We start from the raw sequence: 62,715 nt of genomic DNA, 5'->3' as shown, positions 1-62,715 counted from the left end.
TCCATGTGTGTTTTCATGTGTGTTTCCCTGTGTTTCCATGTAATTTCATGTGTGCTTCCATGTGTGTCCCTGTATTTCCACGTGTGTTTCCCGAGGAGGAAGCTGCTGCTCCCACACAAGCCCCATCCCAGTGCCAAGATCCTGCAGGCCCCTGCCTGTCCCTGGAGCCTCCCCCATGTCCCAAGTCCCTCTTTCCTGGAGCGTTCTGCTCTGTGTCCCCTTGGGAAGCACCCAGTAGCTGCCTTGTCCCTGTCCCTGGCGAGGGCCAGCCTGGCACCCCCTGCCCTGCTGGTCCTGGGGTTCAGCTGTAAGAGCAGAGCCAGCCCTGTCCTGCTGCCCCTGTCCTGTCCTCTGTGGGTTGCTGGGTGACATAAACACAGCAGAGGCAGTGCCAGGGGGCTGGGTGCCCTTCACCCTGCCTGGAGCGGGGCACAGCTGTGCCCAGCACAGCTCAGGGGGCACAGAGGACCCGCCTGTGTTTGGGACATGCTGCTGACCCTCTGTGTGCCCCTTGCCCAGCCCCGGGGGGCTGTGCTGGGTCAGGGTGGCTTCTTTGAGACCCCAGCCTTCATTTTGGCCGCTGGGGCAGCTGCTGAGGCTCCCTGGGGCTGGCCAGAGAGTCCCAGAGCTGCAGCATCCTTGTGGCCACGGTGCCTCTCAAACACCCCGTGCCTGCAGCTCCCTTCTGCCCTCTAGGAAGAAGTGTAAATGCAGGATAGTTGAAGTGTAAATGCAGGATAGTTGATATTTGAGCAAGCAGGGCACAACAATCCTGTTTGGTTGATCCTCAGCCTCTTCCCAGGCCTGCCTGTGAGGACCTGGTGTGTGTGGGGAGCACTGGGACTGCCACCCCAGCTCTGGCAGGTTCTGGGAGAGGAAAGCAGCTCTGGGAGCAATCCTGCTCTGGAAATAACCTCCCAGCTGCTGGTGTTTGTTACCGGGGCTGGGCTGAGCTCCTGCAGGAATGTGAGCTGTGAGATGTGAGGGACTCCTGGATCAGTGTCCAAGGGCAGCTCTGTGGGACGGGCAGGAATCCCAAATGCCAGGATACACTTTCCAGGAAAGAAGTGTTTATGCCCAAATCCCAAATGTCTGGAAGGTCAGGGCAGCCTCCTCTGTGGCTGTGGTAACAGAGCTGGGGTTGGAGTCCTGCTCAGGGGCTGAGGGCTGCCCCAGCCCCACAGCAGCTCTCCCCCAGCTCTCAGCTGCCCTGGAACCACTGCTGGACACTGGGGGCTGTGCCCTGCTCTGGGCACCTGCATCTGCCCTGGAGAGGGTTCAGAAGAGCTAGCAAAGCCCTGAGCTCAGTCCCAGCTGCACCCTGCTCCCCCTGCCCTGCCTGGGTCCTCTCCTTGGTGTGGGGGAGCAGCAGGGAGCCCCCTGTGTGGGGACAGCTGCTGTGGAGGTGGCACTGGAGCTGGTGACAGCTCTGCCTGCCCCCAGCCTGTGGGGCAGCCTGCCCAGGGCCAGGGAGAGCTGGGGATGGCTCCTCCTGAGCCTGCAGCTGCGTGCCAGCAGCTCTGGGAAAAGCCCTGATTGTGCTAAACCCCAGCGAGGATGAGCTCAGGTGATCACAAAGCACCTCGAGGTCACCCCGGGCCTGTGACAGCCCCTGGAGCCCAGGAGAGCTGCTCGGGAAACTCTCAGAGCTTTTTACCCCCATGAAAAAGGTTCTCTGCAGGGCTCTGAGTGCAGGGGGGGTTTGGAGGGGCAGCTGTGCCAGGCTGGGGCGGTGCTGGAGCTGCTGAAGGAGCCAGGAGGGGTCTGGCAGCACGGGCAGAGTGTGGCAGGACCGTGTTTGGCATCCTCCTGGGGTGTGCCAGCTGAGCTGGGGGCCTGCCTGCCCCACCTGGGGCTGCAGTTTGGGCAGCAGGCAGTGCCCGTGGTGCTCTGCACGTCAGCTTCCAGTGGAGTGCTGGAAGTGTTTCCCACCTGGGTAGCACAGCTCAGCCTGGCTGCCCTGTCCAACCCACAAACAGCAGCGGCAGGGAACGAGCTGCTCCTTCCTGCAGCTGCCGTCAGCAGGAGGGAGATAAACGCCAGAGGCTCGCCTGGCTCTGCCCGATAGCCGGAGCACGGAGGGGCCGCTGCTGGAGAGCTGAGCGTGGGAGGAACGATGGAGGGAGCTGGGGCTGTTTAGCCTGGGGAAGAGGAGGCTCAGAGGTGCCCTTATTGCTCTCCACACCTTCCTGAAGGGAGGCAGCAGACAGGTGGGGTCGGTCTCTCCCACCGGGCAGCACTGACAGAATCAGAGGACACAGCCTCAAGTTATGGCAGGGAAGGGACAGGCTGGATATTAGCAGAAAGTTTTTCACCAAAAGAATAATAAAGTACTGGAATGCTTTTCCCAGGGAGGTGGTGGAATCACCATCTCTGGATGTTTAAAAAAAGACTGGACATGGCACTGGGTGCTATGGTCTGGACGAGGTGTTCGGGCACAGGTTGGACTGGATCTTCGAGGTCTCTTCCCACCTCATTATTCGGTGATTGTGTGATTGTGTGACTCTGTGATTGTGTGATTGATTCTGTGACTTTGTGACTCTGTGATTGTGTGATTGTGTGAGACTGTGACTGTGTGATTCTGTGATCTGTGATTGTGTGATTGTGTTACTCTCTGGCTCTGTGACTGTGTGATTCCGTGGTTCTGTGACTCTGTGATTCTGTGTGATTCTGTTATTCTGTGATTGTGTGACTCTGTGATTGTGCAATTCCATGGTTCTGTGACTGTGACTCTTTGTGAAGCACTCTTGGCTCTCCCGTGCCAGCCGCAGCCCCGCGGGCCCTGCGGGAGCAGCCTCAGCTCCTGCGGGGCTGGGCCGGGACCGGCGGCGTTCCCAGGGATCTGCCAGCCCGGGGGAGCTCTGGGGGCACCCATCCGCCTCTCACTCGCCCGTCCTGGCAGATAAGCATTTCTGCTCGCAGCGCTCTGCCCGGGCACGGCCAACGCCTTCAGTGCACGGCAGCGCTCCTGCCATCAGCAAGATTCCATCGGGAACGCGTCCCTGTGCCTGCTCACCCTGCTCACCCTGCTCACCCTGCTCACCCTGCTCACCCTGCTCATCCCGGCCAGGTCCTGCTGCTCTGCTGCCACCGAGAGCCCCGGCAGGAGCGGGGCTGGGAGCCCCCTCTGCTGCTGGACCACCCAGTGCCTCCCTCCTGCTGCCTCCTCCTGGCCCCGAGTCCCCAGGATGGCTGGAAGTGTCCCCTGGCTGGAAATGTCCCCTGGCTGGAAGTGTCCTCTGGCTGGACACGTCCCCTGGCTGCCGGGCTCAGGAATGAGTGTGCAGGATTGTGAGGTTCTTTCCAGGCTGGGCTCCTCTTCCCCAGCAATAAAAGCTTCCAGGGCAGTTTTGGAAGTGCTCTGCACTGGCTGCTCCGTCCCGAGTGACTCTGAAGCTGCAGGGCTCAGGCTGCTTTGTGCCACCCCCAAGCAGCCACTTCCAGCTCCTTCATCCCACTTAGCCCAGATTTTCTTCTAAATAGGTCACTCCTTAATTGAGGGCAAGTACAAAGTTGTTCTGTTTCTCCTTGTTCTCCGGGGCTGGACAGACCCACTTGAGGAGCTGCCAGAGCTGGGCAGGGCTGGCTGCTGGAGCCCTCCAGGAGCTGTGCAGGGCAGGTTGGGGCTGACTCTCCCCTCCAAGGCCGTGTGAAAGCCCAGCCCTGGCTTGTTTGCAGGAGGAGATGCCAGCAGAGCCTGGCTGGTGGCTGCTGGCAGGGAGGGAGGGAGCAGTGCCTGCCTGGCAGGATGGGTTTTACCCTCCATGGTGGAGGGAACAGGCCCAGTGTGTGTTCCTGCCCTCAGGAGCTGCTCAGGCTGGCTGCTGCTGCTGGAGAGGTGACACCAAGGTGACCCTGGAGTGCAGACCCAGCGCTGCAGACAGGGCACAGTGTGAGCCATGCTCTCCTCCTGTCTCTGGGTGTCCCTGTGAGAAGGGGATCCCAAATCCCTGCTCCTGCCCCGTGCAGCCCTGGGGCTGGCAGTGCCCAGCTTGCCCTGCTCGATTCCAGGCAGAGCAGGGGGGATGGAGAGGGGCAGTTGCAGCCTCTGCTTCCCAGCAACGTGGGCAAAGTCTGGCTGGGAGCTCAGCACAGCTCCAGCACAGCCAGCTGCATCCTCCTGCTGCCCAGGGAGAGTCTGCTGGAGCAGGACGAGGCCTGGCACTGGGTGCCACCTTTGGTCATGGCACTGCCCTGCTCTGGTGGTCCTGAGCTTGTTTACCCTGCCCAGGAGCTCGTCCCCAGCCCCGGGGTGGGGTTGGTGCAGCCTCAGGACCTGCTGGGAGGACTTGGGCAGCTCCCCCAGGGCAGGAGGAGATAAGGCTGGAGCCAGGCCCATGGAGCTGTGCCTTGAGTCAATATTGGCTGCTGGCAGCCCGTGGGCACTGCTGGCAGGGCAGTAGGGCCCTCAGCTGTGCCCCTCTGGGTCAGCAGTGCCCTGTGCTGGGCTCTGCTCAGCCTCTGGGCTCAGCTCTGGGCTCTGGGCTCAGCTCTGGGCTCAGCCTCTGGGCTCAGCTCTGGGCTTGGCTCAGGGCACCCTGGGGCTGTGCTGGTGGCTCCCACTGCCACCCCTGGTGCTGGGCAAGTGCTGGCAGTGCCAACACTGCCTCCCCTGTGCCAGCCAGGCCCTGGCAGCTCTGTTTGGCACCGGGCTGGGCGCTGAGGTGTGCCAGGCTGGGACACATCAGCACCCTGCCCGCTGCTGACTCAGCAGGCACTGCCTGCCAGCCCAGCCTGGCTGCTGTGGGTGCTGGGCAGGCTGAGCCCCTGGGCAGGGAGAGCCCTGCCATGCTGCCACCCCCTCCCTGCTCCAGGGGACCACGGCTGCCCCCATCCCATCCCCCTGCAGCTTCCCTTCCCTTCCCTTCCCTTCCCTTCCCTTCCCTTCCCTTCCCTTCCCTTCCCTTCCCTTCCCTTCCCTTCCCTTCCCTTCCCTTCCCTTCCCTTCCCTTCCCTTCCCTTCCCTTGGCTCAGCATTCCCCAGGGACCCTGTGCCAGCAGAGTGAAACTGAGGCAGGCAGCGTGTGGCACCTGCCAGAGTGCCAGGGTGGCATCTTGCCCAGGGCATCCTCGCCCACAGCATGCTGGGGAGGAGCAGAGCCCTGGCTGGGCTGTTCTGGGTGCAGGGCAGCTGTGTGTGCCTCAGTTTCCCTGGCAGGTGGCTGGGTCAGCCCTCCTGAGCTGGGGATGCACCTGGAAACTTCCATGGGATGGTGGCTGGGAGCTGCAGCCCAGCCCTGCTGGGGTGACTGGAACCAGACTGGAACATCCCTGCAGAGCCTGGGCCAGCTGGGACACAGGCAGGCTCTGGCAATCAGGAATTCTCCAATTAAAGAGCTTTTTCTGGTCCAAAATTACTGATATTGTCCAAACCTAAATCTCTCTCAGGGACAGGGAAAACCTTGGTGACTTTTCTAGCTGGAAAAAAAAAGGGTGGGGGGGGGGGAGAAGAAAGAAAGAAACAATCAAAGCTCTCTGAGCTGGCATTTCCTGAAGTGAGTGCCACATTTTTTTAATTTGGGCGTGTTGAGCCATGGCTTTCCCTCCTGCCCCGGCATGTCCTGCAAGTCCCTAACAACCAAAATCCAAACAAATGCTTGGGAAGTGTTGAAACAGAGTGGCTGGAGCCATGGCAAACCCCCAGCGCTGTCAGGGGAGGAGCAGGCCTGGATTTCAGCCTTCCTTTTTTTTGTGATTTCCACTTTTCCTTCTGGTGTGGGGCAGGAAGGGCTTTCCCCATGGCTGCCTTCCCCTGGGGCTGGGAACAGGGGAGTGTGGGATGGGATGGGATGGGATGGGATGGGATGGGATGGGATGGGATGGGATGGGATGGGATGGGATGGGATGGGATGGGATGGGATGGGATGGGATGGGATGGGATGGGCAGGGCTGGCCCTGCCTGCTGCCATCGAGCCACCAGTGCCACCTGCCGGCCTGCCCAGCCTGTACCTGCACCTGCCTGCTGGGCCAGGGCGGGCTCAGCGGAACCAGTAGGAATTTCCTCATGGAAAGGGTGCCCAGGCCTTGGAACTGCCCAGGGAGGGTTGGAGTGCCCATCCCTGGAGGTGGCACTCGGGGCTCTGGGCTGGGGACAGGGCAGAGGTTGGACTCGATGGGCTGGGAGGGCTTTTCCAAGTGAAATGGTTCTGGGATTGTTCTGTGTCCATCCAGCAGCCGGTGCAGGCAGGGCTGGGTGCAGGCAGGGCAGGGATCAATGCAGGCAGGGATCAATGCAGGGTGCTTGGGGGGCTGCAGGGAGAGCCCCCAGCCCATCCCTAGGCAGCTGCTGCCTGCAGTGCCCTCAGTGCCCCCCAGGATCCCACATCAGTGTCCTTGCTGCAGGAGCTGGGCAGGGCTGGGCATGGGGGGGCACGGTGGGGGACAGCAGCCCCAGGGCTGTGCTCCACAGGTGGTTCCTGTCCCCCCACGCTGTGCTGGCATCACTCCCTCAGGTCCCACCCCAAAGGACCGGCCAGGACAGTCACTGGGGAATGGAGACCTTTATTGACCCTGGGTGGCCCAGGCAGGGCAGGAGCACTGGGAGGCCACCTGCCCATGAGCCACATCCGCTGGCAGTGGGTGGTGACCCACAGGGACATCCCTCACCCCCCGTGGGGATCCCCTCCCTCCCCTCCCCTCCCCTGTACCTCCATTCCTCCGGCCGGTGCTCCCTGGGGATGGCTGCCGAGCCGTGGCCCCAAGAACAGTATTTCCAGGAATCCCCATCCTAGTGCCTAAGGGATTCCTGGGAAAACTGGACCCTGAGGACACGGCAGCCCAGGCTCTGCCAGCCCTGCCTCCTCGCTGCTGTCCAGGTCCGTGTGTGGCTGATGCTGATGGGGGGAGCCACCAGTGTGTCCCTGCTGTGCCCACACCCCTCCCGTCCCTGTGGGACCCCTCCCACTGGTGCCCATTGCTGGGCTGGGGGTCCTGAGCAGACACAGGGGTCCCTCTGCTGCAAGGAAAAGCCTCCCCACCCTCCTATCCCTGCTGGCTCTCTGTCGGGAGCTCTGGGATGAGCCCTCTTCCTGCAGCCAGGGCCCAACTGTCCTTGTGTCACTTGTCCCCGTAGCTGGGCGTCCCCAGGGTGCCAGTTCCTCCCTTCCCGAGCTACAGTGCTTCATCTCAGACTCCCAATTGACCAGAGATGCAGCACTGCACCTTGGGCTGGGAGACATGGACGTGTCCGTGCTCCCCTCGCTGCCTGGGGACAGGGCCAGGCTGTGCCAGGCTGCAGGCAAAGGGGTGTCCCCAGCCCCCAGGACTGTGTGCCCCTGTCCCCAGCGTGCTGGCACCACAGGCCTGGGCTGGGTAGCTCGGCCTGGGCCCAGCTCTGCAGGGAGAGGGGTGGGTAAGTGGTGGGGCTGCCTCTAAACCCCAAATGTGTGTCTGGTGCAGAGCTGGGCAAGAGGGTGAGGGTGGAGGGGGATGAAGAGGACAGTGTGGGGCTGTGGGTGCCACAGAGCACATCCCTGCCCCTTCCCCACCCTGGGGATGAGGAGTATGTGAGAGCTCCTGCTGTCCCCCCTCCTTGTCCCCGTCCCCATCCCCAGGAGAGCCTGCAGCTGGCCAGCACCTCGGCTTCCCAAGCTCCAACCTTGGCCTGATCCATTCCCAGGCTGGCAGAGCCGAGCCCAGCCCTTCCCATGGGCAAGAACCAGGGGCTGTGGGACAGAAGCTCCGTGGATCCCCTCCCTTGGGTCTGGACAGGCTTCAGCCCACCTGGCCTGGGAGCAGGATCCGGGGGGAAGCAGGAGGCGAGGGAGGATGGAGGGAGCAGCCAAGCCCAAAAATATCTTTCCCAGGCGAACACTAACATCCTGAGCAGGGCTGAACCTGATAAACAGACCATCCATCACAGCCCCAGCAGCCCCAGCAGCCTGATGAGAAGCAGATGCTGCATCTCTGCCCTGAGCCCCTGCATCCGGCCAGGCCCCCTGGCCACGCTCACCCAGCTGGGACCCGGGGCAGGAACCTCCCCGTGCACTGGGCTGGGCTCCCCCCTGCTGCCCCTTCTTCTTTGGGGGGAAAGAGTGGGGAAAAGAGCCCTGTGGAGCCCCAGGATTGCAGCATCCATTGCCCAGGAATGAGGGTTTGGAGCAGCCTTGGCCAGCACGAGTTGTCTCTGTCCCAGCCATGGCACGGCCAGCCCTGAGCCCCGGCCAAGTGTGACAACAGCCACAGGGACACAAAGCAGGGGAGGTGCTGCAGGGACCCTCCTGCCTTTGCCGAGCCTCTGCCTGGCCCTGCACATCCCCAGGAAGTGACTGCTGGGCATTCTGCAGGAGGGATGTGCCGCACTGCCGTGTGCCCTGGGATTCAGCCCCTGGGATCAAGGCCCTGGGATCCATCCTCTGGGATCCAGCCCCTGAGATTAATCCCCTGGGATCCATCCCCTGGGATCCAGCCCCTGGGATCCATCCCCTGGGATCGAGCCCCAGGATCCATCCTCTGGGATCCATCCCCGGGATCCATTCCCTGAGATCCATCCCCTGGGATCTATCCCCTGGGATCCAGCCCCCCTGGCATGGCTGGCAGCCTGTCCCTGCCCGTGCCCAGGCAAGTCACCCCCCGGTGGTGGCCGTGTGGTGGCACATCAGCTCTGCCATCTCTCGTGGTAGCCATGCCAGGGGCTGTGCCATCCTCTCGTGTGTTCAGCAGCTTCAAAACCCCCGGGGGCAGCCTCAGCTGAGCCTGTAAAACACAGAGCATGGGAGTCAGCAGAGTGTGAAGAGCTGAGTGTGCAGCCACAAGCTCTTGGTCTGTCCTGGGCAGCTGCTGTGGGGCCCCTCTGGGTGCTCAGCACCCCCTGGGCCTGAGGACAGCAGTGCCAACAGCTCTGGGCACACAGCAATGCCAGGACAGCTCTGTGCCCACAACAAACCCTGCAACAGTCACTCCTTTTGGTGCTCCCAGCCCTGTGTGCCCAAAGCCCACGGGTGTGGGACACGTCTTCTCTCCTGGGAGTGACTGCCAGGTCCCCCAGGTGTGTGGGACCCCTGCACTGGGCCTGGGGGTGGCTCCGTCCTCCCCTGCCACCATCCCTGGTGGGAAGAGACGGGACAGAGCCTTGTGTGCCCCGTGGTGCAGGGCTGGGAGAGCTCAGCTCTGTCCCCGTCCCCGGGGAGGTGCTGGGGGGGAAGAAACGCCGAGAAAGCCTGGAGGAATGCAGGGCTGTGCATCCCACTGGGAAGGAGGCAAAACATCTGCACAGCTCGCCCTGCCCTGCCCCAGAGAGGCTCTCAGGACAGACAGACACCCCAATCCTCCCTTCATTGTCCCCAGAACGGGGCAGAACCCCAGCACTGCGGGGCCGGCCCTGTCCCCCTTCATTCCACTCGCGGTTGTCTCCCAGATTCCCAAGGAAAGATGACTGCCACCAGCACACCGCTGGTCCCCACACTCCCACTGCTGCTGGCCACCTCCGTGTGGGGGACACCAGTGTCCCCTGAGGTGGGAGAGCCACAGCCCAGGCTGCTCATCTCAGTCCTGCGGGTGTGAGCGCACCACACGGGCTCGGAAGGATCCAGAATGACGAATGGCTGGATGGTGGTGCCAGCACTGGGCATCCACCCACCACTGCCACATCCCCCTGTGCAGGGTGGCCTGAGGGTGCCCAGGGCATGGCCAGGACAGTCCCCTGGCACCTCCCATGGCCACAGCAGCTCTGCTGGCACTGCCCATGCCCCGACCCGCTGCTCACCTCCAGCCTCTCCTGTCCCAAGCCGTGTCCCTGGGTGTCCCCTGCTGCTGCTGGTGATGCCCCAGGAGGAGGAGGAGTGGGTGAGGGCTCTGAGAGCTCCGTGGCCACCCCGAGCTGCTCCTGGCAGCGCTGGGCTGAGTCAGAGCTCGGCCCTCCCCGTGGTTACAACACAGCGCCCTTTCCCCTCTCCAGGCAGGCCTGCTGCAGGAAATGTCCTTTTTTAATAGCACTTGGGATTTGTTCCTCCTTGAAATTCCCCAGCCCTGCGAGGCCAGGCTGGGGCTCCTCAGGGACGCCTGAGCCCCCGGGCCAGGGGGGTTCTGCTGTGAGCTGCTCCCCGCTCTCAGGGGGGTGGGAGGCACTGGGTGATGCTAGACCCCATTCAGGTCCCTTTTCCCTCCTCCTGGCCCCCAAAATCCTGATCCCCACCAGCCATCAGAACCCCATCCCTGCCCCAGACAAGCTTTAATCCATCAGCTTCCCAAACAGCCCTGATGCCACCACCAAGGTAGCACCAGGCAAGGTAAATCCTGCCCAAGAACCCCCTCAGATGCCCCTCCTGGGTGCTGAGCACTGGGATCACGTAGGAGAGCATGCCCTTGCTGGAAGGACTCACTCAGCTCCAGAAATTGAAGGGGCTGAGCCCAGGGCAGCTCCTGCTGGGTGCCTGCAGGCAGTGGGCACACAGGATGCTGCTCCCTGGCATTCTGCAGCACGAGCTGGTGGCAGGACAGCCCCAATGCCCCTTCCCACCGGGGCCTTCCAGCTCTGCCAGCATCTCCATCCCGTCCCCCACCAACCACGGTGGCCTCTGCAGAGGAGAGGTGCCTCCCCTCTCCCTTCCTCTCTCCCTCCCTCGCCAGCACTGGTATTAAATCAAAGGTTTATGAGAAAATGGAGGGGCCAGGGGAGATCCTAATCTGGTCACAGGCTGATTAACCCCGAGTTCAGGCTGAGGTCCTGATGCTCAGCTATAAATAGCTCTGCCTTCCCTTTCCCATCCTCCTGCCGGGGCTGCGTGCCTGCCCTTTTATGGTCAAAAAGGCAGATTTGGAGCCCGAGCAGCCCCCATCTCCCCCCATCTCCCTTGCTGGGGACGAGCCAAGGGGGCCCAGGGGGATGCTGCTCTCGCTCCCTGGGTTTTGCTGGGATGAATTACAGTGCCAAGAACAAAGGAGCAGGTTTGGGGGGCTGCGAGCAGGGGATGGGTGCACAGGGGAGAGAGCATCTGGTTTGTGGGGCCTGAGTGGGGAGAAATCACCTAATTTGGTGTCTCTGCAGAGCCGGGATCCTGCACATGCTGTTCTACTCTTGTGGCATGGCATGGCATGGCATGGCATGGCATGGCATGGCATGGCATGGCATGGCATGGCATGGCATGGCATGGCATGGCATGGCATGGCATGGCTGGAGGAAGCCCAGGGACCAAGGAGGCCTCTGCCACCTTTCTGTTTGTCACCCCAGAGAAGGACGCTGTCCCCAGTGTCCCTGCCTGGCCACCACCGTGCCCGGTTCTCCCCTGAAGAAGCCTCTGGTGCCAGTGCTGTGGTGAGGGGTTGAAACCCTCCAGCTACAGGTCCTGGCCTGGGGGTGAGGAGTCTCCAGAAGGGGAAGAGCAGCAGAACAATGACTGGTGGCTGGAAGAAGCCATGGAAGCCACAGAAGAGCCCAGGCACCCAGGAGCCTGGTCACTGCCATTCCCACGGCCTCAGCCCTTCCCTGCTGCTGCCAGCCCTTGGATCACCACCTCCCCATCATCCCTGGCTGAGGATCCCTTTCCTCCCCCAGAGCTGCTCCCCAGCCACGTGCCCGCTCCCCAGCCCAGCCCTGGAGAGTGTTTTGGGGCACAGGAATGGCTCTGGGGCACACGGGGATGTCACTGGGGCACACGGGGATGGCACTGGGGCACGGGGATGGCACTGGGGCACACGGGGCCGGCCCTGGGGCACACGGAGCGTGGGAGCCCCGCCTGCAGCAGCCTCCCCACTTTGTTTACACGTCACATTCCTGGCCTGCAGGAAGTGGTGCAGGGGTGAAGTCCCAGAGGGGACAGGCCAGCACGTCACCGGCCTCCAGCCCGCTCTGGGAAGGGCTGGTGGGAACCCAGAGCACTGCAGGGAGAGCTCCCCATGGACGCTGTTCCCATGCAGAGTGGGGAGGCTGCTCCAGCATCCTCCTGACCCCCGGGCTCTGCTCCTCACCCCACTCTTGCAGGGCTCCTGATGGGACACCTGGCACGGTGGGCATGCAGGAGCTTCCCTGAACCTGGAGCTGGAGCTGCCTCCTCGGGCAGAGGCACAGCCATGGTGTGCTCCTTCAGCTGCCACAACTTTGGCTGCTTCTCTTGGTTCTACCAGCTTATCTCTTGGTAAGGTTGTAATTCACATCCCTCCCACAGGCTCCCAGCTGCCCGGCCATCTGAACAGTTAAAGACAATAAAATAAAATGCCCTAAATGGCCTCAGTTTCCCAGCACTTGGGAGATGAGATGGAAGAACAAGGAGCACAAATTTGCACCAGGATTGGTGTAACAGGCATTGCTCCCCTGCAGAGCCTCCAGCAGGAATTGTGGGGCTGCAGGTGGGGAAGAATCAAAATGAAATTTAAAAAATAAGGTTGAAAAGGGAGAGGGAAGAAACAAAAGACAAATCTTCAGTGAGGGATCCCAGCTAAAAAGGCCAAGCTGACAGAGAGACGCTGTCCTAAGTAGCAGTGGCCACTGAGCTGGTGCCACAGTGAGACCAGGGTGACCTGCTGGCCACCATGGAGCATCTGCACCATATGGGGCACACCAGACCCCACAGCCCCTTCCCAGGCCCTGGCTGCTGCCATCCCTTGTGCAAGGGGAGCTGCTCATCCCAGCAGAGTCCAGCCCTTGGAGAGACAGTGCTGCCACCAAGGCAGGGCTGTCCCTGCACAGTGGGGACACCTGCTCAGGGCAAAGACTACAGCACCAGCCAGCCCCCACGGATCCTGCTGGCCAGGGTGGGAAACCTCCAGCACTGCCAGCTCACCCCAGTCCCTGCCACCCCCCCCAGCACTGGCACAGCCCATCCCAACCCAGCCCCAGGCAGGGCTGAGCCTGCTGAGATGCACTGGGGCAGGTGGCACTGGTGCCATCCTGCAGGGCTGGCAGAGCCCTGTGCAGCCCCCCCAGGACCTCCTGCATCTTGGGCATCCCCTGCAGCTCCAGCACTGCACACAGCAGGTTTCAGTGGCGGTAGACAGGGAAGTTGTTGCTGCTCAGAAGCTCCTGCCTGGATGTGTCACCTCAAGCAGAGCCTGGGCAGGGTGACCACACACACATGTGTCACCTCCCCAGCTGGCAGCCATGCCTGCTGTGCACACAGTGGGGGCACAGGGCTGGCCCATGGGGCTTCCAGCCCTCCAGAGCCCCCTTCCCCACAGACAGCATAGGCATCCCCAGCTTGTCCACAGAGCAGCTTCAGCCCCGACCTCAGCCAGCAGCTGCAGCCCAGGTACTGCCCCTGCATGGGGTCTGTCTCCAGCCCCTGCCCTTTGGCTCCATGGCCATGCCAGCCTCTGTCCCTGCTGTCCCTGCCCTAAGCCAGAGAGATGGGCACCTCAAGGGCTGGGGGAGCACCAGCACCTCCCAGCCAGTGACCTCTTTGGGGGCTATTACAGGAGGAGGAGACCTCACTCTCCTGTGCCCTCCCAGCGCCCGGCTGGTGGGTGCTGCTGCTGGGCACACACTGCCAAAGCTCCCCTAGCACTCCCAGAGTTGGCAGGCAGCACATTCCCAGCAGCCAGGCATGGAGACAGGGCTGGGATGAGCCCTGTGAGCACACACAGTCCTGGGCAGGCACAGGGTTTGGGGCTCAGGAGCAGCGAGCACCCCCAGCACCACCGGCCTTCAGGCACAGGACGTGACTTGGGCTTCCCCCGCCCGGGCTGGAGCCCTCCCTGGGCAGGATCTGCTCCCAGCGCCTGCTCTGCGCTCCCAGCCAAGGTCAGGGCATGGTGAAACAGCCCCAGAGCTCAGATTTCAGCCTCTGGCCTCATTGCTGAGCTGTGCTGCCTCTGCACTGCACAGGCTCAGGGGCTGCCCTGGGGACAGCGGGGTCCCCAGCCTGGCCCAGCCCCTGTGCTGCCCTGTCTGTGCCACACCACTGCCCAGCACCTGGCATGGCATGGCCCAGCACCCACCACAGCCAGAGCTGTCACTGACCAGGACAAAAGTGCCATGGGCTGAGGGAGAAGCTCATCCCAGCCCTCCTCCCCAGTAGCCTCTGCAGGATGGTGCACCAGGCACCAAGCACTGGCTGTTCTCACTCAGCCCCAGGAGAGGAGCAGGATGCCAGGGAAGAGCAAAGGCAGGTTGTGGGAAATGGATTTGTAGCAAATGCCCGGGTGCTGCAGAGGAACAAACCCCAGAAAAGCCTGATCAGGGACAAGGGTAGTTCTTGGACAGAAAAGGAGACCAAGAGGGAAAAAAGGGATCTTAATCATGTGCAGTCTGTCTCTTGACAAGTGTGGAGGGAAATGCCACTCTATCCAGCAGCCACCCCAAGCTGCAGCCTGTCTAGACACAGCCTTTCCCAAATTCCTGCTGATAACTGCTTGGGAAATCTCTGGCGGAGGCGTCTGCCTGTGTTTGTTGGGAGTTGACTTCTCTCCCACCAGCTGGCAGTGAAGAGGCAATTCCATTGTCCTTTGGAGGGCTCCCTGGATGGTGCCCGGGGTCTGGGGAGCCAGGCTGGGCACAGGCAGGATAGCCCCGTTCCAGGGACACTGCCACGGGGATGGGGACACAGCTCATGTGCCAGCAGTGGCTCCCCAGCCCCATGTGCAGCATGCCAGTGCCAGGATGCTGCAACTTCCCCAGGGGCAGCCAGCAACAGTGAGGAACCCCTGAGGAACAGCAGAGTGGGGACAGACTGGGACTGTGCTGCCCTGAGGCTGCAGTGCCCTGTCACTGTCACTGTCCCATTGCAGAGGGACACAGAGCCCATACAGAGACCCCCAGGGATGGCACCGTGCCCTGACTGGACCCACTGTCCTTGTGCTGGACCCAAACAACACCTGGCAGTTGTCCCTGCAGAGGAAGGAGGCAGAAGGACATGGCAACTTGCAGCCACCGGGCACAGTGTCCCCAGGTGACCCACTGGGAGGGGACAGCCACTGCTGGTGCTTTGGGAGCAGAGCAAGATCACCGAGCCAGCCCTAAAGCCCTCAAAAGCAGCCCTGAGGGACGAGGAACCACCTGGGGAGCCTTTGCAAGGCCATCAGCCCTGCTGGCCATCACCTGCTGCCCTCCCTGTGCCCTCCTCAGCTGCTGAGCCCCTCTGTGCAGCCACCACGGCAGCTCCGGGGGTTTGAGGATGCAGCCACCATTCCCCAGGAGAGCGATGGATCCAGGGAAGTGCCCCTGGCTGGGATAACGTGGTTGGGGCCACTCGTGGAGGATAGAGGGAGGCAGGGCAAGGCTGGGCGGCCCCAGGGTCTCAAAAGCCACCGGCAGCAGGAGGATGCTCCCAGTCGGAGTGAGTGCTCTGGGAATGGCGGCTCCAACACCCTGTGAGCCTTGGGCTCTGAGCCCCAGCTCCACTCCCTCCCCAGCTCGTTTTCCCAAAAAAAGGGGCAGCAGCACAGGAGCCAAGCAGGGGTTCCATTCCATGTCCCCTCTGTATGAGGAGCCCACCCGCCCTGGCTCACCTCCAGCTTCCCAGATTTTCCATCCCAGACACCCACAGAGCAGGCAGCAATTCCTCCCCCAGCCCTGGAAGGGTCCATCCCCACATCTGAAGAGCTGGGTGAGCCCCACCATGCCCAGTTCCAGGACGGAGATACAGGGACAGATTTTGGGGAACCCCTTTGCCCAGAATCCCCTAATCCAACCCCGAGGAGGCTTTGGCCACTCAATGCCTGGCAGATTTCCCTGCTCGAGGCTGTGCTCCCCTCACCTCCCGGGGTGCAGCCCAGCTCCCCAGAGCTGCTGCTGAGCATCCCAGGCTGGCAGAGGGGATGCTGGAGCAGCTGTGTTTTCAGACAGCGGGCAGAGCCGGAGCTCCCACACCAACCTCCCCATCCCCAGTGCCCCACACACCCACCCATGCCCCCTCCGCTCCCTCCATCCACGGCCACCTACCTGCGAGCCCACAGCCGCCCTGTGGCACCGCGGGGACACGGCCACGTGCCCGTCACCTCCTCGTGGCCATCGCCACCCGCCACTGCCACCCCGGCCGCGCCGCGACGGCCTTTTTGAAGCGGCCGGCATGGGAGCCCTGGGTGCAAAACTCCTCGCAGGCTCCTGAGAAGCTGGAAAAAGCTTTTTGTTTTTACCTTATATGAGCTGGCGGGGGAGGCCAGGCCGCGGCGGGCAGCGCTGTCAGGGGCGCCGTGGGGATCCATTGGCTGGGGGGCCGTCACGTGGGGCCTGCGCCGCCGCCGCCGCCGGGCCCAGTGTTGCTTTTACCCCCTAAGGAAGGGCCGCTTGACAATTTTCATATTTCTTCTAAATTTGGAGATTTCAGACAATGCTGGGAGGCTTGGCTCGGGCTGCCAGAGGCCCATGTGGAAGTCATTAAGGCGGAGAGGGGGAGCGGAGGGAAGGAGGGTTGGGGGAAGCGAGGGGGAGGAGAGCGGCCAGGGCTGTGCCTGGGAACCGGGGCCATGCCGGCCGGAGAAAGTTGTTTGGAATAACTCACTTGGAATAACTCACTTGGAATAACTCACTTGGAATAACTCACTTCCTCCCGGCGTTGTGCACGGGGGACACACATCCCACGGCCGTGGGGAGGGGTGCAGCGGGGCTGGGGGGCTGCAGGGAGCCGGGGCGGCGTGCAGGCCAGCGGAGGAAGAGGAGATGCTCCCTGGCCTGAGGGTCCTGTGACTGCCATGACTTTGAACAGCTCCATCTGGCCTGGGAAAAAAGGCCTTGCAGCAGCCCTGGGGCTCTGCTGGGTGAGGTCCCTGCGTGTCCCCAGGGCTGGGACACCCATGGGTGGTGGTGGCGAGGCCGGGGCTGCAGGGCTGGCTGCTTTTCCTGGTTCCAGGGGTGAGGGAAGCCTGGGTGGGAGCTCCATCACCGGCCTGGCCCCTCCTGGCCCCGTGTGGACCTGAGTGAGTCCATGGACGGCCTCCAGCCCTGGGGCCCCACAATGAGCAGCAGTTGGCAGATGGGGTGGGAACAGCCGGCACCGAGCGCCTTCATCCCCTGCTCCATCAGCCGCCGGCAGGGCAGGATGGGGTTTGTCCCTGCTCTGGGCACTGCTGCTCTGCTGGGTGACACTGGCAGGGAATCCAGCATGGAGCTCAGCTCTGGAGCAGCAGGAACAGCCTCTGCTGCATGGAATTACTGAGGGAGACACCGCCAGCTTCACCTCTGGTTTTCCAAGGCGGTGACGTTCTCTGAGGGGAGCACAGAGCTGGTTCCGGGCTCTCGTGTCTGTCAGAACATCCTGGCTGTGGGAAGGAGGCTGACCCTGAGCCATGCACAGGCACAGTGGTTGCTATAACCTCGCTGGGGACAAATGTGGAGTAGGAGTCTGGCAGGACAGGACTTCCACCAGAAACACATCCCAGAGAGGGCTCCTACCATCCTCAGACCCCTGAGCTGGTGGGGACAGCCCCAAAACCAGGGCCAAGGCCTCTCTGCCATCATGCCAGGCTTTGCACAGGGATGGTGTGGAGTGCTTGGCATCCCTGAGGCTCTCCCCAGACTTAGGCACCACCTCAGCACCAGAGCCAGTGCTGCAGGAGCTGAACATCCCTTCAGCACTTCGGGGATATCCCTCATCCCAGAGGGAGCTGCCCTGCCAGCTGCAGGAAGGGAGAAGCAGGGAACCAGCCTGTGCTGGACGAGGCACCAGGAAGCTGACAGGAGAGCAGGGATGGGAGCAGCAGTGCCTGGATCTGCCAGCAGCATGCCCAGACCTGGCAGGGAGAGGCACCTGGTGGCCTCCGAGGAGCCAGAGCCACCTGCGACCTACCTGGAATATGAAGCCCTTCCCAGGGAAAAACCCAATTCTTTTCTGAATTGCTGCACACACAGAGATGCAGTGGCCCTGGCAGCACAATTGGTTTTGCCAGGGCCCAGGAGCAGCTCCCAGCAGCTCTGCCCACTGTCAGCAGGGCAGAGATGAGGCCAGGCTGACTGAGTTGTGATGGGAATAGCACAGAGCACAGCCACAGCAGCACACCCAGCACACCCCTTCCCCTGCTGCAGACAACCTTGGAGCACGGCACCGAGCTGGGACAGCACCTGTGGAATGTCCCCAGGACATGCTGGGGCTCTCCCTGAGCACAGACCCTCCCTCACTGCTTCCAATCCCCAAACCCCTCTCTGTCCCCAGTTTAATCCCCGTGCCGTGCCCTGGGAGCCAGCAGGGAGATCTCCCAGCACTCCCACTCCCCTCTGCTCTCGGAGGGCTGGCTTTGAGTGAGGCACAGCCATTAAACAAACACTATAATTAGAAACCAGGTTCCCTAAATGAAGTGAAAAATGTAACGTTAGCCTCTGTTTGTTCGCTGGATGCTGCGCTCTTGTTCCATGACCCAGAGGGGTCGTGCCCTGCGGTTTCTGAGAAGCCTTAATAAGGTAATGTTTAGGAGGTTACTATCTTTACAGCTCTTGTCTTATTACAACTCCATAAGAAAAACATTTGGGGCAAAGCAGGATTCCTTGGCGCGGGTTTGTTTTCGTTACTCCTTCACTAAGATGATGCCCAGCCATCCTTCCTCACCACGGATTCAGTTTCAGTATCTCCACAAAAGTGACATTTTTTCCCACCTCCCGCTGACCTCCAGCCTCTCTGGCTGGGTGTAAGGGCAGGGGTCAAGTGGCAGTGACAGCACTGTCCCGGCAGGTGGGGAGGGGATGGCTGGCTGCACACAGGGTGATGCCACAGGGCAGTGGTGGAAAGGGAGCCCTGAGCTGCTCCCACCTTCCCAAGAGGATGGGAAGTGGCAAGAGAAACCCTTCTCCTACAAGCCCTGTTAACATCCAAACACACCAAATTTAGAACCTTTTCTTCTGCTGCCTGACCTCAGAGGGGGCTGCTGGAGGGCAGGAGGGCATTTCTCAGCCCGTGTATGATTACAGCCCCTGCTCCCTCAGCCCCTTGCAGGGGCAGGACAGTGATGAATGGGGAGCTGGGCTGGAGCAGCTCTGAAGGTGACCTTCAGGAGTGGCCAGTGCTGCCCTGCAAATCCCTTCCCTCCCTGACTGCAGCACACAGGAGGAGGGAACGGGGAGCAGGGCAGGAGACTGTCTGCTCTGACTTCAAGCCACCAGTTCCCACCTGGAGGTGATTTCCCAGCAGTTTGGGGGTTCCTGCATGGGATCCCTTGCCCAGGGGTACGGAGAGAAATTTGGATTGATCACAGCCCTCCAGGACAGACGTCAGTGCTACTGCTGAGCTTTGCACTTACCTCCTCCCTTCGCCGTGCCCTGGGAACTGGGAGCTTGGACTCCTGCCCACCAGAAAAAGCCACCAAAGCCCTTCAAATAAGAGGCTTTCTCCTCACAGACCCAGAGGGCACTGCTGCCCTGGCAGCATGTCCCTGGGAGCATCCTCCAGCCCCCTGGCCTGGCAGGGAAGGTGGTGGGGATGGCTCCAGGCTAATCCATGGGGCTGAAGGACCAGCCCTTCCCACAGCCAGGAGCTGGGATGCAGAGGGCATCCCCTGTCCTGGCAGGGCTGTCTCACCTTTGCAATCCAGCGCAAAATGAAGCCACCCCTTCAAAGCACTCCAGGGTTTGTGTCTGACTGCCTGAGGCTGCAGGGGGAAGGAAAAGTGAATTATTTGGGAAGCCAGCATTGCCCAGCCCATGCTCTGTGCTGGTGGGCAGGGGGGCACAGCCAGGACAGGCTGAGGCCAGGAGCCCAAAGGGCTGGAAAAGGTCAGAGGGCAAGCACAGGGGGGATGGAAGGAGCAGGGCATGGAGCCAGGCAGGATGAGGGGACCCATGGCCAGGCCCTGCCTCAGTGGTCCCTGCAGCCTCCCAGTCTGAAGGACACCGTGGTTCTGTCCCTCTCTGTCCTATGGGGACCTGAGACTGCCCTGCACAGAGCTCCCAGAGGGACTCGCTGGGAGCAGGGTCTGTCGGTGCCGTGCACTCACACCGGCCCCTCCAGCCCTCCCCAGAGTCACCACCGGGGACCAGACACGGGCAGGGACGGAAGGAAGCGGCCGTTTCCAGCCCGGGGAGCGGCAGAACAGGCTTTATCCATCATTCGCTCTGTCTCCAGCAGCAGGAGGCAAAAGAAAACAAAAGGCACGAGAGGAGCGGGACAGGAGGAACCTGCGCGTCTGGATCGTGTAAGCGGCGACGTGCTGTAAACGCGGCCGGGTGATGGATGCGCCGGAGGGGCCGCGCAGGATGTGCCGGACGGACGGACGGACGCGCATCTTCCCCTGCCCCGCCCGCCCGGCGCTGCCGCAGCCGCTGGCCCGACGCCTCCGGTCCCCCCGGAGCCTCCTGTCCGGGTGCTGCTGTGCCCCCAGCCCCCGAGGAGAGCCCGGCTCGGCTCTGCCTCCCGACGCCCAAATCTGGCTGTTACGGGATGCGAAGGGCGTGATTTACAGCCAGCCCCGAGGAGGCAGAAGGGCCGCCGGGGAGCTGCATTAGGGCTGTATAAATAATATTGTGCAGCGATGCAGAGCCCGGGCCAGCCAGACCTCGGGCTGCCAGCCTGGTCACCCCTCCTGCCCGCAGCACCCTGGCATCACGGTGGGGCAATGCCCCTTCCCTCCCTCGGGAAAACCCCTCCTGCCAGGATGAGGGCTTTTGGGACAGTGGGGGCACAGAAGAGGAGGGGTCCTTGTCCCACAGCAGCTGCTGGGGGAAGAGCACCCATCCTGCTCAATGGCAGCAACAAATTCCTGGCTGCCCTGTCCAGCCGTGCCTGTCTCTGTGTTTATGCAATGGCAGGAGCCGGCAGAATGAAGCACTTTTTGTTTTTCCCTTTTTTGAGAATGGGGAGTTTTAATTCCCACCAAACAATGTTCTTTTTCCAGCAAGCTTAAAATAAGCTTTTCTGGCTCGGGTGTCTCTGGAGCCGTTGTGCAAATAAGGATGTGAGCTCCGTGCTCTGGCGGGGCCAGCAGTACCTGCCAGGGGGGTTTTGGGGGGACATGGGAGGCCCCCGGGCCTGACCCTCCTCCCACCACGGCACAGGGCTGGCTCTGGCCAGGACAGCTGGCTGGAGCTTTCCTTTGATGAGTGGAAAATGTTGCTCACACAGAGATAGGGATGAGGCCGTGCTGGAGCCTCCTGCCAGACACGCCTGTCTGGCTGGGGTAGATGTGTGCTCAGGTGAGCACAAACCCCATGAGGAGCTGGGTTCTGGAGCAGCCTGGTGCCCAGAGAAGTGGCTGTGCCCTGCAGAGTGGCATCAGCAGTGTTGCTGCCCATTGCCCAGTGCAGATGGAGAGGACTGCAGCCCTCACCCCAGCAGCTCCCACCCCTACAGGAACATTCCTGCTTGTGGGAAACTGCTCAAGGCTATGTTCTGCCAGTGTGGAGCTGTGGCCTGACATGCCCCCATTCCCTTACCTGCAGTCCCCGTGGTGTGTTCTGCCTCATGATCCCTGCCCAGCACATCCCTGCTGCCAAGCATGAGTGCGGCATGACACAGATGCCCTGCATCTCTTGGGCTGGGGTGGGTTCCAGGAGGCTAATCTGGCAAATAAACACCTGAGTTTACTCAGAGCAGGTGGATCTTATCCTCACATCCTCCACTGCCCCATTTGGATCCCCATTCCCCATCTCCAGGCCTTGCTCTCCACCCAAATTTCCCATGGCAGTGTGGCAAAGTGGTGACCACAGCAGAGATGAGCACGTACCAAACGTCAGAGCACCTCTCCTCTCCCCTCTGGGTAACCCCTGCCCAGGAGAGCCCTGGGGGGGTTCCAGCACTCCAACCCCAGCCCACCCTGCTCCCTCAGGGCTGGCACTGCAGCCAGGACGGGCACACGGAGCCCCCAGGCTGGAGGCAGAGCTGGCCATCACCCAGCCTCCCCATCCCAGCCCCTTCCCTGGGGCGAGGCCAGTGGGGAAAAGCCTCCCGTGCCCGCCCCCGCCTCCCCCAGCTTATCAAATTTGGCCATGTCTGAAAAGGCCTGGTTTCCTTTTCACCAAAAAAGATCAAAACTGGGTAATTGGCTGCCGGCACAGATGCCTCTGCGCCTCTCTCATGTGTAAACAGCATTGCCGAGCGCTGACACAACGCAGCGGCCGCAGCACACGCAGGCGCCCGGGGCTGCCACCGGCCCTGCCGGGGCTGCCACCACAGGGCTGAAGTCGCTGGGTGCAGGCAGGGGCTGGCTCTGCACCCCAAAAAATGCTGGTGGCCAAAGGCCAGGTGCTGTCGTACTCCTGAAGCGCAGGCAGGCGGTTGCAGGGCTCCTCCGGCAGGTCCTGAGGTGACAAACGGGACAATCTGTGCTCAGATCTCTGCCAAGGGGACAGCAAAGCCTCTGGGGCGCTGTGCTGGGCTGTCCTTGGGGGTGTTAACGTGGGCTGGGGAGGGGAACAGCCAGGCTGGTCCCTGCTGCATCCCAGGCGGCCAGGAGGAGGGGGACAGCGTGAGTTGGGGGTGCAGAGGCCTTTACCCTATTTATGGGGCTTCCTAGAGGCACAGTTCATGGACTGGGAAAAGGAGGTGGAAATTTCCCTCTGCCCTACAAAGCTCAAGGGCCTTCAGATCCCTGGGGATGCAGAGTGAGGCGGGAGGAGGAGGGAAACATCCCAAGGAGCAGGGCAGAGCCTGCTGCCCGGGAGCGTGGGGAACAGCGGCGGCATCCGCCTGCGGCTGCGGCTGGAGGGGAGGAGACAGGGATGCAGGGAGGGATGGAGGGCGGGATGGAGGGCGGAGGGATGCATGAAGGGATGGAGGGGCGGAGGGATGCAGGGCGGAGGGATGCATGGAGGGATGGAGAGGAGGAGGGATGCAGACGGGAAGGACCAGGAGCGGTTGGGTGGCAGACAGCACCATCGCGTGGCTCTTGACCGCATGGACAGCGACAGAGCGGTGGGACAATGCCAGCCCCTGTCCTCTGGACGGGGAATTATAGCCAGCAGCCCCGTGCCTCAGTTTCCCCCACCGCAGCACGCTGCACCGCGGTGCTTAGCTCCGGGAGGCCAGGGCATCACCCAGCACAGCCAGCCCCCCGCAGACCCACGGCCAGCTGTGGGCACAGCTGCTGTGTCCCCACGGCAGGAGCTGGAGGACAGCACAAGGGGAAGGGTTTGGGGACAGACAGATCAAGGGTGCAGGGAGTCATAGGTGCCATCATCTCACTGCTGGGCAGAAGGGTCTGGGGGCTCCTGGGGACAGGAGCTCTTGCTGCTGGGGATGGCTCACAGATGACAGCGGGCCCTCAGTCCCAGGTTACCTGCTCACCTTGCTGCCAGCACGGGGCACAGCCACCCCTGTTCCTGCTGCGAGCCCCTGCTCTTCCAGCCCAGCAGCAGTGTCCCTCCTGCCCTGTCAGGGCTGTGACCATGCTGGTGACACCAAGAGAGCCCAAACGCCCTCCCCAGAGCATGTTATTGCCAGGAGAGCCCCTCAGGGCTGCCTGCTCCAGAGGGGACCTGCCACTGACCACAGTCGCCACCGCCAGCAGAGCCAGCGCCTGGGGCGGTGACGGGTGGCCGAGTCCCAGACCACGCTGGCCCCCTGCCCTGTCTGCTCCGAGGCTCCCTGGCACCTTGGGGACAGGACACACCTCTGGCAGGGCACAGTCTGGGGGCTGGAGCTTTCCCTTTTTAGCTGCCCGGCTTGCAGGGAGCAGCCACAGTGCAGGACAGCGGTCGGCACCCCTCGGCGGCCATGGACCGGGCTCCAAACCTGGTAGGTGCCTCCCTGGCAGCTCAGGGCTTGCTCCTCATTTTCCTTCTCTAACAGAGTTATTTGCATGCTTGTTTACCTGGGGTTGTTTGTATGGAGGTGCTGCTGTGGCCTGCCAGGGCCATCCCCCCGTGCCCAGCAGGGCGAGGATGCAGCAGCCTGGGAGAGCAGAGGCACGGCCGGACAGTCCGGCTCCAGCCGGGAGAGCAGCCCTGGCCGAGCCTCCCTGCCCCGGGGCACTGCACACCCACGGGCAGGGTGTGGGGCTGCTGGGCCACTGCAGGGACACGAATAGCAGTGAGCAGGACTACAGAAAGCAACTTTGTTCCCTGCTGGGCAGCCTGCCGGGTGGCAGCACACGGCTGCTCGGTCCGGCGAGGCCGGAGGGAGAAGGGAAGGAAAAAAGCATCTTTTCTCTCTCACCGTCCTCAGAGCACAGAGGGAGGGACAGGAGGGCTTGGATAAAGATCTCATTCTTGACTGTCTCATCTCTGTAAGGCTCCTTTTAAAGCAGAGGCTGCCCAGGTACAGCCTGAGCTGGGTCACTCCCAGCACACAGCTGCCTCAGTGTGGGCAGGGAGGGGACAGGGCACAGGGACAGTCGGGCAGGACAGGCAGGGGCACTTTGGGCAACACAAATTGCCAGCTGCAAGCAGGGTGAGGGGCAGCCACATACATCAACTCATCATGACCATCCCTGCAAACTGTCCTCAGGTGTTTCTCACCTGCAGGCCAGCACTGCCTTTGGGTATTGAATGTGCCACCTCAAAGTTGATGTGGTCCTGCCATCACCTGGTTGACCCCTGGGAGGAGGGAGAGCTCTCCTTCCATGCCAGTCCTGCAGCCCAAGCAGCCACTCACCATCCTCATCCTCCTTCTTCCTCAGCTTCTCCTCTGCATCTTCACCTTTGCCATGGTCCTGGTTCCTGAAGCCAAGGACCAGAGCAAGGCAGCCAAGGGCAGGAGAAGGGGCCTGGCACGAGCACCAACAGCCCCCCCTGCCCTGGCCTGGGCCCCGGACGAGCCCTACAGCAGCATGGCAGAGTACGAGCACAGCATCCAGGACATGGTGAGCCAGCTGAGGAACGGCTCCGAGCCGGGGGACACCAAGTGCCAGGTGAACCTGAGGCTCTGGAGGTCCAACCGGAGGAGCCTGTCCCCCTGGGCCTACAGGTGAGCTTGGGGCAGGGACCTCGGGGACAGGCAAGGTGGCTCTGTGCCAGCACAGGGACTGCAGTTGCTGCTGGAGGCTGTGGCAGGATGTGACACAGAACCCATTTCACCCCAGCACCATCTCTGCAGCCTTGTCCCGTTTCCCTCTCCAGGATAAACCACGATGCCACCCGGATCCCAGCAGACATCCCCGAGGCCCGGTGCCTGTGCAGCGGCTGCATCAACCCCTTCACCCTGCAGGAGGACCGCAGCATGGCCAGCATCCCCATCTACAGCCGCCTGCCCGTGCGCCGCCTGCTCTGCCCGGCCCCGCCGGGGCACAGGGCCTCGGGCAAGAAGTGCCACAAGAAGTACCAGATGGTGATGGAGACCATCGCCGTGGGCTGCACCTGCATCTTCTGAGGCTGCAAAGCTACACTCTGCAGCTCCCTCAGTGCTGGGCATCTAACCAGCTTGCTCTTGCTTCCCCAGCTTGCCCAGCCCTTTGGGAGAGGCCACCTGGCTGGGCATCAGGGTGAGGGGAGGTCCCTGTGCAAGAGCTCCTCAAAATTCCCCTGCAGACTCTGTCAGCCTCAGCCCCAGCAGCTGCTTTGGGGACACCCAGTGCAGAGGCAGCGCCTGGCAGTCACCCAGACACCAACTGCCCCCAGCCTCCAGGGAGGAGCTCAGATGTGGGCTGGGGAAGAGAGGGAGCCAGCTGCCCCAGGTCCTCTGGCTGGGCAGGATCAGGATCAGGATCAGGATCAGGATCAGGATCAGGATCAGGATCAGGATCAGGATCAGGATCAGGCCTCCTCCCTTCCCAAAGTCCCCACTTCCCTTTGTTTGCTCCATTGCTGCAGCAGCTCCTGGAAACACCCAGCCCTCCTGTCCTCCCCAGTCCTCCCCAGTCCTCTCCAATCCTCCCCAGCCGTCCCACAGGTGCCTCTGTGCCAGGCTGGGCAGCCCAAGGAGCGGGGTGAGCTGCTGGTGGTTTGGGCAGCTTCTGAGGTCTCAATAAAGCGCATTGCTGGCCCTGGTCTGAGCTGCCCCTGCCTTGGCCCCTCACGCTGCCCCTCTGTCCTGCCCAGCTTCACCCACTGAGGCTCTTCTGCCCCCAAACACAAGCCTGGACACCCCCAGAAGCACAGAGCACCTGGCAGGAGCTGTGAGAGCCCTCCCTGCATCCCTGGGGCACAGGAACAGGACTGGGCTCCAGGCATTGGAGAGGCCGTGGGATCTCCAGCCCTCCCTGTGAGGCTCCCAAGGGAAAAGCCAGGAAGGCAAGAGAGACTGCTGGGAGCTGGGAAGCTCGGGGGAACCCATCTGCTGCCAATGCCAGCCAGCCTCACCCCTGAAAGCCCCCCAGGATCCCTCCCAAACACAGTGACCCTTTCTCAGGAGAAGGCACAGGATCCTTTCCAGCAGAGCCTGGGGTGAGGGAACAGGGAAACTGAGGCACAGAGCACAGACACAGCAACACTGGGCAGGAACTGTATTCCTGAAGGCCTTCAAGTCACCGGGACACAGCCTGTCCCTTGTCCCCCAGCCCCCCGGCCTCCCCAAGGCAATAAATACTCCCCAAACTAAAACACACCAAAGCTCCCGGCCCACCACCCCTGACGGGCATCACAGCTCCGTCTTCACCTTGTGCATCAAGTCCTTCTGGTCAATCTTGTCCAGCTGCTGATGCCAGCGGTTGTAGGCCAGCAGGGCCACGTTTTTGGCCGCCACCGCCGTCATCTCCATGGAGCTGGCCACCCACTCCACGCCGCTGAGGTAGAAGAGGCTCTCGTGGAGCACGATGGGCGGCAGGGCCTTGTTGGCGTCATAGCGCGGGTACGTCTGCCACTCCGTCACCTGCACCGAGTAGTAGGACCTGAAGAGGGTCTTCAGCTGGGGCTTGTCCAGCGGCTGCGGGGACAGGACACGCCACACGGCCGCCTCCTGGGGCTGCTTGCGCCGGAACGCCACCGAGATGTTGACGGGGCAGATGTTGTCCATGGCGTGGAAGAAGAGCTCGGGGGTGTCGGTGGTGAGGATGCTGGTGAAAGGGAACAACTTGGGGTCGGGGAAGCCAAAGTAGGAGGAGTTGAGGTAGCCGTGCACCACGGAGGTGACGGAGGGCTGGAAGGCTCCGGGGAGGTCGGCGATGGGGGGGTCGAAGTTGTTGAAGGTGAAGTTGCTCCTGCTGGGATGCAGCGGAGTCGTCACCACCACCAGGTCGTAGAAAGCTGAGCCCTGGCCTTCAGTGCTCTCGTAGTGGACCTGGTACAGGGCTCCCCCCTCTGAAGAGAGACAGGGGACAGTCAGGAGCAGCCCTGAGCCCCAGGTGGTGCTGTCCTGGCCCTCTTTTTTCCAGCCTGACCTCCATCCCCTGGCTTTCCAGCACACACCAGTGCTGGACCACAGCACCTGATGGTTACAGATGAGTTGCTGATGCCTTAGGGTGGCAGAAAGGCTTCATTAAGACATAAAATGTTTCCAGAGAGGCCCAGCCTAGTGGGGGCAAAGAGGACTGGGGGAACACAGCCCACATCCCAGGCCCCAGATATTCTTCTGCTGTGGTGGAAGGGGGAGCGAGCCTGCAACAAGGATTGTACCACAGGAGAACCTGGTGGACCTCAGGAGGGAGAGCGAGCAACCTCAGGTGCTGCAGGGACCCCACTGGATCAGACAAAGGGAGAAGGACACACCCTCAGGCCCTCTCCCAAATGCCTCACCAGGACCAGGATGCCCTCCAGCTACAGCACTCCCATGCTGCCACCACCAGCCTCCCACCCTGGTGCACACAGAGCCACATCCGTGCCCAGGCTCACCTGAGCTGTGGAGAGAGATGCCTGTCACCCTGGCTGAGATGACATTGGCTTTGGTCAGTTTCAGCAGACCTGAACACACCAGCTTATTCCCTCCTTCCACTGCCCAGGTGCTGCCCTGGGCTCCCGCCAGCGACATGGCTCCTGCAGAGAGGAAGACGAGGGTGGCTCCACAGCCTGGCTGCAGAGGGGACACTGAGCAGTGTCACACAGCAAGAGGGGCTGGCTTCACCTGCGAAGGCGGGCACCAGCACGGACTGGCCGTAGCTGGAGCGCAGGACGGCGGCGATGACATCGTCCACGAAGCGCTGGGTGACCCCAACCTCCAACAGGGACTCGGCCACTGAGCGCTGGGTCATGTTCACAAAGGCCTCCCCGCCCAGCGAGTGCAGCAGCTCCTCCAGGCTGGAGAAGGCGTAGCCGTGTGCCTGGTACTTGTAGATCCTGGAGGGGACAGGAGCAGGGGGCACCCGGTGATGCCCTGGTGCCAGGGAAACCCCCCCAGTCCCACGGGCTCTCCTACCTCATGAACTTCTCCATCACCTCCTCCACCCACATCTGCAGGCGCAGGAAGCTGATGCCGTAGTGCCACCAGAGGCGGAAGAGGTTGAGCAGGTACCAGTCAGTCTCCTCCAGGACGAAGTGCTCCCCGCTGAAGATGGCGCTTTTCCCGGCCACCTCGCGCCGGTGCTTGAGGCCTGCGGGAGCACAGGGAGCACGTGGCCGCCCCTCCCTGGGAAAGGCCAGCACTGGACATGTCCCGGCAGGGATAGGGGCAAAGATGCTCTTGGAGGAGCATCAGGAATGAGAGACCCCCAAGGCACAGGTTCCCAGCCATATCATGTTGGGGATGGGAACATGGAGCTGCTGCTGCCGACTGGGACAGACTGGTAGGAGGAGTTCATGAACAACCACCCAACACTAATTCCAGCAGGACCCCCTGATGGTGACCACCCTGTCCCCTTCTCTCTCCAGGACACAACAGAAGAGACAGCAAGGGGATCACCACATGCCTTGTGTGCCAAGGGGGACTGGCAGCAACCCTCCCCACTACCCCAAGCACAGAGCCCGGGGGTGTTCCAGCCCCCCAGCTCAGCGAGGGAGGCCATACAAACGCTGGGACGCCCAGTCTCACCCAGGATCTTGACGAAGTCCTGCATGTGGAGGCTGAGGGCGTGGATGGAGGCTCCCCGGCTCTCATACTGCTGCTTGTTGACGGTGACGGTGGCCAGGCGCCCGCCCACGCCCGCCGCCTCGTACACGTCCAGCTGCACCTGCGGCCCGAAGTGCTGCTGCAGGAAGTACGCGGTGGCCGAGCCCCCCAGCCCGGCGCCCACCACGGCTGCGGGCGAGAGCGGCCAGAGGCCGGGTCAGCAGCGCCCCAGGGGCGCGGGGGTCCCGCCGCTCCCCCCGCCGAAGGGAGGAAGCACCAGCGGGGACGCGCGGGGATGGGGATTGGGATGCGGAGCGGAGGGGTGCGGAACGCTCTGTGCCGGCCCCGGCGGGGCGGGGAGGCGGCCCGATGCTGCCGGCCCCGCCGCGGGCTCCCGGATGCCCACCCCAGCCCTCGGCATCCCCGCGTACCGATGGAGCGCGGCGCGGCGCGGGCGGCGGGCGCGGCCGGGAGCGCGGCCAGGAGCGCGGCCAGGGCCGGCAGCAGCGGCAGCGGCAGCGCGGCGGGCGGCGGGGCCATGGCGCGGAGAGCGGGGCCGGCAGCGCCCGCCCCGGCCCGCCCCTCCCGCAGGCTCGGCCCCCGCGCCCCCCGCGCCCGCCCCGCCCCGAGCCCGGCACGGCCGGGGGAGGCGGCACCGGCCCCCGGCACCGCAGGGCGGAGAGTGGCGCTGAGGGGACACGGGGGACAGTGACACCCTGCGACAGCCCCTGCGAGCATCCCCCTGCCCTCCGCTCCTCGCACGAGTCCCACAGCGAGGGCCCAGCCTGAGCTGCCCCGGCGGCGATGCTGCCAGAGCACGTTTTCCATCAGCTCCATGTGCTCCGGGTGATGCTCACAACGCTCGGGCCCCGGCGGAGCGGAGCAGGCTGGGTCCTGCCTGGCATTTGCAGCAGCCAAGGCGTTTCCAGTTTTCGCCCGGACTTTCTGCCCTGGGCAAAACAAGGTGCCTGACAGCGAGCGGTTTGTGCCAAGGGCATCCCGCGGGAGGCCGCTGCTACTCGGGTTACAAAGGAGAGCAAAGGCTGAGCAAAAACTCTCGAACAGGTTGGACATGTAATTACAGACCCAGAGCCTGCTCCAGCCCAGGGCTGGCTCCTTACCAAGGGACAGAATTTTGTTTGAGAATCCATCACTTTGTCTCCAGGAAACACAACACAAGCACAGGCCCCTTCTATCTCCAGCCAGGATCCACTTCAGACTTTCTGCATGGGGAGCACGTACAACCCTGAACCTCAAGGCTGAATATTTGGGGTGGGCACAGACAAAAATTACCCGTGCTCAGCTTCCTCTCACAATGGGCAGGATCCCACCGGGATGGGGAGACAATCCCAAGCAGCTCAAAACACAGCACACAAATATCTTTGTAGCACATCTCGGGTTTTAATAAGCTCTCACTTAACCAGCCTGATTTCCCCAGGGCTGTGGGCGACAAGAAATCTGCTGTGCACACAGCAGGGCTCCCAGGCAGGTCAGCACTGCTCCCAGTCCCCACCTTGCTCGCAGGAGTTTGGATGTTTTATCATGCCATAAGCAAAATACTCTGCCCCAAGCTCTGAGGCTTTCCTGCACATGGTGGTTTGAGAACTCCCAACTCTCACTGTTGCTGCAGAGAGAAACCAGCAGAGCCAGAAATTGCCTAATGGCAGCAGCAGGATTTCCTGGGCTGGGGTGCATTTTAGCAGGATGAGGAAAAGCTCTGTAATAGGCCATCACCCCTGCAGCACGGCTGGCTCTGCTGGCAGATCTTTAGCACGGAAATATTGATCTCACTCCCATAAAGGCTATTTGTAAATGGTCTATTGCAAATGCTTTTTATTGCAGGGAGAAGTGCCTGGGGGCATCCAGAGCTGTGGGAGAACAAGCCCCCCCCCCCACAGCACCAAGTGTCACGGTGAAAGCAGGAATGGAGGCCCAGCTATTTTTGCAGAGAATGAAATCTGTTACAAACACGCGCTCGCAGAGAAAGCCTTGTCTTTTCTCCCACAAATCCCTGAAATCACAGCCTGCCTGTGGGTACCACGGTGTGAAGGCACCCTGTAAATTAACCCACCCTTAACTGCAGTGCTGCACAATCCCCGGGATTGCTGCAGCACAGCACTCACGGGGCAAAGAGGCAGCAGAGCCAAGCAAAGATAAATCCAGACATCCAGATTTCAGCTGCTGGCAGAGCTCTGCTGAACCAACCACCACCACAGGCTGGCAGAAAATATTTCTCTCCACAGTCACCCAGGAGCGGACAGAGCAGAAGTGCCTGGGCAGGTTATCAGTGCAGGAATCACTGACACCAACCCCGTGTGTGTGCATTTCTGGGAGTCCTCCTAAAGCACTGTTAATAAAACGCTCAGCCAAATGCTGCTGTGGCCTTTCACAGACAATGGCACCAGGAACAGCCAGAAACCTTCCCATGTGCAGTCCCAGCTGGCTGGAGTTGGAATGAGCAGCACTTTGAGGCAGGGAAAAGGCAAGAGAAGTCACTGCAATTCTTCTGTTTTATTAGCAAATTGACAGTATCCGGACAGCTAAAGGAAATCAGACCTTTCCAACATCAACTCAAATGTTGTTGTCAATTTCTTGCACTGTTCCCACACATCTCTGTCTTTCATACAGTCAGACCTTTGGGTAAACAAAGAGCACAGAAACACACAAAAATTACAATATATACATGTTTTCCCCCCACCTCAATGGCCTTAGATTTTTGGACATTAGCAACGCTTTGTTCATTTAACTTTGCAAATAATACCAAAACACCTCGAGTTTTAAAATAAAAAAATACTACAATATTCACAATATAAAACTTAAATACTTTTTTCTTTTTTTTTAATTAAGGTACTGCTAGCAGCTATTGAGTGATCACAGCTCTTCCAACAGAAGCTCTGCTGCTGAAGCACTGGAAGTTAAGGTTCACAAAGCAACATCCATTTCATTCTGCACTGCTCCTGGTCAGAGTTCAGATCTTGCCATGCTCATGACAGTGCCACTGGAGACTTGTCCAGGTGTGGAAATGACTAAAAGGTACATGACACTTCTTCTCCTCTGCTATTCCTGCCCTGTTCATGTATTCCTGTGTTTTATTGAACCGTCACTGGATAAAGTGACTGCAGAGGAGCAGCTCGTGGGTCAGTGCCCTCCCTGCAGGAGTTACAGAAACAGGGCAGAAAAGGCAGCAAGAACCAAGGGGAAATTCAACCCACCCCTCCACAATCTCATCTAGGACAAAAAAACCCCAAAAAACAAAAACATTAAGTGTTCTTGAAAGGCGAAATAATCAAATTTTACCTGGGAAATCTGGATTCTGTGATGGAATCCATGTTTGGTTATTTCATTTTCACCTTTCAAAGGAAGCAGAAACTGGGACAAACAACAGCTGGAGGATGTATCTCTTTGGTAACATCTGTGAAAGTCTCTCAGCATTGCCTCCGTTTCACAGGAATCGTAAAACCTGACAGGATCCTGCAGAAGTTTTGGAGGTTTCACTGGGAGAAAAACTTGCCCCAAATTAAAGAGGGCCTCTGTGAGGGTGGGAAAGACTGCAGAGGAGCTGGATCCCTCAGAGCCCTACTGCAGTGCCTCAGTGAGAGCAGACCCCAGACAGACAAACTGATAAACCATCTCTCAGTACAGACAGGAGGTCTGGAGTGCATTTTAGGGTATTTCCTTAAGGCAGAAGTGGGTGAACACTGGCTGAGGAGACAGGCAGAGTTGGCAAACCCAAGTTGGACTGAGTGGCTGTAACATTTTTTTACAGTCCAGTGGCTCCATGGGTGAGTTTAAAGAGGATTTGGATCCCATCACTCCTGGTCACACTCAGCTGCAGCCTCTCAGTGACAGAAAAGTCTCTGTAGTGTAAAATGCCTGTGTATTTTAAACTTTCACTTTCAAAGTTGGTTTCCAGCTCTCCCCTCATACTGCAAGACTCAGCTGAAACAGCAGGGGCCGAAAAGGCAGCAGAGACCCCACTGCTCCCTCCAGCTGAGGACATGGGTTCCTCACTTTTCAGGAAGAACAGCCACATTTGTAGTGCCACATTTCATGTTTTACCCATTTTTCTCTGGAGAAACAGCATACCCTGGTGACCTCCTCAGCACAACAATGGATAGGAAGTCCTGTTTATCTCTGAAACTTCCAAAAACATGGTAATAATACAAGACACTGAACAAGAGGTCTGCCCACAAGTTAAAGCTGCCAGAAGTGCCGTTTCAGGGTTGAAATCTCCAGAACCTACTGCACGAGGCAGAAACCCACAGTCCAAAAAGGATCCACTACAGACTCACACCACAGCTGCCACTAAAAAAGGTTGCATGGAGCAGGTTAGAAATGTGCAGATTCCTTAAATTTCTGGGATGCCAACCCACTAACTGCACACAGTCTCCCCAGGTGAAAGACTGGCAGTATTAAAGGCTGAGACAATCTTGAAGTCCACCATATAAGGTTTTTTCAGCTGAAGCCTCGAAAGGAATTGGAGAAGAATAAATTTTCTTCCAAACCAGGGATGGCATCCACTCTAAGTAAAAGTATTTTTGGAAGTGCACTTGTCAGGTTATGGAACCAATTCCAGAAAGTAAAAAAGAAGGAAAGAACAACTCAAAAAGAAACAAGCTGAAAACCAACCATTCCTGGTTTTGTGGCTTAACTGTTCTTCTGTCATTTGACCACTTGCTGCTCTGCAAAGGGTTAAATTCTGATCCTCCTCAGTGACTGCATCCTTTCAGCTGAGACAAATGAACTCCCAGGCAATAGGGCCAGTGGGAAATACACATGTGCTGTGACAACAACATGCCTCCAACCAGGAGGACAGCTCGAGGTCAGCTTTCACTTCCTCAGCCTTCTGCTTCTCTTGCTTTCTTGTCACTGCTGCTAAAATTGGTTCAAGGGCACTTGGGACCTTGAAGCAGAGAAGATTTTTCTCCTTGCATTAAAACCCATAAGGTTTCATATTTACTAGGATCATTGAAAGTAGAATCAGAACGTGGACTGGAAGTCGGTGTAATCTGAGGATCTCTACCGGAGAGCTGAGAAAATAGAACAGTCCAGATTTCCTGCTTAAGGGCTCAGCTCCATTTTGCCAGCAGCTGCAACAAAGAGCACATAGTTTATCATGCTTGAAAGCTGCACAAATACCCACCAGGGAAGAGGAATTACTCTCCTCTAAAACATACATTTGGGTTGGACATTAAGAGATGCGAGGACAGTTTTCTGGCTCCACCACAAATCACCGTTCCCTGTTTTACCTTTGGGAACAAAGAGTCAAGCTGGAATTTTACCTGGAGAAGGAATATTAACATTAGTCTGACCTAACAACTGAATTCTTTTTAAACCCTCATCTCTATTCAATTCTAGTATGACAGAGATTCCATGAATTCCAGATTGTTTTCCTGAAGCAACGTAAGAGAAAGCTGCCCCTAAATGTTATTTCAAGTGATCATCTGAGGGTTCTGGGGACAAGGGAAGACATCAAATCCAGGTGATAATAATACTCATCCCTCTGGACTTTTCCCAGTGCTTTGCACATGAAAAGCCTCACCACATCCTTGTGAGGTAGGTCAGTATTATTACAGTCCCTTAATACAGCTGTGGAAAAGGAGGCAGAGAAGTTCTTTTTCTGGAGGCTACTGCAGGAGATGGAATAGGGAGACAAGAAAAGAATTTCCCTTTCTCTCCACATCTCCCCTCTTCCCCATACAAACCATGGAGAAATAAACAGAGAAGGAGGCTACAGTGCCCCAGATTTCTGACAAACAGCAGGACCCCAGAGCTCCAAGGAGGATCATTAAATACACGAGTACCTCAGAAGGAACGGCGACCCTGAAGCCATCCCACGACACAAACAATCTCAATAAATAAGTAAATACACGTGGCTGTGACTGTCCCCAGCCCAGCAAGGTCCCAGGTGGAGCGGCTGGAGCCATGTCACTCCTGTGCCTCCACGGCCACGCCGACCAGTGCGTGCCTGATGGTGCGGCCGTGCAGTTTGTAGCCGTCCTGCGTGACCAGCGCCACGGTGCCTGGCTGCATGCCCTCGGCTGGCACGTGGCAGATGATCTCGTGGTCATAGGGGTCGTACCTGCCCCCGACAGGGTTCATCTTCTGCAGGCCGTGCTTGGCAAAGACGCTCTGCAGCTTGGCCTCGATGAGGGACAGGCCCTCGTAGATCTTCTTCAGGGTGGGGTTGGGATCGCTGGGCTCCTCGGCGTGGCCCGCGGCGCTCTCGGTTGTTTTCTCCAGGATGTCTGCCACCTCCACCAGGTCCCTGCAGAAACTCTGGATGCCTGCAGGAAGGAAGTGAAGGACAGCTTACAGAACATCCAGAGCTCCAGTACCAAGGACAGACAAAGGCACAGTGCTTTGAAGGCACCTTTAAAGCTGCTCATTGATTTGAAGTTAATTTAGCAAGACCAGGAGGTTTGCTGGAACCAAAGCTTCAGCATTAAGAGTAATCTAAAGACTCCTAAAACCAAGGTGTATGCAGGAAATGCACATCCATACCATGACCATACATATATTTGGTATTCCTGACAAAGCAGAGCATTAATGTCTCACTCCAAACAGTTTTGTGCAACTCAGATTTGTCATTTAGGACTCTGCTCCACATCCCCTGCTCCAGTCCCACTGACATAATTTTGTCACACAAATGCCCATTCCACAGGGAACAAACACAATGGGGGGAAGCAAAAACAATGCATGGCTATTCAGAAGTACAAAATCCCCAATTTATTCATAGCTTAAAACCACTGTAGAAGGACTAAACCAAAATGGTCCTTGGGCTGGTCATGAAAAGCCAGGCAGGTTTTGTCATTTGAAAATAATGACAAAAGGGTTAGAGTGGTTGCATTTCCAGCAGTGGTTTCTTGCACAGTGCAGAAATTCCAGGAAAAGCAGCCTCCCTCAGTTACATAAATGTCATAACTCCCTGACTGGAATGACACATTAGGGAAACAGAGAAAATGAGGCAATAGTCAGGTGCTGTCTGCAGCTGTACATGTGAACAAAGGGAGAGGAAGGAGATGCAGCAAAGCAGCAGACAGAAGCCCAGCAATTACCACTCATTTCATTGAATCAGAGTCATTCAGCCTGCTCAAGACCTTTAAGATCATCAAGTCAGCACTGCCAAGGCCATCACTAAACCGTGTCACAGTCTTTCCAACACCTCCAGGGATGGTGTCCCCACCTCTTCCCTGGGCAGCCTGCGCCAGTGCTTGGCTACACTCTCAGTGAAGAAATTTCTCCTAAACTAAACCTCACCTGGCACAACTTCGAGCTGCTTCCTCTTGTCTTATCTCTCATCAATTGAGAAAAGAGACTAACCCCATCTTGCTATGATCTCCTTTCAGATTTTCCTCTTATCTACAGATCCCCAAGTCTCACTCTGTGAACAATTTCTAATAAGGAAGTTATTTTTTTCTTCATGCTACATATCAAATCCCAAAAGCTAAAAAAACCCTCTCAAAATCAATCATCCTGTTGTTGATTATCTCCAACTCAGCAGCCATTTTATAGCACCATGGGTGGAAGGTAAGAAAATACAGCAGCTCTAATTTCAAGGCTGCTAGAATTAGCTAACAATAAACCTCTTGAGATTCATGCATTATGGAGAAAAACAGTTTTTCATTCTCAGAGATGGTTCTGGCACAGTGCAATGCCTGAACAGCACTTTCTTCCCCCATCACCTGCTTCTGCTGCCAAAGGTACAAATCCAGCTTGTTTCACTGATGGTAAAATATTTCTTTTAGAGGTTTTAAACATCTAATCTAGAGATTGGCAACTTCTGCTCCAGGCTGCATCTCCCTCCAATGAACTGAAGCACAGGAGGCTGTTAATATAGAACAGGAGATCACAACCTGATGACACAGCTGAGTATAAAATGCACCCAGCCAGAGCCAATCCCCAGCACACAGCAGAGCCTGCATTTTTAACCAAGTCAGCAGAACTAAACTCAGCTGCACTGGGACTATTTAAAAAAAAAAAAAAGTCACAATTCTGTGATTCTGTGGGTAAACCTGATAGGACAGGACACAGCTGGACACAGAGAAAAAAACCAGTGATTAAGCCCAGATATCAAAATTCCAGGCCAAACATCACAGCAGGCTTTGAAATAAACGTGGGAGGGCAGGACAGGGGGACAGAAAAGCTGCTGATCAGCGTTTTCTGCTCAGGCAGGCAGGCCAGTGCAGTGAACACAGCTCTTCTGCTTACCAAAGAGTTTGGCATCTTCCACAAACTTCTGCGTTCTCCTCCGGACGTTCTCGGAATCTGCCAAAGCTCTCCGGTATCGCTCCTGTAACCAGAGGGGCCACATCAAACCAGCAGGTGAAACCCCTACCTGACACTGCAATCCCCTCAGAAATGCTTTAAAGACAGAAGGTTGTGCTGGGCTCCTGCATTTTCATACAAAGACAAATCCTTCTACTGACTAACTCAAAACTGCAACTCTTTCACAAGACCCAAGGCCAAAAATATTCTGGGTACTGAATGGCTGAATTCAGCTGAACAGCCACTGTCAGGCTGCTGCTGAGATCCTCCTGCTCCAGCAGGCAGCTCTGTGACAGCTGATTTCTCACTCAGGGCAGGATTCTCAGGGTGATTATCTCCAGAACAGCCCAGTGCTGTGGTATTTAATCCTCCCTCAGTCACGTGTGTTCTTCAATATAGAACCTGATTTCCATCACACATGAGCACTTTAACGGGCTTCCCTTCTTGGATAATCTGGATGCACTGTGACATAAAGCTGTTAAGGAGTGTCCAAAGGAGGGGCATGAGGGTGGGGATGGGTCTGAAGAAGCCATGGAGCAGCAGCTGAGGGCACTGGGATTGTGCAGCTGGAGGAGGCTGAGGGGAGACTCCATGGGGTCTGCAGCTCCTCCCGAGGGGCAGCTCTGATCTCTGGGACAGGGACAGGCTGGGGCTGTACCAGGGCAGGCTCAGGGTGGGTTTTGGGAAAGGTTCTTCCCCCAGAGGGTGCTGGGCACTGCCCAGGCTCTCCAGGGATGGGCACAGCCCGAGGCTGCCAGAGCTCCAGGAAGGTTTGGATGGCACTCCAGGGATCCCAGGGTGGGATTTTGCGGGGGCTGTGCAGGGCCAGGAGCTGGGCTGGATGATCCTGTGGGAACTCAGGATATTCCATGATTCTATGCCAACATGTGACACTAATCAGCATGAAGCTACTGCCACAAGGCTGTGAAAGAAGTGACCAGTTCCAACACAAGCTTTTCCAGCCAGGATCACACCATCAGCACCCTGCTGCTGGCACTGCTGACAGATGGTGTTTTGGGGAAGGCAGGGTGGAATTTCACCCTCTCACACTCAGGGCATAGCTGCTCTGGAGCTCTGTGTGTGTGTCACAGCATTTAGGGAAAAATCCAGGGCTGAAAACCAGAGCAAGCCAAGGGGACTGAAGCAAAGACATCCAGCACACTCACAGTTAAATCCCGGACTTGCTCTTCCAATTTGATTGCTTTGTGCTCCAAGGCACAGTCAGAGAGGGGGTGCTTGGGCTCCTCACTGGGGTCCTCTGGGCCACACTCATCTCCTGTGCTCCTCTGCTGAGCTGCAGTGCTGAAAGCACAGGGGCACCCTCTGAAATACAAACTAGGGACACAGAAACGAAGTTGAGTAACTTCAGGGTCCATGAGAATTCAAGGTTAGTGTCAGTATTAAAAGCAGGCTCTCTTAAAAGAGGTACACAGGGTTCTAAACACAATTTTAGTTATTTTCAGAAAACACACACAATCAGCAAAGAAACACAAAGAGGTGGTTTTAATTTCTTTTATTTTAGAGTAACATGGCACACAGAGGCTTTACTCCACTTCTCTGGCATACCTTCAAATGAATCAGATTTTCAGAGAAACACAGAATGAAGCTGGTGGTCTTGAAGGTGTTCTCCAAGTCCAACCTGTACCCAATCCCCACCTTGTCGCCCCCCCAGAGCCCTGTGTGTCACATCCAGTCATTCCTTGGACACTTCCATTACCTTCCTGGTTTTTCCAACATAAATTATTCTGTGATTTCCTGATTGTGTTTCACTCTCCCTCCTACTACGCTTGCTTTTACAAACCAACCTAGACAGGGCTCATTCCTGCCAGCATGAGCCTCTCTCTCACACCAGGAAGAATCTGCAGAACAAAAGAGAATTTACTTCCAAACCAGCTCCATCCAGGAAACATTTCAGTGCACATCTAACAAGGAAGGGTGTATTCTCCTTTTTTGGGAATACCTGGGCTCTTCTTCTGAGCAAAGCTTACAACACCCTCATTGTGCAATATTTTATATCCCCTCTATGCAATATTTTCCATACATTAGGTGCACACCTAGCCCATGAAAGGCAGCAGAGCCCAGCAGTCCCTGTGCTGGCACCAGCTCCACTCCCTGTGCTTTTACAGAACAATTCCACTCTGCACAGAGACACCAATTTAGACCCCAGAATCGATTCAGCTGAGTTCACATTACCAGGCCTGCACCATGAAGCATTCTTCCTCTTTAGCAAGGCTGCATTGCTCAGGTTCAATGTCACACAAGTGCACAGAGTTTCTTCTGGGGTCTATCATGAAGCCTCAGTGCTGTTCAGCTTTATTCCAGTACTGGAGCTGAGCAGAATTCAATCTCAAGGAGTTAAACCAGCTGAAAAATAACCCTATAAAACAAGAGGACTTTTCTCTCAGTGTCCCTGAATAGGTCTGCTGACAGATCAGATCAGTGCAAGTACCAGTACCAATAAGAAGCCAAATATGTGAGATGTGGGGCAGGGAGGAGGTGTCCCTGAGGATTTAGACTGGCTTAACCCTCAAAGCCCAGCTCAAGAGATCTGTATCTGCCCCAAGACCACCAGGCATCTCCTCCCACCCATGTTTAACAGCCCAGATGTTTCCTCATTTAAATCCTTAACAGCAGGGTGCTAAATGTCCCACAGCACTAATCACAAACTTCCTCTCCACACCCGAGGACATTTGCATGTGCAGTTTTTATTAAGTGGGTACTTAAAGCATCATCTGTATGTCAAACCACTCCTTTTCAACAAATTATGTGCCAAACACAAACCTCAAAGTGCTTTCTCTACTTACACTTGCTCTAGAGGAGGACGTTCCTCAGACTAATCTTTAAGAATTGTCTGGGTTCCAGGAATGCCAACACAGGAAAAAAACCCCACATTTCACCCCTGGCTGCTGTGTGGGGCACAAGACCTCATCCTGAATAATTTTTAAGATTCCTGTCACGTTCATTTTATTGACTGATTAACAGCACTTTATCAAAGTTAGAGAAAGTACATTAAACTAGAGGGAGGACAGAGCAGAACCCCTTCACCAAGCCTTTAAAAATCAATCTGAGGCTTTCTTTGCACATAAAAACGTCCATGGGAAGCAGCAGCTACAAGCTTTATGCTTTATCATCTCACATTTCATTTCAAAGAGCTGCAGGGATGGAAATCAGCCATGCTACAGATGAACCAAAGAACCTGAAACGCAGCTGAGAAATCTCGCTGGGCCCCTCAGAGGTGAAACTCCGGTGTTTTAAAAATAGGCTGTGCAGCTCAGTTAACTCCTCTGCCCCCAAGATGGCAAAGCTGGAGAGGTTTTTCTCTCTGGTGGTTACTGGCAGGGATGGGTGTGTTCTGCGTGGGAGAGGGGCATGGAGGAGCCGGTCCCTGCTGCCTACGTGGAGCAGGGAGCTGCCTGCATGGACTCCTCTCCGCAGCCTCTGAACCCAAATCCCAAATCCCAGAGCGCTCCCCCGTGCAGGGACATGCCCTGGCAGTCACACGCTGCCTGGAGAAGTTATGGCCAAGAAATCCCAGCCTGACTCCAAAGGGAATTCTTCGGGTCTGTTATGCGGGGTTGAAAATGCCGCTCAATTGACTCCTTGCTGCAGGATGAAAGGAATTCTCCCCAACAAGTGGCAGGAGCTATTTACAGGCTGTCCACTGACTGGGCTCCATCTTCTGAAGGCTGGTTTGATCACAGCTACCCTAAAAATAGGCATGGATCCCACGGGAGGAAGCAGACACATCCCGAAGTGACAGACACGTGGAAGTCGCGGGGCGTGTGAAGGGGATTACACAAGTTGGTGTTACAGAAAGATTTACAAAGCGATGTCACAGAAAGCCAAAGAGATAAGAAGGAGCAGAGAAGCCATATGATTGCAGCCATATGGCTTAAGCCAATTGTCCTTCAAGATTAATATTTCAGTGATGAGAGAGGTTTCTGGTCGGAGCTACAATGGTACCACCACCTCTTTCTGGAGCACCCGACCATTCCGAAGTGACAATCAGCTCTCTCTATCGCCAGAGTCCTTCCCCACCCTCCTGGAACACTCCCTCCTCCTCCTCCCAAATCAGCATGACAAAGCTCTCGAGTGCTGAGACACACAGGAACATCTGCACTGGTTTCAGCTCTGATGAGCCTGCTTTGGAAGGAAATCTAATTACTGCCAATTCCTCCGCGCTGTTTCATCAGGGAGGGACTGCAGAGATAATGCAGTGCAAGGAGGGGACTGTCCCACTCTGGGGTGGCCGCACCTCGACAACTGGGGCACTTTTGGGTGCAAGACCTAAAGCTCTCAGAGAATGTCCAAAGGAAGGGCATGCAGATGGTGAAAGACTCATCGCACATTTTTCAGCGGGGCAAAGCAGTTTTCACCCACGTAAGAGGGAGAATTTATTGACATGCATCTACATTTAGTCCCAAACACATCTGCCTTTACTATGTGCTGTAGATTTATTATATTACGTTTAAGCCTTTTTGTGGTGTTTTTGTTCCAGAAAAAAAAAAAAAAAAAAACCCAAAACCAATCCAAACCAAAAAAAAAACTGGCATTTTGGCTTTTTTCTTTTTACCTGCCCACACTTCACTCAAACAACCAAAGCACCTTTATGGAATTCTCTTTTATAAGCCATATTCCATGATGTAGGGAAAAAAAAAAAAAAAAAGCATGAGTGGACATTGTTCCTGTCTAAATATTGACACAATTAAATGGATTCTCTTCCCGCGACCACCCAAAACACACCGATAGCACATGGACTGCCTCACCACCAAAAACAAAACCCGAGGAGCGCATTAAACCTGAATAATTAATGAATAAATTATTGAATAAATGGTTCAGCCGGGCGAGACACAGAACCCACCCACAGTACCAGGAAACCACCTCCCAACGTGACTTACCGAGCGCGGAAACGCTTTGCCTTAAAAACGAACCATAATTTCCCCAAAAATCACTTTTCTAGGAAAGGAGCTGGGTTATGGGGGGTATTTCAGCTCCAGGGCGTTCTGAGGAGCGCAGAACGGCAGCGTGGGGTTCCGGGGGTGAGACGGGGAGCGGCGGGGGATGATGGAGACCGAAGGGGTCTGGCTATGGGTTCGGGTCGGGGCCCAGATCTCGGGGGCCAGGGTCGTGGTTGGGGTCCGGGTCCGGCTGTGGATCCGCTCCCGTTCCCGTTCCCGCCCCCGGCGCGGCGCCCGCCCGGGCCCGGCCCCGCGGCGCTGCCACGTCTGTCCCCGACACCCCGCGGGTCCGGGCCACCCCTGTCCCCCCATCCCGGCCCGGCCGGTCCCAGCCCGCCCCACGTACCTGCCTGTGCCGGCCTTGCCGGCCGCGGGCAGCAGGGCCCCGAGGCGCTGCAGGGAGCGGGCGGCCATGGCCCCGCACGGAGCGGCGGAGCAGGCGGCGGCGATGCGCCCGCGTCACCGCGGAACTACAGCTCCCACAAAGCCCTGCGGGCGGCGGGCGGGCCGGCCTGAGGGCTGCGGCGTGAGGGGAGGGCGGGCATGAGGGAATGGAGGGCGGGTATGAAGGAATGGAGAGGCGGCGCGGGGGAATGGAGAGCGGGCCAAGAGCGCGCCCGCCGCTGGTCGCGCGGCTCCGGGACTCGGCTCCGGGCGCAAGGGGCCGGGATCCGGGGTTTGGCTCCCGACAAACGGGGGACGGCTGTGTCCCCCGAGACTCGGATCTGGCAGCTGCCTCCGGGACTGGGACCCGGACAGAGCTCCGGTGTGCCAAGGATCAGACCTGGGCACGCAGCACCGGTTCCCTGGAGCTCGGCCCCGGTCACCGCTCCATCCCCCTGGGCTGATTCGGACCCGGCCCCAGCTCCTGCCCCCGGCGGAGTTCGGGTCTGGACACCGGGTACACAGCGGTCCCCTGGGCTCGGACATGGGCACAAGGCTCTGTCCCCTGGGGCTCGGACATGGTCCCCACAGGGCTCACGCTGGCTGGGCGGGTTAAAGGTGATAACAGGACAGGTTTTGCCTCTAGTTCAGGAAAGGACTGACACTACAAGTGTCCCTTACCCGTGGTGAATAAACATTAACCAAAGCCCAAAGCCTTGGCCAAAGTTGCCAATAACTGCGTGAAGGATGAGGGGGAATGGCTTCAAACTGCCAGAGGGCAGGGCTAGATGGGATATTGGGAAGGAATTCTCCCCTGTGAGGATGCTGAGGCTATGGCATGGGGTGTCCCATCCCTGGAAGTGTCCAAGGCCAAGGGTCCAAGGGTGGATGGACTAATAGGGACCTGGGATAGTGGAAGGTGTCCCTGGCTCTTGGAACGAGATGAGCTTTAAGGTCCCTTCCAACCCACACCAGTCTGGGATTCTCTGATGTGCTTTCAGGGAGCTGCTTGTCCCAGCAGCTGCTGCCACAGCTGTGCTGAGCCCAGTCCTGGGAGCAGGAGCAGCATTCCCACCCTGTTCCCTCAGCCACAGGACCGGGCAGGCCAGTGCCAGTGTTTTTATTAAAAGCTGCTTACCTAGGTACTAACACAGGGCTGTGGAAGAGCGAGCTCCAGAGGTTAATTGTGGCAGTCCATAGCATGAGAGGGTGATGTTGACTCCCTTGTTCCCAGCACAAAAGCTGAGGCCTTTCCATTCCTGTCCCTTGTTTCTGCCTGTGCTGAATGACCTTACTCTATTTTACTTTTCTGCTCCAACAGCCATGCTGATTTTTTTTTTAATTTTTAGACTTCCCTTCACTCCATTTTGATCACATGCATTACCAACCTGTGTCTGAGTGCAGCAGCCAGAGTGTGAATGTGCTGTTGGCCAGAAGACAGCCCTGTCCCCTCCCCTGCTCTCCCCAAAACCAGGATGGGACCCGTGCGGGAAGCTGGCCTGCCTCCATCCCCAGCCCTTTGCAGCATTTCTAAGCTGTTTAGCAAAGGTAAAAGGTGCCCACTGTTAATGCTGACACTTGAGCTTCCTTCATTCCAAGGGAAGGCAGCATGCTCTCACCCTTACTGCCTGGAGAACAAGAAGGAAATATTGGACAAAGGCACTTGGTTGAGGCACAGCAAGCTCGAGCCATGAGGAACCCTGAGATGAGACCCTGCAGAACTGGGAGCAGTGAGCAGGGTGAACAACTGGCATCTCCGAAGGTGCTGGTCCTGAGCAGCTCCTGAATCCCAAAGTTGAGGGGGCCAAAACCCCAACGAGTCCATGGTTGCTTTGGCAGATGTTAGCCTGGACACACGCTGATCCCCAAAACTGGAGCACCTGCTGAGCAGTGCCAACTGCCAGCCCCAGGCTCTTCCCTCCTTCCTTCTGCATCCAGAGTTTGTGTCAGGCTCCGGGGCAGGCTCCCCCAGAGCTGGGTTTCCCAGTAGTTTGTGACCCTGATCCACAAGGAACTCCCACCCGCCTCCCCAGTCCCCTCCCGCCCCCTTCCCCTGGTTTATGGAGTTGGTTCTGTTGTGGTGGGGCTGGCAGAGCGGCTCTTCCACCACGCCTTCCCAGCACCCTCCCAGTGTCTCAGAGAAAGGGGGCTGGCAGCTCCTCCATGATCCCCAGTGTGTGTTCAGGGCTTGGCAGGCTGACTTAAGTCTGCTTCTTTTCCCATTCCTGCAAAGGAAGGAAGAAAAAGAAAAAAAAAAGGATGAGGAGACATCACTGGAAAAGGAACACTTTAAGGCATCCCTCCCTGCTGGAGGCTTTGGACCCAGCATCTTCCAAGCATTTTCCTCTCCCACCCAGCCCTGCACTTCCATGATTTCATGGTTAAACAAGAGGCAAAAACTGAGATTTCCCGTGGGCCCAGGAAGGAGAGGGAGGGCTGAGCAGGACCTTGGCTTTCCGCAGCACGCTCCCCGTGTTGGCAGGGATGATGGAGGGGCTTCTCTTCCTCAGCTCTGCCGCACAGTTCACAGGGACCAAGTGCTCAGGGGGGCTCCCGTTTGGCTTGTTTGTAGTTTCCTGTGGAAAACGGGGAGAAAAGCAAAAGCTCAGGAAACCCAGGAAGTATAAACAACCAGATTAAAAAAAAAAAAAGTGTGGACTGTAATGAGATTAAAGTTGAGGTGACCAAATTCAATTCATACACATCTGCCCTCAAAGGGACAAAGCCAGAGGGATGTCCCCTCTCCCCTGTGCTGCTTCCCACAATACCCAACCACTGTTTCTTGCAGAAGCTGGAGCTCTAACTGAGGAAAAAGGGATGCATACCCCATTCTCAGCCTTGCTGGTCACGGCCAGCCCTAGGGCTGGCCCTCCTGCCAGCGACTGCTTCAGCTGCTCCTTCACTTCGGTCAGCTTGAGCTCCAGATCGACCCGAGACTCCTCCTTCTGCCGGCAGCGCTCCTCCAGCTCCGCCACCCGCTGCTCCAGCTCCTGCAGCCGCGGCCCTGCTTGCACAACCACCACGCTCAGCGCCGGGAGAATCCACCCATCCTCTGCACAGGGACACTAGATGGGGCTGCCAGCCCGGCAGAGCGCTGCAGCCAGCCCAGCTCCCGCCACCCTGTCCCTGTGGCCAGCCCGGTGTCCCTGTGCTCCGGCAGCAGCCGCAGCGCTCCCATGGCCCCGACCTACCCGTGCTGCCCTTCAAGGCTTCCCGCAGCTCCCGCTTCTCCTTCCGCAGCAACATCAGCTCGCTGCGGATCGATGCCTTCTCCTTCTCCAGCTTCTCCTTCTCTGTCAGGAATCGCCTGGCGTCCTCCTCGGCCCGGTTCTTGCCGTACCTGTACTGGTTGGCACCTGCAGACACGGGGACAGCCCATGAAGGGCTGCGCCCATGGCACCTGCTGTCCAGCTGAGCCCACCCACATCCCTCAGGGGAACTGGCCAGGAGCCCTGGCAAGTTTTGTGGCCCAGGGACTCACTGGATGCGTGTCTCTTCACTTTGACTTGCGGGTCCACCCGCCGCGACTTCTCGCTGCAGGACGAGGCGTGGCGCTTCACCTGAGCGGCCCCCGGCCGCCCCGGATCCTCCTCCGCCTGCTGCGAGGAGAGAGAGAGAGCTGAGATACCTGCAGGGCCATCTCCCAGCTGAGACACCTGCAGGGCCATCCCAACCGGGACACGGCTCCCTGAGCCACTGTGGCAGGAGAGAACGAGCCACAAAGTCGTGCTCACCTGAACCTTCTCATAGGGGACATCATCGTACACCACCCGAGAGGAGTCTGCCCGCTGATCCTGGGAGGAGCTGGCCCACCTGCAGAAGGAGGGGTGGGCTCTTCCTTTCCAGAACATCCTTGCCAGCCCCTCAGGGAACCCTTCCAGCTCAAAGGGATTCCTGCATCTCATGACCACACCCTAACACACCCTCCATCAGCACTGATGAAACCCTTTCAGCTTCCCATCCTGCCCTAGGGAACAACCCGGGGGGCACTGAGTGTCCCTGAGATCCCAGCCACAAACCACAGTCCAGCCTGTGCCCGTTCTAGGGACTCCACAGGGCCAAGGATCACCACGCCCAGCCCAGCACCCAGCCCCTAGCACAGCAGCAGCACAGCCTTACAGGTAGGAGTGTCTCACGGCTGTCACGATGTTGGCAATGGTCTCCACATCCACGTAGTCGTAGTGCAAGGCCTCTGGGGCTGTCTGGGAGCCTGTTTCCACCAAGAGGAGACCCAGCCAGCGGCCCAGGTCTTCAGAGCAGCTTGCCTGGAGAGCAGAGGAAGAGTTGGGGTGCACACCCAGCTCCCAGCCCCTCATCCTTGCTGCCTCCTGACACAAAGCCCTGCTGTGCGCAATCCCCCTCTGCGCACCAAGTCCCCGTGCGCCTGCCCCAGCTCACCCAAAATGTGCCCTGAGCTTTCCAGGGGAGGGCCAAACAAGGCACTGCTTGCATGGGGTGTTGATCATTCCAAGGGTTGCTCCCCCAGCCTGGCAACCCCATCCTCAGAACGCCGCTCCCCCCCTGCTCACCTCCAGCGCCGTCACCTCGTGCCCCTGGCGCAGGATGCGGAAGGCGAAGGGGTGCTTGGGGCCCAGGCCGGGCAGCACCTCGCAGCCCCGCAGGACGATGGCGTTCACGTGGGTGCGCAGGTCCGTGCGGTCCTTGTGGAAGTACAGCGTGTTGCCCTTGAGGCGACACCAGCGCTCCTTCCAGCACTGGTTCACCAGCACGCTGAGGTAGCCTGGGGGGGCCAGGGGAGGGAAGGGCATCAGCGCCTGCCTGGCTGTGCCTCAGGCAGGCTTTGACAGGACAGAGCTTACAGCATGGCTTCCTGCTCATCCAGCCCTTCTGTGCCTCAGTTTTCCCCCAGACAACCAGCTGGGCCCAGAGGAGCTGCCAGCTCGGTACCACAAAGTCCCCTCAAGCCTGTTTTTGGGGACACGAGTGACTCCTTGCCTACTCATCACTGGAATTTGCAGAGCCAGGCCTGCATTTCCCAGCCTGTGGAGGTGTCACACCTCCTCAGTGAGCTCGTTCCCACCCCTGACCCCTGCAGCCCTGCTGAGGGATGTCACTCCCAACTGATCCCACTCTACTCCCAGCCCCATCTTTGCCCCCAGCCCGCACGAACCGCAGCAGGGGATGACCTCCTCGGTGGAGGAGGTCTGGGTGTCCTCGGGGCATGGCTTCTTCTTGGAGAAGCTGATGATCCTGGTGATTTTCTTCCCTGCTGCCCGGCTCATCGAGCCCTTCAGGTCAGCCAGGCCGCTCTTTTTGCCTTTCCCTGGAAGGACAGGGTAGCTGTGTGACCCTGGTGCGTGTCCTGTCATCCCACCTGGCTGCGGAGGATGCTGCCCAGCTGGGGGCACACAGCTGGCCCTGGCTGGGTGGGCAGTGGGGACAGGGACTGTACCGTGCTCTCCGTGCTCCCTGCGGGTGGCTGGGGACCCGGTGTCACCCATGGCCACACTGTCCGAGTCCGAGGTGTGCTTCTCCTGGGACAGCCGCTGTGGGAGAGCAGAATCCCATCAGCACCACTCCCAGCCCTTCACCCCCTGCACAGGGTTGGGATTTCCAGCTCCTGTTCTCCTTCCCAGCCCTGCAGAGCTGCTGCAGGAATGGGAAAGGCTCCTCGTGCAGCCCCAGGAATTTGGGGTCCCCCAGACCCATGTTCCCCAGGTTTGTCCAGAGCAGCCCCACACAGCCCTGGAGAGGGCCCCTAGGAATCATCACCTTGTCCAGCTCCATCTTGCACGGCATCACTGGGGAGGTGGGGGCTTCCATCCCGCCTGCTGCTGGACTGCTGGCTTCCTTTATCACCTGCACAGACAGCCCCAACTGTGACCTCAAAATGACCTGAGGGCCAGGGCTGCCCTCCCTGGCTCAGCTCCTTCACTACCAGAGCCAGGGGGACACGTTCTGGTCCCCACAGCTCAGGGCAGCACACCCAGATCAGGACTGCTCACACCTTGTTCCCTTCAAAACTTCAACCAGTTTTGTGGATTTTGTCAGGGATTTTGGAAATCTCAAAAGGGACAGATATAGGTGCCAAGCCAGCCTCACCTTGCAAGCACAGGACACCTTGTGACCCCCCTGTTTTAAGGTGTGGTGTGCCCTGGGTGTGTAAAGCCCCCCATTCTCCCACATTTGGGGTGACAGCTGCGTCGCTGGTGTGCTCAGAGGCTCCTTTCCCACCCACCGCCCCTTCCCGGCATCCCCCGCTTCCCGGCCCCGAACAAAGGCAGGAAAGGGCCCTGGGGAAGAGGAAGGGGAGAGCAAACATCCCCCCAGCCGGGGCTATCAGCGCCGGAGCCACCCAGGCCCTGGGAAGCGGCCGATAAGAGACAGGAGCAAAGCCCCCTTCCCCTTCCAGCAGGGCAAGGCCATTCCCAGAGCAGCCCCCTCCCCAGGGCACAGGGAGGATGCCAAGGGGGGGTCTGTGGATGCCCCGGGCAGGAGCAGTGGTACCTTGAGCCACTCCTCAGCCTGCTCCTTGCTCTGCACTGCCAGCACCAGAACCTCAGCCCCCGGCAGCGAGAACCGCAGCTCATGCTTCTTGCGCCGCCCGTCCTTGGGGACATAAATGACATTGCAGGTGGCCAGGGGCACCTCCACGTGTGGCTGCCGGTCCTTGGAGCTTTTGTAGCACTGAGGGAAGTGGAGAGAACTGCTCAGGGCTCAGCCACACCTACCTGGCTGCTGTGCTGGGGGGTCCCACAGATGGGGTCTTAGGGTCCCTCGCTGGTGGCATAGTTGGAGGTGGCTCAGGTTGTGCAACAGCCTGAGGGTGCCCTTTCACTCCGTGGTGTCCCAAAACCAGGGGAGCCCTCTGTTCCCTTGCAAGGTAATAAGGGCAGCTCCTGCTTGTGTGGCAGCCTTGGGCAAGGGCTTGGTTTGGATGGTGCTTTTGTTCCTTCAGCCTGGGCTCAGCCACCCTCCCGTCCCCCCAGGGGGTGTCCGTACCCCCAGGCCAGGCTCACCAGCAGTTTGCCATCCCGGATGATGGTGAGCTGCTTGGCCCACTGTCCAAAGCGCTTCTTGCGCAAGAGGAACGCGCAGATCCGGCAATCCTTCACCAGGTTCATGGAAGCCTCCTCCGAGGGCCACTGGTGTGTCAGCTGCTGGCCCTTGCCCTCCTCCTCCTCCTCGTCATAGGACTCGTATGAGCTGCTCATGGCATCCGAGTCATTGTCTGCAAGGAAGCAGGGGAGTCACCCTAAAAGGTGCCACACACCCGGCCAGGGTTCCCCACGCCCAGCAGCTCCAGACAGAGCTGGGTGCCAGGAAAGGTGGATTCCCTGTCATCCTCTGGAAACAGCAGCCTTTGGCAGCAGCCACCTCCACTTCCCTTGGAATCCTGCAGGATGCTCATGGGCTGAGTGCCAGCCCCAGGTGCCTCTATCCAGAGCCCTGGGCTGGTTTCTTTCTCTGCAAGGCTTACACTTTGAAACCCTGGTTCTCCAGCCTCAACCCCAGCATCCCCCAGCCCACTGCTCAAGCCCCACCTCGGGCTGGACCCTGCCAAAGCTCTCCCCTCCCTGTTACCTAGATACCTACAGGAACTTTTCTGCTCCCCATTTATCCTGGTGACAGGGTAGCTGCTGTCTGCATCCTCGTAATAGCCGTCCTCGATGGAGTTGGGGGGGCTGGAGCTGTCTGCAGGGGAAGCACAGGGGCTGGGGCTGGTACACATGGTTTTCCCTCATGGATGCTCAGTGGGGCACAGCCAAGCTCAACCTCCCAGGGCATCCCATCCTCCCGTGGCTCTGATCTCTCCCATCACCTCATTCCCAGTCTGGCTGGAGCAAACAACTCCTTGCAATACCAAGTGGGATGGGAGGGAGTGGGACAGGAGCACTGCTGGTGGGAGCAGCGACCATTCCTTCCCCAGGATGAGTCACTGAGAGCTGCCTGGCTTGTCAGGCAGGTGAGGGATGCAGTGGGCAGCTCGTGGGGCTCCCCCCACCCCGCTGCTGGCCTGGCTGGAGCAGGACTCACTGCGGGAGGTGATGTACTCGGGGGCCTTGCCAGGGCCCAGGGGCAGCGCTTCCTCGTAGTAATCCTCAGGAGGGGGAGTGGTGGGCAGAGGAGGAGCAGGATCCACAGGAACCTAGAGCAGAAACACCTCCAGCTTTAACCAGGGCAGCAGCAGGGGCAAGAGCCCCTGCAGGGCACAGGAAGGGTCCCACCCTGGCCACTGTCACTTCCCCACGCAGACCTGGCTCGGGGACAACCAGGCACTTACAGGTTTGGCTGTCTGGCTCCCTGCCAGCTCCAAGCCAGCAGTGTCATTGGTGTCCCCCTCCTCCTCCTGCATGTCCTGCAGGTCCCGCAGGTCACAGTCTGCACGGGATAAGCAGAGGGTGAGGGGAGCAGGAAAGCAGAGCTGGACATCCCAGCTGTGCCCTGCAGGGATCTCCCTCCATGGCCCTTCCCTGGGGAGGTGCTGGGAGATGGGAACCACTGCTAAACACAGCTGGAGCTTGGGTTCCCTCATGGCCAGCCCCCACACAGCTCCAAGGGAGCAGGAACAAGCACCCAGAGCGATGATGACCACTCTGGACACAAGGATGTAGGTGTCACCCTTCTTCCAAAGGACCCCAGGACCAGCATGACCCCCAGGGCACCCCTCCAGCTCAGCCACACCTACCAAACTCCTCAAAGAGGGACTCCACGAAGCTGGTGCCATTGCCCAGGGACGCTGTGTTGACATACATGTAGTCCACATCCTTCCCTGGAATTGAGAGGGACGCTCTGAGCCTGGGGCTGGCACTGCTACCCCTCGTGCCCACAATCCCAGGGACACAGAGCAGGCACTGGGGATGGAGGAACCCCCAGGGATGCTGTGGCTCCCCCAGGAGAGCAGGAATGGGGACTCTGTGAAGGCCCAGGTGCACAGTGCCAGCGGAAACCCCTGTGCTCAGCACAAATGCAGGCAGGAAGAGCTCTGGAAGCTGCATTTCCGCAGGGAGCAGCCCTCCCTCCTGCACCCGGGGTACGGCTGACGCCAGCCCTGCTCCCGGGGCAGGGAGGAGCTCAGAAGGGAAAGCAAAGTGCCCTGAGGGGGCTGAGCAGGTGCTGGGCTCATCCCTGCCCTGCAGAAGCTTTTCCCTGCCCTCCTGGGGACACCCAGTGCCTTTGGGAACAGCCAGTGGCCACCACAGGAGAGGGACACAGACCTGCAGGCGGCTGCAGCTTCTGCAGGATGGTGGACACAGCCAGCTTCTTCTCCTGCGTGGTGGCACTCAGGTACTCATGGTCCAGCAGCTTGAGCAGAACGCTGAGCTCTGGCAGGAGCTGGTCCAGCACTGAGGGGAGCAGGAAAAATCCCGTCAGCCAGGGGGTGTTGGGGTGCTGGGGTTAAGACAAGGCAAAATGGGCTGGAACTCCAGCAAACTTGGAGCTCTGGACGGGGCAGAAAGAAAGAGCTGCAGTTGCTCCCAGTGCAGGATCCCTCCTCTTGGCAGCCACCAAACATCCTCTCAGCACAGCTGGGGTGGCACACAGCTGGCTTTGGGTCTCCAGGGACAGAAACAGAGGCCAAGGGTCACTGCAGAGGCAGCTCGGACGTGCTGACTGATGGGGATGACTCCAAGGAGGGGACAGAGGGTGCCCCAGAGCGTGGGGACACCCTGGCTGGGCTGTAGCTGTCCCCACACTGCTCCTTGGCAGAGCAGGGCAGCAGCAAGGGCTGGCACAGGGAACTGCCCAGAGGAAGGGAAGGGATCTGAGCCACTGCTGGGATCCTCCTTCCTCATGTGAGGGACGTGGAGCCACAAACAGCACAAAAAAAGCAGCTGGTGTTTCAAGGGTGAAGGGGAGCCCAGCAGGAGGGGCATGATGTGGAGCAGTGCCAGCCAAGACGAGCCCCTGGGCACAGAGACAACGTGCCAGTCCAAATTGCCACCATCCCAGGACACAGGGCAGGATGTGGCTCACGAGGCTCTTCCTGCCTCCCTGCACTCCACAAACCTCCTGCTTCCTCCTCCCTGCCCAGTGCCAAGCTGAGCCCCAGCCTCAGCCCTTCTGGGCACAGCACCGGGCAGTGCACCCTGTCCAGCCAGCAGCTGCAAACATCTCGGGAGTCACCCACCCTCCTGCTGCCCCAGCTCAGCCACCAGCTCCCACCAAGGGGACGGGGACTGTGCAGGCTCCTCCCTGCACTGGCTTTCCACAGCTCACCAAACCCCAGCCCGTGGGGTCAGCAGCATCCCCCCCCCTCCCAGGACACCCCAAACCCCAGGCTGGGGGTCAGCAGCACCCCCATCCCCTGCCATGTGCAGGACATGTCCCATCACAGGCACCAGCTCCATGTCAGGGCTCTGGGCCAGCCAGGGCCATAAGGGCAGCCTGGTTTCTGTGACCAGTGCCCCAGCAGGCAGGGAGGGGGCACAAGGACCCCCTGGGCACCAGAGCTGAGGTGCCTGTTGTGCCAGGGCTGCTGGCAGGGGCTGGGCTCAGCAGCAGTGCCCCGAGCTGGGCACACTCAGCACGGACACACAGCTCTGAAGGCTTCTTTGTTCCCCCAGCTGAGCTGTCCCCTCCATCTCCCTTGTTAAACATCCTCCAAAATACAACGGGGGAGGGAGGGGGGGCAGTCAAAGAGGCCTGTGATCCCAGGAGGGCACGCTGAGCAGAGCCTGGGGGAGCACAGGGAGGCAAGGAATTAATTTCCTATGCTCGTTAGGCTTCCAGCCTGAGGGAGATTAATGGAGGGGCTGCAGGAAGTGAGGGGAGATTGCTCCAAGGGGGCAGCAGGGATGGTGGGACACCCAAGGTCACCTGGCAGGCAAGGTTCAGCACAGACAAGAGCTGGTGGGAGCGAGCTCAGAGCCACAGAGCTGGCCCAGGGGACAGGGACACAGCTGCCCCAGGGGTGGGCACTGGTGCCAGTGCCCCTGGGGGCTCTGAGCCCGGGACAGGGACAGCAGGACAGTGAAGGGCTCCTGGGAGGAGGGGTGGGGAGTCAGAGTGACCACAGGTGACACAGGGACCCTGTGTCCCCTGCTCTGGGACACCTCCAGATGGTGCTGGCAAATGGCTCCCACCTGCTGCTTTCTGCTGGGGCTCCTCCAGCCCCCAAAATCTGTGGGACCACCCCTCTGCCCTGCATTGAGGCTTGGAACAGCCCAGGACAGACAGGAACACCAGGAACACCCTCCTCTCCACGTCTGAGGCAGGATGGAAGATGTCCATGAGCTCTCTGGGCCTGGGAAGGCCAGGACCCGTGGCAGCAGATGGCTTTAGCATTAACTCACAGGCTTGGATGGGCTGGGGGACCCAGGGTGGCTCTGCTGGGACAGGGTGACCAAGGGGACAGCAGCAGGACACTGCTGCCATGCAGGACACCGGGGCAGTGCTGCCAAATCCTGCCCAGGCAGCAGCACCAAGCACGGTGCTGCAGGGGAGCTGCATGCCCTGCAGCCCCCCTCTGCAGCCCAGCTCTATTTTTAGCCCCCACAAGTGCTCCCCTGCTCAGGGAGCCTTTTCCCAGCACAGAGATAAGGGCTGGACACAGGCTGCAGCTGCAGAACCTCCCTACCCCTCCCTGGCTCTGCCCCAGCACAGCAGCAAAAACTGGGTCCTGCTCCAGTAACCTGCAGAGAGGAGGAAGAGGAGGAGGAAGAGTGTCTGGCCAAACCAAAGCAGGAGTTTCCTGGTGTGGAGACCCAGCTTTTGCAAGGGGAGAGATAAGACAAGCCCATGGAGTTCTCACTCCAAGAAAAGCCCAGCCTGGAGCTTGAGAGAGCCCCGGGGAAGGGAGGTGCTGAATCACAGCTCTGAAATGCAGTGGGAGGTGCTCAGGGACCCCCATCCTGTGTTCACAGCTCCCCTGCCTCCGGCCACGCTTCCTCCTGCACCAGGTGATGCCTGGGGCCGAGGGGGAAATCGGATGCTGGGAGTAGCGGCCATTGTTTGTAGCTAAAATAAAACCCAGGCACAAATAAATCCTTCCTGTTGGCAGGGCAGGGCCCTTGGCTGCTCTGCCTGCCAGCACGGGGCTCCTCACAGCTGCCACCCACAGCAAACCAACCGTGGGAGCTCCTGAACAGGAGGGGACAGCACCCAGGGACAGCCAGCCCCTGGGGGAGCCCTGCAGGACAAACAGCCCCAGAGTTGCTCTCTGCAGCACACAAACCCTGCTCACCTGTCCACAGGTGGATGTGGAGCCACCTGCAAGAGCCCTGCAGTGCTGGCACGTGTCCCCAGGCCTTGCTGGGTGCCCCAGGATGGCATCAGCAGAGGGGTGAGATGCTGGCAGCCCCTCCAGCCCCAGCACTGCTGCTCTCTGAGGAAGCCCACGGGCACTCTGCTGAGCTCCCAGGGCAGCTCCTGTTCCCATTCCCACTCCCAAGGAGGTTTCTTCCCTCTGGGGAGGAGGAAGTGCCTCGGTGGGGGTGACTTGGGGCTCCCAGAATTGTTCCTTTGTGCAGGGGACAGCGGGACAGAGCTGCCTGCACCCTGCCCACGGCCACTGCCCTGCCAAGGGGCAGGAGAGGGGCAGCACTGGGCCCTGGAGGGGGCAGGAGCCAGCCAGGCTCTGCTCCCATCACTCAGCACCTGCTGGTGTGGGCAAACTGGGTTGGGCTGGGAGGGCCAGGAACAGCAGCCTGGAAAAAAACCTCTTCCTCCTCATCCTAATCTGTCCTGCTCCAGGCCGCAGGGGTTTCAGGAAAAGCCAGCCATCAATGATCACTCTTGAGCCCTGGCAACATCCCCTGACAGTGGAAGATTTGCTGAGGGGCCACTCGGTGCACATGAATCATCTCCTCCCTGCGAACAAGGGCCCCTTGAGCGGGGAGGATGGGGGAGCCTCTGACTCTACATCCAACAGCTCCAGCAGGACTGAGCTCTCAGGGCTGGCTCCTGCCTGCCTGGGACCCTGCCACCCTCCCTGGCCCCCCAGCTGCCCCTCACTGGGGTAACTCCGTGATCTCACTCCCAGTTTGGGTGCTGCAGCACCCCTGAGTGCTGGGGAGCACAAGGCAAGCTCAGATCTCAAGTCTCAGCTCTTCCAGCATGCAGGCAGAGCACCATGCACAGCCCTGGGGCCTCATCATCGTGGCCTTGCAGTAAGTGATATCCTCAGCTGATAGCCTTGGAAAATCCATCCTGGGAGGTGAGTGTGGAACCTGATTGCTTGAGAATCACCAGTTCTGCCTCAGGAGCAGCAGCCTCTCCCCTCACACAAGGGCTTGGAGAGCTCCTCCATCCTGGGAGAGGGGCAGATGAGCCACCAGAAGGGTTAGAAAGCACTAAGGGTGCCCTGGCTGTGCCACCAGAAATGTTGGAAAGCACAAAGGGTGCCCTGGCTGAGCCACCAGAAGGGTTAAAAACCACAAAGGGTGCCCTGGCTGAGCCACCAGAAATGTTGGAAAGCACAAAGTGTGCCTGGCTGTACCACCAGAAATGTTGGAAAGCACAAAGGGTGCCCTGGCTGAGGCACCAGAAGGGTTAAAAGCACAAAGGTGCCTGGCTGTGCCTGCTGTGCCTCCTCCATCAGTGCCCCATGTGCTGCAGACACCCCAGCAATGCCAGCAGCTCTGGGGATCCCTTCCCAGCTGGGCTCCAGTGGCACCAGCTCACTCCAGCAGTGGCACAGAGGGTCCTGGGCCTGTCCCAAGCCTCTGCCAGCTCAGGCTCCTCTCCCCAGGTTAAGCAGCCCTGCACAGAGCCTTATCTCCTGGCCCTGCCCAGCAGGGACCAGCCAAGCCCAGCCCAGAGCTGCTCCCCCAGCCAGGCTCTTCCCAACCCCCTGCCCCACCCTGGCTCTCTGCACAGAGGGGCTCTGAGTCCTCAGCACCCCCAAAAAGGGGAGAAGAGCTGTGGGGCAGCCCTGGAGCCCCAGCTGTGCCCTGCAGGAGGGAGCTGGACACAAGCAGGACAGCAAACACCCCCTGTGAGCACACTCCTGCCCCGAGGAGACAGCTTCTCACATCCTCCTCCCCTCCTGAAGGAGGAAACAGGAGTCCTGAATAGAGGGAAGTGTAATTACAGCTGATGGAGCGTGCAGAGGGCAGAGATTATCACCTGCATTGGTGTCCCTGGCAGCTCACACACTGCAGGAACCATCACTCACTCCGGGGGGGGCAGAGAAGCCTCTTCCCTGAGTAATTAGATTAATGGGAACAAGGATTAAATGGGATCCCACCCTGCCCGGTGCCAGGACGGCCCAAGGGAGTGGTGCTGGGCTCACCCCAGCATGGGTGTGGGTGGGAGATCTGCCCCCCCAGCCCCTCACCCTGCACAGTCCCCTGGGCACCCCAGTGTGGGCAGTGCCCCTCCAGCACAGCCACGGGGCACCAGAGGGACAGAGGCTCCCTGCAGTGACATTGCCCCTGGGACAGCCCCTGCTGGGCTGCAGGGCATGTCCTCCTTCACAGCAGCTTCTGAGTGCTGCAGGTAATTATTAACAGGCTGATTAAATCACCAACAAGCACCTCCTTGTGAGCCAGACTGCCAGTGACCCCCAGTGCTCCGTGCTGTGGCAGGACCCCTTCCCCAGGGGCTGTCCCCCCTTTCTCTGCCTCCTGGGGAAGGCTGTGGCTGTTTGCTTTAGCTCACCCAAAGCAAACTCCATCCCCCTGGCCTGGAGGCTGCAGCCACCCCCAGCCCAGAGGAGCAGGGGGTGGTTCCAGGGTCACCCCTCTCCCAGCTGAGCACAGAGAGATGCTGAGCAAATAAAAGCACCCAGGTGAGAGATCTGAGTGACCCTGCTGTGTCCTCACAGGCAGGCTCCACACTCTGCTCCTAACCCCAGCCCCACACAATCAGCTCTGGAAAATCACATGGAGCAGGTTTAGAACTCCCAGACTACATTTCAGGACCCAGTGCCAGGCCCAGGCTACATTTCAGAGCTCGGTGCCAGGCTCAGCAGGCTCATGGCAGGATGCTCCAGCCTGGGAGCTGGGCTCAGAGGCTGCTGGCTGGAAAACACATGTAAATAATGAATGAAAAGGAGAGGTTTGAGATGCCCTTTAAAGGAATAGTCAGGCAGGGGCGAGACCTGCTGAGTAATGTATAAAAAACAAGCTTCAGGCAGAGGAGAGATGTTAGGATTACTCAGGACCCAGAATAAACTGTGTTTCCTCCAACCAAAATTTTGGTGTCGGCCTTTTCCAAACAAACTCCAGCAACAGGTTGGCCTGGGCTCCCCTCCAGAACTAGGAGAGGCCCTGGGATGGTGCCCCAAGCCTCTGCCCACCCCTGTGCCCACCCTCCATGGTGGGCAGAGCAGTGGGAAGCCTCCCTGGGTCACACCTTCCTGCTTGTAGGGACCTGGAGCTGTCACCTCCCTGTAGCCCTTGGTCTCCTCCAAACCTCAGCCTCCAGATTTGGAGTTCCAGCTAATTGCAGGAGTTCTAGTGGGAAACCCCAATTCCCATCACTCCACGCCACCACCCAGGGCTGGATCCAGACCCCACATCCCCAAAATCTCCTCTGGTGGGGCTGGAAAGCTCTCTGCACCCCAAGAGACACTTCTCCAAGTCTTGTGCATCCCCATTGCCCAAAGCCAAGGTCCAAAACGCCTTGGATGCAATTCCCAACCTGCAGGAGTGAGTGAGGTGTGGGGAGGCCACCAGAGCTGGCACATCTTCTTGGGAGGAAAGGTCACCTGGGGAGCTTGTGCCAGGATCCTGAGCAGGATCCAAACCCTCACCTAGCAGGGCATGGCCAGGGATTTGCAGGATCAGCTTTTCCAAATCCCACTGCACTTTCCCAAATGCCTTCCACAGCAGGATGTGGATCCTTTACAGAGCTGGTGGAGGAGAACCCACAGATGCCAGTGGGGAATATCCTGGAGCTGGGGCAGGGAGATGTGCCCAACTCCCAGCTCCCAGCCCTGGCATCCCTGCCCTGACCCCGACAATGCCCAGGAGTTCAGAGCTGTGCTGGATACGAGTGTCCCTGCCTGCTGGGGGGGGTTGGGACACTCCAGTGGCCACCTCAGCCCTGTCCCCATGTCCCCAGGCCGGGGCACACAGAGGGTCCCCGTGTGCGGGGCTGGGGCCGCGCTGCCCCCGAGGACCCTCGGCCAGCAGGATGAGCATTATTTTCTCAGCCCTTCCCTTTCCTTCCCTTGCCCAGCTCCGCCGGGAGCATCAGGTGCAGCGGCAAGGCCACCATCCGACAGCATTTCCTACCCGGTTAACCCCTGCAGGGCAGGGCTGCAGGGCCAGGAGAACGGGATGTCCCGGCAGGAAAGGTGACAAGGTGTGACAGACTGCTCCGGTGGCTCCAGCAGCGCTGGGACTGGTTCATCTGCTTTTCACTCCGGGGCACCAAAACCAGCTCTCTAACCTGCTGCTACTAAAGTTCTAGTCCTTCTTCTGTCCTTCACAACCACAGTTTCCCAAAATTTTGGACCACGTAAAATGAGCAGCTGTTCCTCCATCACAAACTTGGGTGGGTTTAATGCTCAAAAAAAACCCCCCGGAGAAAGCCAAAGCCATTCTTCAAAGTGCTCCTTACACATCTCCTGCTAATTGGCAGCAATCAGAGCATACCAGCATCTCCCCCAGCTCCCTCTTATCACTTCCAGGATCAAATGCACACGAAAACCACTTCAAAAAAAGAAAAAAAAATATTTTGAGCATGGAAACCCCTTGGAGCAAAGCTGTTTTTGTTCCAAACTGTTACGAAATGTCAGTGTTTCCCCTCGCCTGCCAAAGAGCCGGCTTTGATGCCATGGGAGGCTTTATCAGGAGCAGGAAAAGAAGGAGCTGGAGCAGGGGGAGGCTCTGAGAGGTTATTTTATCCTTCCCCCTGCAGATTGTCAGCCCAGAATGCACCCAGGGACCTGAGCTCCCCAAATGCCACTGCTTTCAGCACCTCGGGGTGATGACAGGCGGCTGCTGCCTGCCAGGGTGCCCTCCCTGCTCTGTCACCTCCTGGGTGCCCTGGCTGGGGTGCCAGCCCCTTGTTCGTGCAGGGCTGGCAGTGAAATGTTTCCAGCCCCATTGTCTTGTTGCTGGCCTGTGACAGTGACATTTAATTGGTATTTTACAGGGCAGAGAGCTGTGTCATTAATTTTAAGGTTCCTTATGTGCAGGAGGAGATGTGTTCCTCAGGAGGGAGTGTGAGCTGTGCCAGACTAGATAACAGGGAAGGGTTAAGGGGTTAGGACACGAGTCTGGGAAGCCAGAAACCACTTCAAGCCTCCACTCTGCTCCACTGTTATCTCCTGTCCCCAGCAAGTGATTTGGCCACTGAACAACAGGCAGTGCTCTGCTCTGAAAAGGCTTCCCACTGCTTGGGATGAGACAGCTTCTTCAAAACCTTAAACAAAGTTTTCCTGGGCAGGGATAGGAACCTCCTGCAGGCCCGTGGGAGCTCAGGCCCCGCCGCACAGCAAAGGGCATGGCAGCCTCGCGGCTCAGCACGTTTGCACAGGAAAAGAGCATTTCCAGGTCAAGAGTGGGAAAGAGGCAGGTTTTCCAGGCAGTGCAGGCAGATATGACGGTCCCCAGGGCTCCTGGCTGGGGGACATTATCCCACAGTGTCCTTCCCCTCCAGCTGCCTCTCCAGAGCTGCCAGGAGGCTTCACACCGATCCAGCCTCCCCCTGCTACAGCCAGCGCTGCACGCAGCAGGAGAATGGAAAATCCAGAGGGGCAAACAGCTCCAGCGCTCCAGCAGCACCAGCATCCCACCTCCCAGCCTGTTTTAGCCACCTCAGCCCCTTCCCCACCTCCCCCGGGCTAGGAACAGGCGGTGGCCGATTTCCATGGAAGGAATGGCTGCAATGCGGAGGAGAGCTCGGCACTTGCCCGGCGCTAACAGCTGGCCCGGGCTGCGCTGCTCAGCACCCAGAGCCTTCCTTCCACCGGCAGGATTCCTGCTGCCTGCTCGCAGGCGGCCGGGCAGGAATGATCCCGGCTCCCTCCCACCCGTCCTGCAGCCTCCCCATTCCTGTGGGCGAGCTGGAGCCAAGTTTATCCCCGACACATCTCCGCCGGCTTTGCTGGATTTAGAGCCCAGATAAGTTTGGGGCAGGACCTAAATTGTGGTGGCTCAAAAGGTCAGGGAAGAGACACTAATGAGGGAGGAGAAGCCACGTGTGAGCACAGGCGTGTTCCAGCAAAGGATCGCCTCCCAAATCACACTTTGGGAGCTGGGCTCTCCATCAGCACAACCTGAAACAACTCTGCCAACAGCACCGATCCCCCAGTCAGCCACTGGTGCAGAGCTGGGCCATGCACTGGGTGTGCCCAGCCTGCTGGGCATGAGAAAAACTGGCAGGTGATAAAATCAGGATACAGCAGGGCCTGAGCAGAGCTCCAGGTGAAGGAGCTCTGCCAGAGAGCAGCCAGAGACTGGGAATGGGCACAGACCCCCCCCTTTCACTGGGAAAGGGAACCTTCCCTCCACGAGCCACAGCCCCCAGAGGGATCCAGCAGCTCTGGCTGATGAGCAGGAGGGGCTGGGGGGATTTCCATTAGCAAGGAGCCTTCCAGGTGCCAACAGCAATTCATCACAAGCACTCAAAACAAAGCAGGCAGGCACCAGCCAGTGGGACATAAAACGGCTCTTCCCTGGCAGGGTCAACCTGTGGAGAGGCCAAACCATGCCCAGACATGGCTCCCTCAGCTGGGCATCCCCTCCTTCCCTGCCATGAGGTCCTAGGTGTGATTTCAGGGGTGCAAACAGGGAATTTCCCATCAGCTCACACAGCAGGAGAATGGGGAAGCCGAGACCCTCTGCCCCCCCGTCCCCAGTGATGTCCTCTGGGACCCTGGAGGACAGCTCTGATATCAAGAAGTGTCACTGGACAGCACTGCCCCTCCTGCCACAGCTCCCTCCTTCAGAGCGAGCAAAGCCACCCGGGACACAGGCACAGGGGACGGCTGTCCCTGTCATCGTCCCTGTCCCCTCCCGGGCTGCAGGCCACTGACATCGTGCCTGTGTTTGCAGCGCTCCCAAACTCCTCAGAGCCGTTTCCAGTGCGGAAACGCCACCCCATCCTTTTACATCGGCAAGGGGAACTCTTGACCCGCGGGTGTTTGTGGCGCTGACCCGGGGCTGCAGCCACAGCGCTCCTGAGCAGCCCCGGCACTTCAGCGTGGTCCAGCCCCTGCAGCCAGAGACGCCCCTGGCCACTCTCTTACCGCTTTTGGCCAGTGTTTCTGCAGCACCTCCAAGGGCCAGCACCCCCGTGCTCCATTCTGTCACCACCTGCTCCTCCTGTGCAGCCCCAGGCTGCAATCAGCAGTAGCAAGGAGCAATCCCCCTGCAAACTTCCCCGTGCTCCCTCCAGGGACCTGGCAGCCCCAGCAGAGAGCCGGGACCTTCTCTGCGGAGCTGGCCCGAAGCCCTGGCAGGTTTCTACAGATCCCAGATCAAAGGCCAGGAGCTCGGCGAGCGCGGTGCCACAGGCTGCAGGCAGGAACCCCACACGTGTGGGAAGGAGCTGCTCCCAGCTGGGTGGGGATCGCGCCCTCCGTGGCTCTGGGAGACTCCCGGCCAGGGAAACCCTCTGAACCCCATCAGCCCCATCGGGGAGCGACACCTCCCTTTCCACCACCACAACTTCCCCTAACAAGTGCTTACACCCCACAGCCTCCCTTGCAGGCTCCTGGTGTTTTACCCATCCTAGCAGCAAGGAGAAACTGGTTCCAGTTGGTGCCCAGCCGGCCCTGCTGGAGCAGGGTCCCACACGGAGCCGAGGGATGCGCCCGCTCGGCTGGGACGGGATGCGCCATCCGCGACCCCCTGCGCCTGGCACGGGCATCGCCGCTGCCCTCCGCGCTGTGCCCCGGCAGGGGATGGGAGGGGATGGGATGCGCGTCCCGTCCTCCCGTCTGCTCCGTCCCTCCCGTGCCGTCCCTTACCGCTGAGCCGGTCCATGGTCCGGAGCCGCGGCGCCGCGGCCGCCCCGGGAGCTGCGGGCGGGCGAGTGTCGCGGGCAGCGGCCGCCCGGCGGGGCCGGCTCTTGCTCGGGGCGGCCAATCCCTTCATCCGCCCCTCCCTCCCGCCTTCTCTCCCTCGCTCGGAGCACGGCAGCGCCCAGCACCGGCCCGGCACGGCACGGCACCGGGGACAGCTCTGGGCTGGGGTCCCCTGCCAGCCTGCATCCCCATCGGCACCCAGAGACCCCCACCCCGGGAAGGGTGGTGGTCGTGAGTGGGCCACCTCCACCTGCCTGGCTTGGGCAATTGCGGTTTAGTGGAAAAATCCCTGGGGACACCAGGACAGGAGGGTTTCAGAGGGGACCAGAATGTGGCTCATGGCACAGTGGAGGTAAAACCTGTGCTGTCCCCTCACAGGAGCTCTGCTGACACCCCCCAGGTCCCTGGGCTGTTTTTGGGACTGTCCAACCCTGCTGTATGCCTGAAAATCCTGCAGGACGAGCAAACAGGAAAGCAGAGCACCACAGACAGCAGGGAAGATGTTTGTGTGGAAACAACCTCATTCATTTTATGAAAAAAATAAGGCAAAACCCAAAGTTATCCCATAGAGTTTGGG

At 59.1% G+C, this 62,715-nt stretch overlaps 4 protein-coding genes across 7 annotated transcripts; 1 reads left to right on the top strand and 3 right to left on the bottom strand.

Annotated features, from left to right (window-relative positions):
* The first annotated feature begins 23,460 nt into the window (after positions 1-23,460).
* IL17B (interleukin 17B) lies at positions 23,461-25,314 on the top strand. Its single transcript, XM_009091540.4, has 3 exons — positions 23,461-23,522; positions 24,406-24,692; positions 24,845-25,314. The coding sequence occupies exons 1-3, from the start codon at positions 23,502-23,504 to the stop codon at positions 25,092-25,094; spliced, it is 558 nt and encodes a 185-aa protein (XP_009089788.1). The 5' UTR covers positions 23,461-23,501; the 3' UTR covers positions 25,095-25,314.
* An 835-nt stretch (positions 25,315-26,149) lies between these two features.
* Positions 26,150-29,180, bottom strand: PCYOX1L (prenylcysteine oxidase 1 like). The gene is made up of 6 exons (XM_050979788.1): positions 29,072-29,180; positions 28,623-28,829; positions 28,011-28,185; positions 27,720-27,931; positions 27,491-27,631; positions 26,150-26,959 (listed from the first exon to the last, which is right to left on the bottom strand). Exons 1-6 carry the CDS (start codon positions 29,178-29,180, stop codon positions 26,301-26,303), a joined length of 1,503 nt encoding a protein of 500 aa, XP_050835745.1. The 3' UTR covers positions 26,150-26,300.
* A 1,952-nt stretch (positions 29,181-31,132) lies between these two features.
* Positions 31,133-42,318, bottom strand: GRPEL2 (GrpE like 2, mitochondrial). Of its 3 annotated transcripts, none has more exons than XM_030229301.2 (5): positions 42,213-42,318; positions 38,075-38,243; positions 36,852-36,933; positions 34,723-34,927; positions 31,133-33,730 (listed from the first exon to the last, which is right to left on the bottom strand). In XM_030229301.2, the coding sequence occupies exons 1-5, from the start codon at positions 42,278-42,280 to the stop codon at positions 33,574-33,576; spliced, it is 681 nt and encodes a 226-aa protein (XP_030085161.2). In that variant the 5' UTR covers positions 42,281-42,318; the 3' UTR covers positions 31,133-33,573. The 3 variants fall into 3 exon arrangements, 2 of the variants coding, with proteins under 2 accessions (XP_030085161.2, XP_030085162.1); XR_007778737.1 differs by having other exon boundaries at positions 33,596-33,730; positions 33,818-34,927; XM_030229302.2 differs by having other exon boundaries at positions 33,593-34,927.
* Positions 42,319-43,354: 1,036 nt separating this feature from the next.
* AFAP1L1 (actin filament associated protein 1 like 1) lies at positions 43,355-62,164 on the bottom strand. 2 transcript variants are annotated; one of them, XM_009091698.4, is made up of 19 exons: positions 62,082-62,164; positions 51,430-51,558; positions 50,901-50,984; positions 50,496-50,593; positions 50,249-50,360; positions 49,808-49,906; positions 49,231-49,442; positions 48,719-48,898; positions 47,984-48,070; positions 47,664-47,757; positions 47,382-47,534; positions 46,780-46,991; positions 46,370-46,515; positions 45,985-46,063; positions 45,732-45,849; positions 45,442-45,606; positions 45,076-45,254; positions 44,698-44,826; positions 43,355-44,475 (listed from the first exon to the last, which is right to left on the bottom strand). In XM_009091698.4, exons 1-19 carry the CDS (start codon positions 62,095-62,097, stop codon positions 44,452-44,454), a joined length of 2,316 nt encoding a protein of 771 aa, XP_009089946.3. In that variant the 5' UTR covers positions 62,098-62,164; the 3' UTR covers positions 43,355-44,451. The 2 variants fall into 2 exon arrangements, with proteins under 2 accessions (XP_009089946.3, XP_018771134.2); XM_018915589.3 differs by having other exon boundaries at positions 45,732-45,846.
* Positions 62,165-62,715: the final 551 nt, after the last annotated feature.

Source organism: Serinus canaria, chromosome 13 (genome assembly GCF_022539315.1).
Source record: "Serinus canaria isolate serCan28SL12 chromosome 13, serCan2020, whole genome shotgun sequence".
NCBI lineage: Eukaryota > Metazoa > Chordata > Aves > Passeriformes > Fringillidae > Serinus > Serinus canaria.
The sequence above is the reverse complement of the archived record's forward strand: the minus strand, read 5'-3'. Positions and strand labels throughout refer to the sequence as shown.

Coding starts and splice junctions, on each gene's coding strand:
- IL17B (XM_009091540.4), top strand. CDS start 23,502: ATGGACCGGGCTCCAAACCTG. Junction 23,523..24,405: donor TGGACCGGGCTCCAAACCTG/GTAGGTGCCTCC, acceptor CTTCTTCCTCAG/CTTCTCCTCTGCATCTTCAC. Junction 24,693..24,844: donor CTGTCCCCCTGGGCCTACAG/GTGAGCTTGGGG, acceptor TTCCCTCTCCAG/GATAAACCACGATGCCACCC.
- PCYOX1L (XM_050979788.1), bottom strand. CDS start 29,180: ATGGCCCCGCCGCCCGCCGCGCTGCCGCTGCCGCTGCTGCCGGCCCTG. Junction 28,830..29,071: donor CGCCGCGCCGCGCTCCATCG/GTACGCGGGGAT, acceptor TCTCGCCCGCAG/CCGTGGTGGGCGCCGGGCTG. Junction 28,186..28,622: donor GGACTTCGTCAAGATCCTGG/GTGAGACTGGGC, acceptor GTGCTCCCGCAG/GCCTCAAGCACCGGCGCGAG.
- GRPEL2 (XM_030229301.2), bottom strand. CDS start 42,280: ATGGCCGCCCGCTCCCTGCAGCGCCTCGGGGCCCTGCTGCCCGCGGCC. Junction 34,928..36,851: donor GGAAGATGCCAAACTCTTTG/GTAAGCAGAAGA, acceptor TCCTTCCTGCAG/GCATCCAGAGTTTCTGCAGG. Junction 33,731..34,722: donor ATGAACCCTGTCGGGGGCAG/GTACGACCCCTA, acceptor TCTTTGTTGCAG/CTGCTGGCAAAATGGAGCTG.
- AFAP1L1 (XM_009091698.4), bottom strand. Junction 49,907..50,248: donor CGAGTACATCACCTCCCGCA/GTGAGTCCTGCT, acceptor CTTCCCCTGCAG/ACAGCTCCAGCCCCCCCAAC. Junction 45,850..45,984: donor TCCCCTATGAGAAGGTTCAG/GTGAGCACGACT, acceptor CTCTCCTCGCAG/CAGGCGGAGGAGGATCCGGG.